This window comes from Talpa europaea (genome assembly GCF_964194135.1).
Source record: "Talpa europaea genome assembly, chromosome: 2".
Taxonomy (NCBI): Eukaryota; Metazoa; Chordata; class Mammalia; order Eulipotyphla; family Talpidae; genus Talpa; species Talpa europaea.
Window position 1 is genome coordinate 11,874,181 of NC_140068.1, and position 72,089 is coordinate 11,946,269.

The following is a 72,089-nucleotide window of genomic DNA, read 5'->3' on the forward strand; positions in this document are numbered from 1 at the left end:
AGCTTTTCCTTGATGCCTGGCTCTCATATTCCTTACTTTAAGCTTCCTGTGCTCGCTTTTCTCTTTTCCCCTTCAAAACTGGTTTCTGAAAATGGATCTCAAGTCAATTTATACCTTCAGTAAGATGTTACCTTGGCAGGAGGTCAATCAGGCCTCAGGGAAAGTGAATGTGGCTTTTTCCTGACACCTCTGACATCATGTCATGTAGGCGGCTGCCTCATGAAGCAGAACTTTGGGAGAAAAACAACTCAGACTTGGGATTACAATAGCTACAACATGGATATGAAATGAGATAAGAAGTCAAGGTGAAGACAAGCATTTTAGCAGAAAACATTTTAACGGACAAAATGAGCAAGACCGAGCAGTACTTTTATCTATTCAACACTGCTTGTTGCTTCAGAACTTGGTAGGTCATTCAGATCATCACAGTTTTCAACAATAGTCTGTGTGGATGGAGGACAAAGATGCATCCCTCTGGGAAACCCCAACATCGAGTGGGTTTCCGGGCAGAGCTCTGGTACAAGTGCCACGTGTTGAAGGGTCAGCAGGTTTTTCTATCCAATGAATTGAGCCAATTTCCCACTTTATTTACTCAATGTTCTAAAATATTGTGTGCAATAAGCCAGGCTTATTATTCCCGGAACATAAAGCAGTTTTGCACAAATCATTCTTTACAGAAAACTAGCATTTTAGTTTACTGTCACTTCCCTTCGATCTGTAGGATTTTAAATTCCTATCACTTAATCCCGGGCATACACACATTCTAGAAATTATTTTACTGAGATAAAGACTAGTGTGGTGCAGTCTACACTCACATGATGTTCCTATTTACATAAATTTTTTTTTTACCAAGGTGGCAAATAAATCTCCTAAAGTACTTGAAAATACCCTAGAACACTGTATTTTCAGATTGAATCTGAGGTAGCTTATTCCTTATCAAAGGGGTCAGAGATATAACAGGATACATTCACAAATGGAAAGTTCTAAAAAATAATGAAATGGATTTTTATTTAAGAAAGTCAAGCATTTTGTTGACTGTTTAGGCTTGAACAAGGATTTACATTTCTCAAGGGCAGTTTAGAGAGATGACTATGTGAATGACTATGTGATGCTGTACAGTTTGTTTTTATATAGAAGAATGTCACCTATGGCCATACCCAGTAAAATAAACACTAATCAGGCATGCATCTTTTAGCACATCTTTTCTACATAAAGAAACTAAACACAGTTTAGTATTGCTATGGTGTTGAAATACTCAAGATATAGCATATCTGTGTATGAGATTCCTTTAATAAATAGCATTTTTTCTTAAGGCTATTTTTAAACAACTTTTAACATACTTGTAATAAGTTGCTAATAGTTACTCAAATCAACCCTACTTTACAAAGTAGAGAAGGGGACTAGAGAAGGAGAATCAAGTCTTGCACAACATTTATATTGTCAAGCGGACTGAAAGGGTTTTTTTTAAAGTCACCTCACCTGTGACTTCTCATTAAGCATTTACAATTTAAAATAAGTGATTTCTAAGAGAAAGCTGTTCACAATTTACCCCTCAAATATGTCGTTTCACATCTCTGTTCCCAAAAAACGCCCACTTACAACATCTTCTGAAAACATTTTTCCTTTAGTCCTTTGTACAAATAGGAACAGCTACTCCTCCATTCTTCACAAGCATTTTAATGTTTCAAGTCCCCCAAGTATTAAATGTGTTCTCTTCTACAGAAAAAAATTAAAATTTGGCTTTCTCCATTGACTTTTCAAAAATCTGATTTGGCTCCATAAATCCCTTTTGCACTTACCCACACCTCCTTTCATTCTCTGATGGTTGTTTTCATGTTGCTCTATACAACCCCAGCATAGAGATGCCTATTTCTATTCCCCAGTTTTGATGTTCATGGCAGACCTGACTGGACTTCGTCTCATTAAATACATGGTGGCCTGCCCCAGGATGCTGGCACTGTCCATATCTCCACATATTAATGTAACATAAGAATCTGAGTCTGAAATTCTATTAACTTGGGGTCATTGTTAAATTCTGTTGTCCAAAACCAATTTCATGTTCTGGTTTGCTTTCTTTTTGGAATTACATCATTTTGTTTCCTAGCAGTTACTCCAATTGTTGGTTTTCTTTTCTGAACTCCAGGTTGTCTACAACTATGGGTGTTAAAATGGAAGAATTTCTAGTTTCTTAAACAAAGAGGGAAGGAAAATCTTAAAACTAGCTATTCACAAACGTTCTTTCTAACCTCCTTGTTTTTTTTTAAGCAACCGTGTGAATGACTTTTTCTTAGATAATGGCCTATTTTGCCCGACTCAATTCCAGTATTCTAAATATAAAAGCATATTCAAGTTAGAACTAGTCTAGTGGCAAAAACTTAGATAACTTGGTTCAATCTGAAACTACCAGGGTTGATGATATGGTCAGATACCCCAAAGCTAAATGTGATCAGGAAGGAATGAATGGTCAGAACGGGCCTTCTACATTAGCTTTATCCAATTCTGTTGCCTACAACCTAATCGCTCAGTGGAACCAAGATTCTGGGTGTTTTCCCTAGAAACCACAGTGAAGTGTTCAGCTATGGAGATTCAAATATAAATGTCCTCAGCTGCTATAGGTCCTTGGATTGCTGCACACTCAAACTTAAAATGTCCTTAGAATTGCCATCGCCTGATCCTTTCTGTGATGCACATACTGTTGGGACACTCTACCTGAGTGAAAATGAGTTCCTCAGCTCCAAGTACTTCCTGTCATATTAGGAAAGGGAAGAGAATGACACAGGGAAAGCCCCTGGTCTAGTATAGGACTCTGGGAACTGGAAGTCAGAGGCTATTGTGACTTCCCACCAAGCAGGGGAGTGCTTGAGAGTCCTACATCAAACACCACAAAGTCAGAAGAAACCTAGGGTAGGAAACCAGTAACTAACATTAGTTACAGCAATGATTATCAGAATTGTTTTCCTTTTTATGACATTACAATACACAAACTTGCTTGGGTCCCATGGGTCACCTAGGTTTCTTGAAGCAGGATTTTCTAACTTGCACTCTATTCGAGTCACCCCTATAAGTACAATGAAGACAAAACATTCTTCCTGAGGAATGATGGAAGTCAAGAGAGATGAAACTCAAATCTGATCAGGAATTCATTTGTTAATCACTGAGTATAGTTCTTTGAGAACACAGTAAGTTGTAGGAAATAATTCATACCCTGTAAGAATTTTAGCACCTACCTAAGCTATTGAGAGCATGTTTTAGATTACTCATGCTTATTTCATTTACAAATTATTAGTATCCAATTACCAGTCATGAATTTTTAGTGCCATCCCAAACTATTGAAAATTTGTTAACAGTTAGCTCAAAGGAGCTTTATAGCTTTATTTCTTCACTGACAATCAGAGGCTTGTACCTTCAAAGAATTCATGCATATTAAGTTTTTACTAAAAAATGTCATTCTATCTTAAAATATTTTGGATTTTTAAGATGTGTTAGGTTAGATTCATATAGTCAATTTCAAAAGTATAATTAGCTTTTTTTTAAACAATGCAGTTTTTTTTAATTAGGGCAATGAAATTTTAAATATTCGCATGGTCAACATATTATCTTCCCCCAAATGTCTTTTTATTTTTTTTTATGTTACTGGTTGGGAAAGATTGAAACCTTCATTAGAAACTGGAATTCTTAATTTTAATTCTTGAGCGCAAAATTTGGCTTTGAATAAGATCAAATCTGTTAAAAAAAAAACCCTAACAGGATCTCACTAGATTAGAACTTTTAAAGTATTTCCATTGTTGACTTCAAATTATGTAAAGGAATCACTTCTATTAAGGAAAAACAAAATGATGAAATACTTTAGAAATTATGAATACTAAAGATTAAAGAGATTTAACTATGACCCACACCTATATAAATTCAACACTTAAATAGTTCTCAGACCTAGTTAAAATTCATTTCCATCTCTACCCACTTATCAATACTATCAAAACCCATTCCTATTTATTCAACATTTTAAAATGTTGAATTTTTAAATCACAAACATATAAATTCAAAGAGCAATGTTTGGCACAGCATTTGTCTATACCAATGAGGTGGTACTTTTCCCAACATATTCATGAACTTCAACCAGACTGAAATCTTCTTGAGAGTAGGGGCCCTTTTCTATCCTAAAACCTAACAGGGATTAACATATAATAAAATGCTGCTACTGGCTATAAAGGATACAGACTAGTGGGTAAGTTTAAGAATTAATTTAAGTTCTGAAGAATATTTAACCTTTGAAACTACCTCATGTGACACTGAGTCATGGGCCATAAAGAAGTAATACCAACAGCAGCAACCTGACATCAGCAACGAACCTAAACTCACATTAGATGGCCATCTACCAATTAATGCTAGTTCCTGCGTCTAAGAAGAGACACTAGTGAAAAGATGTACACAAAACTTTTTTAAGAGCCATTTTTAAAGAAGTAATGTCTAAGACTTTAAAAGCCCTCTACTTGCCAGGATCACTCACACTTGCACACAGAGGGGAGAGTTTGCTGGGAGAACCGGTGCTGCTAGCTTTAAAGCATGTACTTCAAGTTCTAGAAAGCTTAGGAAAACTAGGCCTACTACAAAATGTATAATAAAACCACAATATTTAAACAAGATTTCAATGTACTACTGACTTCTTAGAAACTTCATTTTTACAATCATTACATTAATAAATCCATTTACAAGTAAGAGATGGGTTTTGGGTAAATTTATCCTCACCCTGTTCTTCCCTGACATTGTCAATCCATTTATTCACTTATTCACCACTTTTTGTAGGTCTATAAAGCAAGCCCCGTGCTAAACAAAGAAAAATGATAAATGCAATGTAGTCCTTGTCCTCAGGTAACAGCCACATTCTCAACTGTACAGTTAGATTAATACTATTAACTTACACAGATATCATAAAACAGACCATCAGAGAAACTTTTTTTTTCTGTGATCTTAATTAGCATGCTGTATCTGGTGGACATGCTGTTCTTTTATATTCAAACACCACCAATGTCTCTTTTACTTTAACTTTTATTTGGCAAAGCAGCACTGTATAAACTGTTCAGTAACTAGGACACAGCTTACACAGCATGTTAAATTCATATACATTATCAGCAGCAAATTCAAAACAGAAAAAACAATACTCTGCTACTAGTCTCCTATAATTTTTAAAGAGAGAAAGGAAGAACTATGTCAGTTACGTCCAATCCGAACAGCTGAGTTTTAAGGGACATCACCTGCCATCTTAAGTTTTAATATTTACAAATGCTTAGTTTAAGATACCAAAGCAGCTGATTGTATCTACAACATGCTATTCTATGACACCACATCAAAAGCTTTTACAAGGAAGCTCATCTCTATTTTTCTTAGTAGCATCTAACAGACATCCAAAATCCAAGAGTCGTAACTTGTGAATGGTGGTGTTATCTGATACACAAAAGCAATTTGACATATTAATATTGGAACAAATAAGTGTTTAACAAAAGTTATTCCTCAAAATTATTCACAAACTAAGGTTTCCATTTTGCAGAACCCCTTCTTTTAATATTTTAAAGATGTGGGTATGTTAAAGAAATAATATACACATTCAAAATTTAGCCTTTGCATCATTCTTGTATGTTTGGCTTCTGCGCCTCTTTGAAGAATTAGAAACTCTACAAAACCACACATTTTCATGCTGAAAATAATAGTGTAACAAAGTCCAAAACAAGCTGTGATGCTGTTGGTTTTCAAAAAGCTCTGAGGACTGAGATGAGCAATCCACTGTAATATTATATACTGGTCAAGCTGATGTTGCTTTTACAGTTCGTCCCTGGGGGAGGAAAGAGAGAAATATGTAAGTAGGAATTATATACCGCAAAACTTGGCTTTCTAATAGTTTAGCTAAATTATTAATCAATAAAAATACACTGATCTCCAAGCAATATAATATATCATTAAAAAAAAAAAAAGGCAGACAATCCCAAGTCAAAGCAAAAATAGAAATCAGCCATTTCAACATCTTTCATGCTACTCCAGAATGAAGTATAAAACCTGAAGGGTCTGGATTTATTTAATTTTGATGATAACTTTCTTCTTTTAAAACCAAAAATGCAGAGACATTATAACTTATAGATCTAGGATCTTGCTAATATAATTACTGTGAAATGAGTATATAGAGTTCAAATAATTTTTTATAGCTATATTCACAAAACTGGACAAATATTTAGTCTTTTGCTTAGACTATCTGTTAGCAATCAATGAGTGGGTCAATCTCAACCTGAGCTCTTTGGGAGAAAATGCATCATCTGTAGGTATAATATACCTGTCAGCTGATGTCATAAAGGCAGCTTTACCAGCTCCAAAAGAAATCATTTGCTCAGCCACGTGTAGCACTGTACCAGCAATTGCCAGTAAGAGGAAGGAAGGAATAAAAATGTTGTCTAAAGTAAATTATATGGCATATAAATTATACCTCAACAATGGTGTTAAAAGTGAAAAAATTAAAGTTACTTGAAATGCCTAAAAACTTCATATTTAAAGGCAAGCTGAGTGACAAAAACAAACGCTCAAGTACTTCTAGGGTAAAAAAGTATGTTCGCAACTAACTCTCAAGTGATACAGGAAAAAAATTACATCTATAGAGGGAGTATAAAAGCAAATGTGGGAAAATGCTAATAACTGGTACTTCTGGATGAAGAAACTCAGGAATTCGTTGTACTATTCTTGCAACTTGTCTGTAATAAAAGCAAGTTTTTTTCAAAAGTTGTTAAAATAAATTTGAAGGGAATGTAGTTAAAGTTTCCCAGTTAAGTGGTAAATTAAGGGATTATTGGACAATTTGCTTTTTTAAAAACTGAATTTTGAGTTGTCCAAAAAAAATTTTAAAAATTACTTTTCCCATAAACAGCCTTTGTCATATAGTACTGGATTGGAATATCTATTAAATGATAAATGTTCAGTTCTGATTCCTTGTAATACATTCTTCTAAGTAATAGTACTATAATTTTCATAAAACAGTTTTTATGTAAATTCATGCAAGCATTAAAATATTTAATCTGCAAAGAATTCACTTGCAAAGTACTCTATAAATTGAATTTACTTGTGCTTTTTAAAATATGAAGAAACTACTGTTGTTTTTGAAATAATTTATTTTACCACATTTTATTTATCTATTGCAAGGCTTTAGGGATAATATAGATAAATCTTAATGCCACATCAATAACATACATGAATATATATAATATCCTCTCCATTAAATTTTTTTTAAAAAGGAAAAGGATAAAAACTCTCAATAAACTGGGTATAGAGGGAACGTACCTCAACATAATAAAGGCCATATATGACAAGCCCCAGCTAACATCATACTCAACGGTGAAAAGCTGAAAGCTTTTCCTGTAAGATCAGGAACAAGACAAGGATGCCCAATCTCGCCACTTTTATTCAACATAGTACTCGAAGTCCTAGCCAGAGCAATTAGGCAAGAAAAAAAAAAAAAAAAGGCATCAAAATTGGAAAGGAGGAAGTAAAACTATCTCTTTTTGCAGATGACATTAAATATTGAAAAACCTTGACTCCACCAAAAAAAAAATAAATAAACAAATTCAGTAAAGTTGCAGGATACAAAAATGTGTGTTTCTATACAGTGATAACAAAATTCTAGAAAGTGAAATTAGAAAACAATTCCATTTATAACTGAATCAAATAGAATAAGATACCTAGGAATAAATTTAATCAGGGAGGTAAAAAATATATATACTAAAAACTATGAGATACTCATGAAAGAAATTGAAAAAGACACAAATAACTGCAAAGATATTCCCTACTAATGAATCACAGGATTAGTATTGTTAAAATATTCACTGTACCTAAAGCAATCTACTGGTTCAATGCAAGCTCTATCAAAAATTTCAAGGACATTTTTCACAGAAATAAAACAAACAATCCTAAGATGTATAGAAAACCACAAAGGACCTGAACAGCCAAAGCAATCTTTAGAAAGAGTAACAAAGCTAAAGGCATCATACTTCCTGATATCAAGCTGTATTATGAACTATAGTAATCAACGGTACAGCATTGGCATAAAAACAAATAGGATGTCTGGAAAGAATAGAGCGCCCGGAGATAAGCCCACACATGTATGATCAATTAATTAAGAAGCCAAGAATGTATAATTGGGGAATAGTCTCTTTAATAAACAGTGCTCAGAAAAGTTGACAGCCACATGCAAAAGAATGACACTGGACTCTTTACACCCTATACCAAAAAATCAACGCAAAATAGATTAAAGAGTTGAAACCATAAAACTAAATTTGTGATAATCATTTCACAATGTATACATATACCAAATCATTATGTTGTACACCTAAAACTAATGCAATGTTAAATGTCAATTGTATTTCAATAAAACTGGAATAAAATCACATTGTAAAAAAATATTTAATGATGTGGGACAATGTTGATGATATTTTATTAAATGATTTCAGGATTACAAAAGAGATGTATATGGATTTATGTAAGAGATTTTTAAAAATATACCAAAATGTTAATAGTGGTTACTCTGGGTTCTGGGATTACATGTGATTTTTATTTTATTCTTCTCATATCAATCTATAGGTAGACAGATATTCATTAGGTTATTAACTATAAGTACTTATTTTAGTATCTAATATACAATTATTAATTTATTGGGTTAATAATTCTAAACTACTAACATTATTATATATTTCATTAGCAAGAACAAATAAAAGAATTACTGTAAGAAAACAACAGTCAGTTGGATGGTTGGGCTCATTTGAATACCCTATGACCTATACTGTCAACACTAGAATTCATGTTTTTATCAATATGTGTGCATGCCATTTTAATGTGCCTGTGAAATGAGACATTGAAAACTTGCCTGTGAAATGAGAACCCTAAAATATTCCTGTCTCACAGAGATGAATTTATTCCACTGACTGTTATAGTTATTAAAAACAAAAATAAAATTAACACAATTTTAATTTCTATATATATAAAATATACTTATATAAAATAAAATGTAAATTTTTAAGTATTGAGTTTATGAAACAACTAATACAACCAACCACACATTCGTAGACATGAACAAAAACTACAGCTCTAGGTCATGGCCTATCCTTGCTCTCCCCCTCTTATTAATCCACCAAAATTGTGGGTATTTTTCCAAGTATAAGGAGACATAAATTTGCATTCAGGTTTTAGACTTTATTTTCCACTACAACTTGGCATTACTGCTATTTCTCCTTTTTTCCATTTGCTGTCTATCATATCTCCTTAGTAACAATCAAATGGCACCCTCAGAAAGCATTCAAAAAGAGAAAGAGAAATATCAGATTGTGTCACTTATAGGTGGAATATAGAGAAACCAAACAAAGGGTCAGATAAAGTCAAACATAAAAACTAACCCTTGAAAGCTGACTACAGGCTGAGGAATGCTGGGGGAGAGAGGGTAAACTGGGGAAGGAACACAGTGGACTCTGCTGGTGGACCATGGGTGCTTTGCTGGTGAGTGTGCTACGGTACTAACATTTGAAAGGGGGAATCTCATACTCCCAAAATACAAACCACATAAACCAACAACCTCAATTTAAAAAACAAGGAGGAGGGAAGGAAGTAGTGCAACTAGCGCTAGATTCCCCAGTAAAAGGAGGATGAAGCTAGTGAGAAACAAGAGACAGTTCATAAGAAAGCACCAGGATGAATTGTTAATCCTGAAGAAAACCTGAAGGAACAGAAACCATCTAGCCTGGCAAGACACTAAGGTACTTTTTAGATGATAATTCCTAAATGTGGGATGGGTACTCCAGGAAGGAGGAAGAGGCTATTTATAACCACATTTTATCCTTACTGCCACTGCCCTAATTCAGGCCACTGTCACATCACCCCAGTCTTGCTACCACCACTTCCTACTTCTGAATCTAGTTTCACTCCCTTCCAATCTACTCTACTCCTCAGGAAGCACTGTCTTTCTGAAATGTCATTCTGATCACTTTACTGCCTGGTGTCAACACTTCAGTTGCTCTCTAATGCCCATCAAAGCAGAATCCAAACACACTATACTCTAATTACCTGTCTGTCTTGTCTTTGGACTAATTTGATCTCTTACATGACTGTAAGCTCCATAGAAGGGTCAATTTCAAATTCAGTTATAGCTTCCTGGCACCTAGAACAGTGTATGGCATAGTGGGCTCACCCCCTTGAATTAATGAAGGTATTAAGAAGATAATCACACTAGGAAATATTTAACAAATTTAGCAAACAGAACTGCCTAAGAAAAGCATTACATGGGCCTCCCCGGTGGCACAGCGGTTGAGCGCTGGGTTGTGAAGCTGCCCGCAGCCTCTGCAGCACCGGTTCGATCCCCGGCTGCTCCCCAGCCACCAGAGGAGGAGGGTCCCACATGGCGCGCAGACCTCTCCTGCTGCCCGCTGCTCCCCTCAGCAGTGTACTTCGGTCCTTCTGCCTGCTCTGCTCCCCGCTCTGGCTCTGGTGAATTCTCTCACCCTCCCGCACTTCTGACTGTAACCAGTACTTGTATAAATAAATAAATAAATCTTTAAAAAAAAAAAAAAAAAGCATTATATGTTGTTTTTCCAAAGGCAACTTAAAATAATTTTTTTTCTGTCAGGGATAATTTAAGCAGATTCATTAGCCTAAAGGGAATAGAAATAGGGCACACAAACCTATTCCAGACTTAAATTTTAAAAGAAGCAGGGGCATCTAGTATAGGAGAGGAAAGAACAAAGAGGTGGTGGTGAGAGCTGATTTCAGATTGTCACAGGACCCCTTCCTCTCTGACTACAGTCAAGACTGGTCCATATGAAGCCCTAACAGAAGAGACTAGGAGGAGAAAAAATTGAGTGAGTCATACATGTGGTAGTGCTGCTCCCCTCCACCACTCACCTGTCAGTTACTACCCTCTTCCTCCACTGCGTCCCCTGCTGTCCATGGATTCTAGTAAAATTGTTACTGTTTAGGCCTAGAGTGCTAACAGTTTCCTGCTAGCACCCTGGGCATCCTTGGCCCCTGGATATGTCAACATCCTTTGCTGGTTCCCATAGCCTTTCCTGTATTTCTCTGAATAGTGTCTGTTGGTTTTTACCCTCGCAAACATTCTATTTTGTAGCAATTTCTTTCAATTTATTTTAATGTAGCAGTTCTTTTTTTTCCTAATTTTGTTTCACCTTACCATTCTTTAAACTTATATTTTTTAAACTTCGAGATTTATAATTAAATAATTATTGGGGCCTCCCTGGTGGCACAAGGGGTTAAGACACAACCTATGAAAATGACTGCAGCCACTGCAGCACGAGTTGGATCCCCAGCCAGGGAGTAGCCCACATGGCACAGCAGATCTCTCCTGGCTCGCCCGCTGCTCCCTTCAGCAGTGTATTTCAATCAATCTGCCTGTTCTGTTCCCCACTCTGTCTCTGGTGGGTCCTCTCACCAACCCCCCTGCCTCTGGCCAGTACCCCAGCTCTTGCATGCACGAAAATAAAATAAATCTTAAAATAATTATCTTTGTAATTAAAACTATAAATATAATGAAGTGTTTCAACAAATAGAAACTTACAACAGAAAAAAGCAGAAAATTTTCCTAGTACAACTAAAGTTTTTTTAATGATGCAAAATGTAAACTTGCTCAATGTTTTAAAAAGTGGGAGGCAAAAAAAAACCAAGCAAACAAAAAACAATCCAAGTCTATATATAGCTAAGTATTTGGCAAATGACTGAATAATTCCCATAAATTTAAAAAAATTAGTCAGTATTTAATACAAATAGTTTCATTTTATCAGGGGTAGATAAGGTTTTATGAAGTCCTTACAAAGATTTATAATTGGAAAGAGGGGAAAAAAAGAAGTCTAAATACAAGACTATGCTTATAAAATCAGCATAAGGCCAGGGAGAGTGCTAAACAAGTGAAGACCCTGAAGCTTTAAATTTCATTAGCTTTATGCCAAATCTAACTCTGGTTATAAATACAAAGTACCTTTTTGTAATTGCTTCATAATTAAATTATAGGTGAAATATTTAATACTAATGTTTACTGTGAATAAAAAATATTTGTAATGTATTAATGAAAATCTGAATTCTTGGTATCAAATTTCAGTAATTTTAGTAATTCCAGTGATATATTTGCCATTTCATACAGTAGCAATTATACAGTATACCATTTTTGTAATTTTATAGCTAAGTGAAGGAAGGTTGTGATTAGTTGTTAGTAGCTATGTCTTATTCTGACAAGACCAGCAAGTTTTAAATTATTTATTTATTTATTTAAGAAGTGGCTGTGCTACCTTACAATACAATGAAAACAGCTGTAACTACATTAGGTGAAGAATAAAATGTAATTCCTACTAAGATATCCAAGAAATGGCCAATAAATTTAGTAAAAAGTAAAACTCAGTTTTGAACAAAGGGAGTTAAATTCATTACCATTTTTACAATTAAGCATTCACTCAAAAGTTGTCTTTCCTCTTTCTAGAAAACAAACTTGAGATCTATTAAACTTACAATCACTGTTTTACTTACTGATAATTATTTTAAAATAAGTATCTTTGTCAAATATAAGTATCATAAAACAAGGAAGTATAAACCCTTATTTTCACTTTAGCTTAACTTCAAGTAGTCTCAGCTAACGTCAGTCTTACTTATTGCTCTCACTCCTTCCCACTAGAGGGACTAAGGAGAGAAGGAAGAAGAGGAATCTTGGCTTCAAACAAAATATTCAGAATATGCTGAAACATAAAACAAAAGTAGGCATTATATTTATAATGAGCCATGCTGTGCTAAAGATGATGCTGCATGCTGTTGGCCCTTTGAGAGGGTTTGTGAGACCTGGGCACTCACTGAGTAGTTTACAGAATCCCTTCCCCTCTCTAGGAAGCGAGCTAGACTAGCTTCAGCATGGGCTGGACTGTCCTATAGAGCAAGATTAGTTCTTACAGTAGTTGAATGTAAAATTGGCACATGCTGTCAGACATCTATGAATCTGACTGAAAGAGAAATCAAGATGAGAGGAAGAATGTCCTCTCTGGGATTCTGATATCTTCAAAAACTGGAATATGAGTCTTTCCACTTCTTTCTCTTCAGAACAACAGAGAGTACGGGGCAGGACATACAGGTCCCCATCTTTTCTGGAAGCTGTTTCCATGATAATCCATACAGCATTTATAAAAATGATTTGTAAATGTAAATGTCACTCTGTAAAACAGAGTGGTTGATAATAAAATATATTTAAAAAATACTTAACTATGGGTGAAAGCCTCTTTAAAAAACATCTTGTGCCAACCAAGTCTCACCCCCCCTTCCCCAAAGATATGAGTTAAATCAAAAGAAGGGCAAACCATGCAAAATTTTTCCATGTTTTTAATGTAGTGGATTTCTGATGTTAAGATGGAGTAGCATAAAGGTGACAACCAAAAGAGCAGCTCTTCTAGTCTAATGTCTTAAAATCCACACCCTTTCACCTTGCATGTGTGGAAGAAGAAAGAGCAGAAGATAAAATCACTTCCACCTGGACCACTGCTTTTCTTTATCTGTTAAAGGCACGTATATCACTCCCATCAGAGGTTTCATTTTGACACTGCCATCTTGTAGCTTATCGTACTGCTCCAACATTTGGTTTCCACCTGCAGGACCGACCGGCAATATCAATCTTCCACCCGGCTTTAGCTGGTCTATTAGCTATAAGAAAGTGAACAAACACATATATACCAAGTTAAGGTTTTATATTAAGAGTCATTTTATATTACTATAAAAACCTTTCAGAGCCTCCCTGGTGACATGCCGAGAGGTTGAGTCTCGGCACTATGAAGCTGTCGGTAGCCACTGCAGCATGAGTTCGATCCCTGGCCAGGGAGCTAAGCCACATGGTGCAGCAGACCTCTATTTTGCCCGCTGCTCCCCTCAGTGTATTTCAGTCAATCCACCTGTTTCGCTCCCCACTCTGTCTCTGGTGAATCCTCTCACCACCCCCTGCCCCTGCACCTCTGGCCTATACCCCAGCTCTTGTATGCATAAATAAAATAAACCTTGGGCCTCCCCTAGTGGCACAGGCAGTTGAGCACCATGCTATGAAGCTGTCAGCAGGTTCTGTAGTGCCGGTTCAATCCCGGCCGGCCGGTGAAGGTCCCACATGGCGCAGCAGACCTCTCCTATCGCGCCCACTGCTCCCCTCAGCAGTGTATTTCGTCAGTCTGCCTGTTCTGTTCCCCACTCTGTCTCTGGTGAATCCTCTCACCCTCCCGCACATCTGGCCTGTACTCCGGTTCTTGTATAAAATAAGTAAATCTTTAAAAAAAAAAAACAAACCTCAAAAAAAAAAAAAAAAAAAAAGGTGCTCTCAGGCCTCCCTAGTGGCGCAAGGGGTTGGGATGCACCTATGGGGCTGTCCGCAGCCACTGCAGCACGAGGAGTTCGATCCCCCGGCCAGCCAGGGAGGAACTTACATGGCGCAGCAGATTTCTCCTGACTAGCCCGTTGCTCCCCTCAGCAGTGTATTTCAGTCAGTCTGCCTGTTCTGTTCCCCACTCTGTCTCTGGTGAATTCTCTCACCACCCCCATCTCTGGTCTTTGCCCCAGTTCTTCTATGCATAAATAAATCTTTAAAAAAAAAATCTCTTAGCAACTTTCAAATATACAATATAGTACTGTTAACTAGTCACTGTTTTTTTTAAATTTCAAATTATATGCTGGATGAGGAGTGAACTCTTACATATATTTTGCTCCTTTCACATAATAATAATTTATTAAAACCACTTTAAGTTGGGCCTCCCTGGTTGCGCAGGCGCAACCCCTGGCCGCCAGGCGAGGGTCCCACATGGCGTGCAGACCTCTCCTGCCGCCTGCTGCTCCCCTCAGCAGTGTACTTCATCAGTCTGCCTACTCTGCTCTCCCCTCTGGCTCTGGTGAATTCTCTCACCCTCCCGCATTTCTGACTGTACCCAGTGCTTGTATAAATAAATAAATAAATCTTTAAAAAACCACATACACACACAAAAAAAACCACTTTAAGTTATGACTGTGCAAATACAATTTGCTACTTAGTTATGATTATTTACTGTACAGCAAACCGCTTCTGCACTGATATGCCCCTTGCCATCTCTTTGGTTCTGCTTCCTCCACCTCCTGAGGCAATTATACCTCCATCTGCTTACATTTCACATACTAGAGTTCGGGGTTGCAAGTATAATCTCCTAGATACCTGGAGTTTGTATTACTGTTTTTTGTTTTTATAGTTGTTTTTAGGGTGATGTCAAAGAGGAAGCATAAACATCTTAACTGTTATTTTAAAACTGGACAACCCCCTAAGCATATTTATCTTTAATCAAGTATATAAAAACCCCTATAATACCTCCAAGTGCTGCTACAATGTTTAAATTCATATTGAGCTAAAGCCAGAAATGCTCTTCAAGAGCATCACAGTTCTATTTAAGATTTTAATTGCTCCTACCAAGCTGCCAATATTTTAAAAAAAAAAAGTTAAAACTACTGATCCTGTGTTCATATGTGAAAGTTCATAAAACTATTCATTTATGACTTGTACACCTTGCATACATAACATATAATACTGGAATGAATACCCTCTCATTGCAACAATATAATTCTTACTAATCTTTAAAATACAGTTCAAATTCCATTCCTATATGGAGTCTCCTTGACTACTCTATGCAAATTTATCTTCTCCTTTGAACTCTTATAGTACATATATATATATATATATTTTTTTTTTTTTTTGCGTAGAACTGGGGTGCAGGCCAGAGGTACAGGTGATGAGAGGATTCACCAGAGACAGAGTGGGGAGCAGAACAGGTAGACCGACTGAAATACACTGGTAAGGGGAACAACAGGCAAGACAGGAGAGGTCTGCTCTGCCATATGTGGGTCAGCTCCCTGACTGGGGTTTGAACTCAGGCCAAAGTGGTGATAGTGCTGGGACTTAACCCCTAGGCCACCAGGGAGGCCCAGTACATATTTTCTTTCATATTCAATATATACTATAAACTAATGCTAGTGTAGCATTAATTTGCCTGTTACATGTACAGGCATTCTACATATCTCTGTGGAATATAAGCTCTGTGTTGGTAAAATGTATGACAAATACTTCCTGGTCTCTCTCATGAACCTAACAGAATTTTACATATTTTGGTATTTAGTAAAACACTAATTGATTATCAGGTTATGAACTCTGGAGGGACTTTCCCAATTCTTTTGGTATACCAGTTCTAAGTAGGATCAAATAAGACAGTCATAAGCTGGGGTTTAGTAATCTTCATGTCATTTACTTGAATATCAAAAAACAGTATCTACTAACTACAGCTAAAATGCATAAGATAAAACTCTAGTTATATTTTTGAGCATCATCTAGAAGTCAATTCTCTATTAAGTTTTTTAGTTTTAGTTCAATAAAGCACATAAATATAGGAAAAACTCAACTCACTGCCTGGGGCACAACTGGGGCTGCGGCTCCTACATGAATAGCATCATATGGGGCTTCTTCGGCATATCCCATTCTTCCATCTCCCACTGAAAGAAAAAAAATATATGCTTTAAAAATCTGTTCAGATATGGGGCCTCCCTGGTGGTGCAAAGGGTTAAGGTGCAACCTATGAAGCTATCTGCAGTCACTACAGCACGAGTTCAATCCCTGGCTAGGGAGCTACCCACATGGCACAACAGACCTCTCCTGACTTGCCCGCTGCTCCCCTCAGCAGTATATTTCAGTCAGTCTACCTGTTCTGCTCCCCACTCTGTCTCTGGTGAATCCTCTCATCCCCTGCACCTCTGGTCTATACCCCAGTTTTTGTACACATAAATAAATAAATCTTTTTAAAAAATCTGTTCAGAAAGAACTACCTAATGTGAAGATTTAAAGTGGGGAAAGAATAGATTTTTAATAAATGATGTCTGATCAATTGGTATTCATATGAAAAAAAAAATCTCTACCTTCACCTCACACACATACATACATTATACACAAAAATCACTGTCAGGAAGACCAAAGACCTAAATGTGAAAAGCCAAAATGATAAAGTTTCTAATAAATAAGAAGACATTTTCCTGATTTCAAAGTAGCCTTAAAGAGGCCAGAGAATGTACTAGAAGAAACTGGTAAGCCTGACTATATTAAATTTAAAGCTTCTATTTATCAAAAAAGTACAAACATCTGAGTGAAAAGGCAAGATACAAGGTAGAAGAACAGATTTACATGTGTGACTAGAAACAACATAAAACATCCATCTTCAGAATTAATAAACACATTTTGGTAATGTTCTTAAAATGGGAATGCAATAAAGTCATAAAGATAAACTGGATACAAAAAAGACTCTTACAAACATAATATTGAATGAAAGAAGTAATTTATCACAGAATATACTGTGTATGATTCCTTTTATGTAAAGCTCAAAATAAAACACCATTATGGAAATATAATTAGAAAATAAATTCACCATCATAATAACAATTATTATTCTCATTATTATTACCATTAGGGAGAAGGGAGGGAGTTATGAGGAGGAAAAGGCAAACAGAAGACTTCCAAGGTACTAGTAATGTTCCATTTCTTTATTAGTGTACTACTTAAGCAGGTATTTGTTAAGCTTCCAGTTTATGTTTTATGTACTTATTGTATGTTTATTTTTCACAGTAATACAAAAATATGGTCACATGGAAATATGTCTACTGTAAAATGCTGAATAGAAGCAAACAAGCAATTATGCAAGCAATTTATTCACACAGATTTTTTATATGTCCAGAAAACTTAAGGAAAAGGAGGGGCTTTCTTTTTAATCTTGCACCATTCTGCATTGTTTACCTTTTCTCTAGGGGACACATTATTTTAGTATTACTACTTAAAAAGCAATGAAAAAAAATACAACATGGGCATTTTCTGAAATAGTTCAGTCATGTCACCCACAGTATTTTAAATTGTTACTCTTATCTAGTATTTAAGAGTGAAAGGTTTTTTTAATGCAAGAATTATTTGTATTATTTAGCTTGTAGGGATTTTCTGAAAATAAAAATTCTCCATAAAGGAAATTTTTAAAGTGTTCTGATACTTACCAACCAACTGCACCCTCCCTGAAGACAAAAGCATTGGATCATCCTTTCTGACATTATTTATTGAGTCATCTACTAGCTCTTTAATGTGGTCAATTCCTATGACTTTTCCAGTAGATCCAACCTGTAAATGAAAGAATAAATTTGTTTTGGTCTAAATTTGTTTTACTGCACAGTAAAGTGTTGCCTTATCTGATGCCATATTCTGCAATAAGAAAACAAGGTAAACATCTTAAGTCTCCAATTTGATTGTTAAATGCTCAATTTTTAAATTATTTGTGAAATGCAACCTTCTCAATTTTAACCCTCAAATGAATTATTATTTCAGTAATTAAGAGGGTAGAATAAGTTACAAAATCTTGTAGTATTAAGAAAAATGATGTATTTATTCAATTTCTAAATTCTAAATCCAGGACTTTAAAGAAAGACTTAATTACCAACACCATCCAGTAATTAATACAAGTATTGTTTCTATTTAAATTCCCTAAAAGTGTGACTTTAAATATTAAAATATTACATAAAAATTTTTACAGGAATTTCTACACCTAATACTGCTGCCCTATGTGGAAAATTAAAAAATCTCAAAAGGTTCCAAGTAAAATTTTATTTCATTTATTTACACATATAGGAATTGGGGTGTAGGTCAGAGGTGTGTGTCGGGGTAGGAGGGCGGTGAAAGGATTCACCAGAGATAAAGTAGGGGTTAGAACAGGCAGATATGCTGAAATACACTGCTGAGGGGAGCAGCGGTTGAGACAGGAAAGGTCTGCTGCACTATATGTGGGTTAGTTCCCTGGCCGGGATTGAACTCATGTTGCAGTGGCTGGTGATAACTTGATAGCACTGAGACTTTAAGCTCTGTGCCACCAAAAGTCCCCCCAAGTAAAATTTTAATTGTAAAATGAATCTAGTATAATAAAGACTCTAAAGTGAGACTACCTGGATTCACATCTGAATCAGGTTCTTCAGCTTTAAAATAAAGAAAAGGGGACAGACCTCATAAAGATTAAGTAAAGAATACATAAAATACATGATAAATTATTAAAAACATTAATATCAATTTTCACTTTTATTTTAAAGATTTTTATTTATACATACAAAAACTGGGGTGTAGGCCAGAGGCTGGCAGGGTGAGAGTGCTAAGACTTAACCCCTTGCGCCACCAGGGAGGCCCTAAAATCATTTTTAAAAAGATAAATCCAATGACTTTAAAAAAAAAAAAAAAAAAGAGTATTTCTCTAAAATCATAAATATGTCAATTAGAGAAAACAAGTTACCAATTAAATGCCATTTCTAAACTTAAAAAAAAAAAATCCTGGTATTCCATTAGTGAGGGCTAATCTTCTATAAACAAGTAAAACAACAGGAAAGAAATATCTGCGTCCTTACTATGTACCAGACACTATTCTGAGAGCTTAGAATACATCAATGAAAAAAAAAAATTAGGCAAAGTTCCCCCTTCCCTAGAGCTAACACTCTACTGTCTGCCATCTCTATATTTATAGCATATTAAATGAATTTTAGTCCAAGATGGATCCATAAATCCCAACTTAACCAGACCAGACCCTTCCAATTTGGCCTCCAGGGACAAGATTTTTCATTATCAACCTGATTTGAGCATAGATGAGCACAGATGAACCTTTCCTCCAAAGTGAGTATATGCCTGGGCTTACACTCCATATAGTCATTTACCAGATAAGACTCTGAAAATAAAAACTGAAGTATAACACAAAGACAATTTTCGGAGAGCCCCCCCCTCTTTTTTTAAATGTAAAAGCAGCTCTACCCTCATTATTAATGCAAGATGAGAACTTTAAAAAATGTAATTTGGGAGCTCCTACTTGTTGCCAATGTGTGATCACAAGAGAAGAGCTTATGAGATAACGAAGCCAACATGTGAAGGAAAGCAAAACCAAAACAAGAACCAGAGAGAACACTTTGTCAATAATAATATGTTTCTTCTCAATCCAGCCCCACAAAAGTCAGACATACCATTAGACTTTTCCATTATATAAACCAAATAAATTCTCTTTTTGCTATACCAATTTAGATTAATGTTATTTAACCCCCCCCAATCCTAAGTGATACATCTAATTACTATCTTAATAGAATTTAAAAAAAGGAAAGAAAACCCTCAAAAAATGCTAGTGAAGTAAAAAATATAGTCAAATCCTGTAATATGCTTCTGCTGAGATCAGAATGAAAAATAAAACTCTTACCATACGGGCAAAACATGCAGTAAGGATTCCACTTCCAGATCCTACATCGAGCGCTTTAGCTCCTTCATGCAATTGATCAAACAGAAGCTCTAGTGCATATGCATGCTGCCAAAAGAAAATAAGGCAAATAATCATTTTTTCTAGATGCTATAAAATATATATACCATGGAACAAATAAAAGTACCAACCTCATACCAATTTTTCTACTAGTATCATCTACCAAGACATGAAAACATGTTATATACTTATGTCTACATGAGAATTACATAAGAAATTTCCCACTGTTCAATTAAATTCTTACATTTAGATAAAATGACTCAGTAATTTTAAATCTGGTGTGTGAATTTTTTTTAAAGATTTATTTATACATACAAGAACTGGGGTACAGACCAGAGATGAGGTGGGGGTGGGGAAGAGGATTCATCAGAGACAGAGTGGGGAACAGAACAGGCAAATATACTCAAATACACTGCTGATTAACAGTTTTAAAAGTTGATTATGAAAAAATTTCAAACCCATATAAAAGGTGGAAATACAATGAACATCCCTTTCTCCTCCTACAGAATCACTAACCAGGGAATTACATCTTAGGGGAGAAATAAAACACTGTACAAAAATGAACAATGATGTTAAAAAAAAAAAGACTCACTAACCACTTATATTATACCATACTCTTTTACCAAACCTTCTGAAAACAGGTCATAGACATCATATATCACTCCTAAAAACTTCAGTAACCATCTGCCAAAAACAAGGCCATCTTCCTTCTCAATCACCTCACCATTACCACACTCAGGAAAACCATCAATTCAGTATCACCCAACATGCATACCACATTCAAACTTCCTCAATGCATATATACAGACATACATTTTGTCCCAAAATGACCATTAGAGGTCCCCCCCGCAATCCATTAAAGGTTCATTCACTGCATCTGCCAATCTAGAATATCTCCCCTCCACTCTCCTCTACCTCCCACTTCACTCTGTTCTTAGGACACTTCTTTTAAGGAATCTGAGCCAGTTGTACATAATATACTACAGATGTGTCAGTTTCCTCATGGTTAGATTCAAATCAAAGACTTCTAGCAAGAAAACCACACAGATGCTTATTGAGGCCTCCCACTGCACCATATGAGGAAGAACATAATCCTGGGCCCTCACTACCAGACTTGCTGTTAGAAAATGGGTCCACTACATAGCTATGTTCAAGGCATGTTTTTCTTCTGTAAGTAATAATATGTAGAGCAATAATTTCAGACTCCAAGGATATTTGTTCCCCAACAATCTTCTTAATGGTTTTAGAGTAACTGATGATTTTTGCCTAATTCGATTATTATGCTGATCATGACAAATAGTGATCTGTAAAAGCACTCCACATTGATTAACTGGCATCCTTATGTTTTTCATTTTTCCAGTCTTGCCCTTTTTTTCATCTCTATGGATGCATGGATTTTTATATCTTGATTAACTGTGTTATCCTCATCATCTACCATTTCTTCTCAAATTGTCTCTAATTTGGTGTTTGGGAGTTTCTTCAAACCTGTCTCTATGTCCCATTAGCCTTTGAGTGCTTCTGCAGTTTCAGCACTGTCTTCTCCAAGAAGCTCTAATCTCTTTTAGTTGCACTTGAGATTTAATATCTGGATGTGAAGTGTGCTCACTGCAAGCAGGACATTATTTTAACAGGTTTTTAAAAAATCTCTTGCCCACTGTATATATCACAATATTCCTTAATCATAACTTTGGAAACTATTATAGGACATAGCCATTTCCAAGCCTGTGATTTTAAGCTTCAATCAAAGCAGACATCATTTCTCTTTAGTTCTCAATTTGTTTCTTTTTTAATATTTCTAATAGCTATACAATTAATGATACAAGGTCACAAATTCTTTTAGATATAATTAATTAATACTATTTTGTTCTACTCACATTCTGGTTCAGCAAAATTCAAAGGACACAGTGCTTGCTACTTACATATGCATATACACAGACATACATATAGTCGTACTATGTGGCTATATTCACATATATTTTCCATATCAAGAGACAATGGTTACTCAGAAAATGTTAAGTGATTAAAAATGCATTCTTTCTAGAGGGAAATTCTGATACAAGCTATGATATGGATAAAGCTTAAGAACATTGTGTCCGTTGATATAAGCCAGTGACACCAAAAAAAAAAAAATACTGTATGATTCCATTTATGAAGCACCTAAAATACTCAGCTTCACAGAGACAGAAAATAGAATGGCAGTTGCTAGAGGCTGGGACAAGTGGAGAATGGGAATTACTACTGAATGGGTATAGTTTCAGTTTTGCAAGATGAAAGACTTCTGGAGCTTGGCTGCACAGCATTATCAATATACTTAATACTACTGAACTATATGCTTAAAAATGGCTAGGATAGTAAATTACATGCATTCTAACGCAGTAATTTTTTTTAAAGTATCCTTTTCAACAATGAAAAGAGAAGTAACCAACTAAAAAATGGGAAAGGGATTTGAATAGACATTTCTCCCAAGAAAATATACAAATGACCAATAAAAGATGCACACAAAAAGATGCTCAATATCATTAATCACTAGCGAAATGCTTATCAAAACCACAATGAGATACTACTTCACAGTTACTAGGATGGATAAAATAAATAAGATATACAACAACAATAACAAGTATTGACAAGGAAGTGGAGAAACTGGAACCTTTATACATCGCTGGTGGGATTGTGAAATGGTGCATCCAACTTGGATAACAGCTTGACAGGTTCCTCAAAATGCTAAATGTAGGACTACCGTATGACCCAGTAACTCCACTCCTAAGTATTTATCAAGATAATTGAAAATATATGCACACAAAACCTGCACACTAATGTTCACAGTAGCAAGAAAGTAGGAACAATCATTTTATCTAATACATAAATGATAAAACTGAAGTAACTGAAAGTTTAATTCTTTAAACCATCTTTACTTGAGGATATCTTAGAGGAAAAAAATGCAATGCATTGTACCCAAATGATCAAAGTCAACTTACCATGTGTGGAGCACTGATTGTTGCTTGGAAACCTAGAAAAGAAGATGACAACAACTGATACATTCAGTTTCAAAAACATAATAAATATTCCATGAAATCCCCTTTTCTAGCATTTATAAATCATTTTTTATAACTATTTTTTTACAATTTCAAGAAAATAAAACAGTTACTGTGTACTTTAGAGTGCTGTCATACAGCAGTTAAAAATCAGAAAACACGGCCCTGCCAAAGGCTGAACGATCATCTGGTACAAAAGTCCCAATTACTTCAAAAAAGGCTTCTGTAGAGTTAGCTGAGAAAGGAAGAATGTCAATAAGTTGAACTGTTAAATTTATGACTTGTCTTCTCTTCAGATTTATAAAAAGAAAGTAAGTCTAGATCTATAACACATATGTAAAACTTTGTGAAATTAAACTGCTTTATATTTCTAACAACTAGGGCAACTGGCAAACAACGTGGCTTAAAAGACTAATAAACCACTTCAATTTGCTCTTTATAGTACCATCTAATAATGATTTACATACTCTTTTCTTAGTTTGAAGCTTTTATTTTCTTCCAATGTTGCTTTCTCAAATCTTATTTACCTGCTTCTGCAATCTGAAGCAATTTTCACTGAGCGGTGGTAGCAGGTGCCTTCGGGGTTCAGAAGCTCCTCAGGATCTTCTCTGATGACTGTTATAGTGCTTCAAAAGGAGAAAGCATGGCAGTTGGCCCACAGAATCCTGAGGCACTTCTAAGCCTCAAAGGCGCCCACTGCCAAGGCTCAGCAGTTCAGCAAAACCTGCTTCAGGAGAAGGAGTTAAATATGGAACTTTCTAAAAACAAGCATAAGCCAAAAAATTCAGGGCAAGTGAAACAGAGAAGTCAATAATAATTACATTTATTTCTTTTAATTTTGATTTAAAAAATTAGTTCTGATGTGAACACAACCTAGTCAAATTAAGGCCCCTCTCCCCAGTGATCTTATAAAAAAATAATAATAATTAAGGTCCCTCAAGAAAAGTCAGCATTCAGCTTAAATTTTAAGTTTTCACTAAAAGTATTATTTTATGAAAAATTTAAAAATTCTTCATATATACTACACATATTGCTACTGCTTGAGAACACAGACATGGTACTTCATATATAACAGTTTATTAAAATGGATATGTTTTATGAGATTTAGTACAGCATAAAATTCAAATAGCAACCAAGGTAATGATAAATATTTATATCCTAGCCTAGCTTTATTTACAAAAATTATAGAGTAAATAAATTAAAATGTGACATTTTCAGAAACCTAAAGCTTACCTATTGATTGTGGAGAATCCATGTAAGGGTTGCATTTTGCATAGTGGGAGCGGTCTGTGGCTAGCATTACTTCAAATACTTTATCTGTCTTGATGATCCCATTTTCTGAAATGAACAAGGCAAATATTTTAAGCTGGAAATGAGATGATCAGACATGTTTTGGAATAATTATTCTGGCTGCATTGTAGAGACAGGGTTGAAAGAGAGCAGACTGGAAGTAATTGCAATGGGCCAGGTAATAACAACTGGGTCTTTAATAATGACAGTAAGAAAATGAAGAAAATAGAAGAATTTGAGTAATGTTTAGTAGGTAATGTATACCTGCCTGGATTTGGAGGTGGGAGAGGGGGGTGATTGTTGAGATGCCAATATCATAACTGATTTGAGAAATCCTGGAGAAGGACAAGAGTCAAGGAGGAAAAAGACAAACTATTCAGTTAGGGGCTATGGACCATACAAGTGGAGATATTCCAATCAGTTGGATATATTGATCTGGGACTCAGGAACAAGACCTAGGATACAGATACAGATTTCTAGTTATATGGATGGCAACTGAAGCAAAGGAATTAAACATAAGTAGCCAGAGAAGAACACACACAGAAAGAAAACACTTAAAGAGTTCTTTATATATTTTGGGTTTTAACCTCTTATTAGAGATATGATTTACAAATATTTCCTCCCATTCAGCAGGTTGTATTTTCATTTTGTTATTTCTTTTGCTGTGAAGATTTTAGTTTGACGTGTCCCAGTTATTTTTGCTTTTGTTGCCTTTGTTTGGGGAGTCAAATTTGCATGTTCAGTCTTGGTAAACATGAAAACGTATTAGACCCTTTGAAGATAATAATAAGCAGTTACAGAGGTGGCATAAAATCAAGCAGAAATACCATTAGAAATCCCAAGATAAGTTAGTTTTTTTAAGAAGGAATGCAGTCAATAATATATACATTTGGCTCCCTCAACTATCAATTATTTGACATTAAATATAAAATAAATTGCAATAAGCATACTGTTACTGTGCATGACTTTATTATTCAAAAAGGTCCTCTTAACACAGTGCATCTAATGCCTGTTAGGTACATACCAGAAATAGCGCTCCATGCTTAGGATTTTTTAAGATTTATTTATTTATGCATACAAGAGCTGGGGTATAGGCCAGAGGTGCGGGGGGTGGGGATGAGGAGTCACCAGAGACAGAGGGGGGAACAGAACAGGCAGACTGACTGAAATACACTGCTGAGGGGAGCAGCGGGCGAGACAGGAAAGGTCTGCTGTGCCATGTGGGTAGCTCCCTGGCTGGGGATCGAACTTGTGGGGCAGAGTTGTGGATAGCTTCACAGTACTGTGCTTTATTAACCCCTTGTACCACCAGGGAGGCCCCTGCTTAGGATTTTTAAAATGAACAAGATAGTTTATGTTCTCACAGATCAAATATCTATAAGATTAAATGTATGAATTTGACTTTAACAATCGAGAAATAGGGACTCCCTGGTGGTGCAGCAGGTTGAGCTCAGCCCTGTGAAGCTGTCCACAGCCTCTGCAGCATGGGTTTGATTCCCGGCCGGCAAGGGAGATACCCACATGGTGCAGCAGACCTCTCCTGCTTTGCCCGCTGCTCCCCTCAGCAGTGTATTTTGGTCCATCTGCCTGTTCTGCTCCCCGCTCTGTCAGCCCCTACACCTCTGGCCTGTACCCCAGCTCTTGTATGCATAAATAAATAAATCTTAAAAAACAAACAAAAAAAACTTTAAAAAATCTAGAAATAATCTGAATTTCTCCACACCACCCTTCAAAAATAAAAAACACCACACCTAAGATCAAGAAGGGACATAAAACCCACATGATCCATGCATTCACATTGTCAGGAGACAGAGAATATCCATATTTCAAACCATATATAAGTAGGAAATTAACAAATTCCAATAAAACTTCCACTACTGCTGCAAAATTATATGAGAAAGTAAGGGTGGGATAAGCTTTTAAATGTGCTAGAAAAATAGGTAGAAGAAAGCAGGGGATAAAGATGAAGTACAGATAAAATCATTCCCAGAAAGAAGTAGTACTACACTAAGTATTAAAATACCACAGGGCCTCCCTGGTGGCCTAGGGATTAAGTTTCAGCCCTATCAAGCTATCCCCGGCCACTGTGGCCTGAGTTCGATCCCTGGCCAGGGAGCTAACCCACATGGCGCAGCAGACCTCTCCTATCTCATCTACTGTTCCCTTAGGAGTGTATTTCAGTAGATCTGCCTGTTCTGCTCCCCACTATCTCTAGTGAATCCTCTCACACACACCCCCACCTCTGGCCTACACCCCAGTTCTTGTATGCATAAACAAAAATAAATCTTAAAAAATAATAATAATAAAAATAAAATACCAAACAGGTCTGAGACTTAGAAGTTCATAGCAGTAGCCTCAAGGAAGGAACTTAAAAATGAGTAGGTTGACAAAGGTGCCAATACCAGTCAATGATGACAAACCACCTTTTTTTAAACAAATGTTCCTGGGACAACTGGATAGCCACAGGCAAAAGAGTGAAGTTCATTCAACTCTTATCTTATACCATCTATAAAAATTAACTCAAAAATACGTGAAAGTTCTAAATGTAAGAGCCAAAACCATAAAATTCATGGAAGAAAATATGGAGTTAAATCTTCATGACCTTTAGTGATGGATTCTTAGGACACCAAAAGCACATTCAATAAGAGAAAAAATAGATAAATTGGATTTCATCAAAATTAAAAAACTTTGTGTTTCCAAGATATTTTCTCCCAAGATCTACAAATTACCAGTAAGCCCAGGAAAAGATGCTGGATATCATTAATTGTCAGGGAAATCAAAGTTAAAACCACAAATAGCTACTATATCATGCCCACGAGGATGGATCAAAAAGTCAAATAACAAAAGCATTTTGTTAAAGATGTGAAGATAACAGAACCCCTTATGAACTAAAAGTGAGAATGTAAAATGATGAGCTACTTTGGAAAACTGTCTGACAGTTCCTCAAATGATGACACATTAAGAGTTCCCACAGGACTCAGCAATTCATTTCATTGGTGTAAGAGAAAGGAAAACATGTCACACAAAAACCGGTACATTAATATGCATAGCAGCATTATTCATAATAGACAAAATGTGGATATAATCCAAATATCCATCAGCTGATAAATGGATAACAATGGTCTATACCATGGCATGTTAAGTCATTTAAAAAAATGTACTGATTCATGCTAACACATGAACGAACTTTGAAAACATGTTCAGTGGAAGAAGCCATCATAAAATACCACATATTGTATGACTATTCAACAAAATGTCCAGAATAGGAGATCATAATAATGGCCAATGTTGGCCCAAATATGCAAATAATCCAAATGAGAGGTTAGTAGGAATCCAAGCTATAGATCAAATAATTAAAAATTTGAAAAATGAAGTCACATTAAGAAAGTATCTGTTATGCTTACTTTGGCAGCACTTTTACAAAAATTGGAATGATACAGAGACCATTAGCATCTGCATATAAGGGTGACATGCAAATTCAGCAATCATTCCACATTTTTTAAAAAATCAATTAAATGACAGAAAAGAAATTAAGAATATACATTGGAGGGGCCTCCCCGGTGGCGCGGCGGTTGAGCGCTGGGTTGCGAAGCTGCCCGCACGGCCTCTACAGCGCCAGATCGATCCCCGGCTGCTCCCCGACCACGGGAGGAGGGTCCCACATGGCGCGCAGACCTCTCCTGCCGCCCGCTGCTCCCCTCAGCAGTGTGCTTAGGTCCTTCTGCCTGCTCTGCTCCCCGCTCTGGTGAATTCTCTCACTCTCCCGCACTTCTGACTGTACCCAATGCTTGCATAAATATATAAATAAATCTTTTTTAAAAATTATAAAAAAAAAAAGAATATACATTGGAGAAAGTATGCTCTCTTCAATAAATGGTGTTGGGAAAACTAAACAACCACAAAAGAAAAAAGCTAGATTATTTTACACCATACACAAAAATTAGATCAAAATGGATTAAAAACTTTAACGTAAGACATGAAACCATAAACTCTTCAAAGAAAATATAAGTGGTATCAGCCTTGGTAAACTTTTGGACCTGACTCCCCAAACAAAGGCAACAAAAGCAAAAATAAGTGGGACACATCAAACTAAAATCTTCTACACAGCAAAAGAAATCATCAACAAAATGAAAATACAACCTACTGAATGGGAGGAAATATTTGTATATCATATCTCTAATAAGAGGTTAAAACCCAAAATATATAAAGAGCTCATTAAACTTAATAGGGGGAAAATCCAATTAAAAATATGCAGAGATTTGAAAAGACATTTTTCAAAGAAGACGTACAGATGACCAACAGGTACAAAGTGCCCAACTTCACTAATCATCAGGGAAATGCAAGTTAAAACCACAATGAGATATAATCTCACGTCTGTTAGAACAGCTATAATCAAAAACACAAGGTCCAGTGTGCAATGATTACAAACAGCAACCTCCTTGGGAGTGTAAGCAGCTTGTTGCTTTATGAGTTGCCCTAAGGGACCTTGTAGACAGTCCTTTCTGATGGACATCCATGTCTAATCTCATGATATGCCCACTACCACACTCCAGACAGGGTTACCGTTGGAAGTCCCAGAGCATGGTACACAATGGTCAAGTCATCGTGTCCATTCCCAGCAAGCTGCAGAACAAGAAGCATGTGACTGAGGCACTATACAGGCTGGCCACCAGGATATTCACAGCTCCAAGAAATGGGGCTCTACCAAATTTAATGTGGATGAATTTGAAGATATGGTTGCTGAAAAGTGGCTCAACATAGATGGTCAGATACATCCTTCATTGTACAATTGTCCCCTGGACAAATGTAGGCCCTGCCCTCATGAAAGTCTCAGAGCTACCCCCTCCTTAGTCATGTTCACCAATAAATCCCGCTTCCTTTCAAAACAAACAAACAAACAAACAAACAAAAGACAAGAAATAGCCAGTACTGGGAAGGGTGTGCAGAAAAGGGGATCTTCATGCAATATGGAAAACAGTATGGCAGTTCCCGAAAAAATAAAATTAGAATTACTATATAATGAAATCTTGACATTTGTGACATGAGTGGACCTTGAAAGGATGATACTAAGCAAAGTAAGTTAGACAGAAAAGGTAATTTTAGGTGATTTTATTATACAAAGTGTTTTTAAAAATGAACAAACAAAATAAAACTTAATGAAAAAACAGAATGGAATTAGCCAGTGGGGAGTGGGCTTGGGGTGTGGGCAAAACAAATGATGGGGGTCAACAGGTACAAACTTCCAGTTACAAAATGCTAAGTCATGGGCATGTAATGTACAGCATGACTACAGTCAATAATATCGTAGCACATACTTGAAAGTTGCCAGGAGAGTAAATCCTAAAAATAAACTTTGTATGATGATGGAGCGGGACAACTAGATTTACTGGGTGATCATTTCACAATGTATACACATATCAAGTCATTATACTGTAAACATGAAATCAATATTTATTAATTATATGGCAGTAAAAGATTTTTTTAAAAAAAGATATCCTCAACTTGGGGATAGGGAGGGGTACAGAAGGAGATAAATTCCAGGGGGGAAAAAAAGGCAAAATACTATACAAGAACCATGATTTAGATATGAAGTAAACTGAAATGTGGTATGATTTCAAGCAACTGATGAAGTATAAAAAAAGGAAAAATATTTGACTTCCTCTTCAATAATATAGGGGTCTGCAATACTGGAAACAACAGGGAATAAACAAACTCACAGTACATTACACAGCTGTGCAGAGTGTTAACAGTCCTTCAATTAATGATACTGATTTTCAATCCTTAAAAATAAACAAAGTGAGGGCCTCCCCGGTGGTGCAGCGGTTGAGCGCTGGGTTGCGAAGCTGCCCGCAGCCTCTGAGGCACCAGTTCGATCCCCGGCTGCTCCCCGGCCACCGAGGAGGGTCCCACATGGCGCGCAGACCTCTCCTGCCGCCCGCTGCTCCCCTCAGCAGTGTACTTTGGTCCTTCTGCCTGCTCTGCTCCCTGCTCTGGCTCTGGTGAATTCTCTCACCATCCCGTGCTTCTGACTGTACCCAGTGCTTGTATAAATAAAAATAAAGTAAATAAATCTTTAAAAAATAAATAAATAAATAAATAAAAATAAATAAATAAACAAAGTGAGCATAATTCCTTCTAGCTCCATCCATGTTGCTGCAAATGGCATGAGTTTATCTTTTTTGATTGCTGAATGATATTCCATTGTGTATATATACCACATCTTCTTGATCCAGTCATCTATTTTTGGGCATTTAGGTTGTTTCCAGGTTTTACCTATTGTGAATAGTGCTGCAATAAACACAGGGGTACAGGTATTCTTTTAAATAAATGTTTTTGTGTCCTTTGGGTAGATTCCTAGGAGTGGAACTGCTGGGTCATATGGTAGCTCCATTTTTAGTAGACTGAGGAACTTCCAGACAGCTTTCCATAGTGGTTGGACCAGTTTGCACTCCCACCAGCAATGTGGAGAGTTCCTTTTTCTCCACATCCTCACCAACATTTGTTGTTGCTAGTTTTTCTGATATGTGCCCTTCTTACTTGTGGGGAGGGAGAGGGATCAGAGGGAAGGAGGAAGGAAGGAGCACAGGGGACTGAGGTGATGGTGCATGGGTAAATTGGTGAAAGAAATTCTATGGGGACTATACCTGAAGGTGTGGGGAAGCAAACATTGTTTGAAAATGAACAATGATGTAAAAAATATATATAAATAAAAATAAAATCAAATAAAAAATAAAATTAGATTTTTTCAGACCAAAAAAAAATGAACAAAGGGCAGGGGGGAGGTCTCCCTGGTTGCCTAGGGGTTAAGTCTCTGTGCTATCACTACTACAGCCTGACTTTGATCCCTGGCCAGGGAGCTAACCCATGTGGGTTAGCTCTCCTGTCTCGCCCACTGCTCCCCTCAGCAGTGTATTTCAGTCAGTCTGCCTGTTGTGCTCCCCACTCCGTCTCTGGTGAATCCTCACTCCACACACCTCTTGCCTACACCCTAGTTCTTGCATTAAAAATAAATATTTAAAGGGCCTCCCAGGTGGCGCAGCGGTTGAGCGCTGGGTTGCGATGCTGCCCGCGGCCTCCGCGGCACCGGTTCGATCCCTGGCTGCTCCCCGGCCACCCGAGGAGGGTCCCACATGGCGCGCGGACCTCTCCTGCCGCCCGCTGCTCCCCTCAGCAGTGTACTTCGGTCCTTCTGCCTGCTCTGCTCCCCGCTCTGGCTCTGGTGAATTCTCTCACCCTCCCGCGCTTCTGACTGTACCCAGTGCATGTATAAACAAAAAACAAACAAACAAATAAATAAATAAAACATGCTTCTATTTAAAAATAAATAAATAACCACAGGAAAAAAACACAGGAAAAAAATCCCTGGTGTCGCAAGGGGTTAAGGTGCAACCTACAAAGCTATCCGAAGCCACTGCAGCACGAGTTCAATCCCCAGCGAGGGAGCTACCCACATGGCATAGGAGACCTCTCCTGACTTTCCCACTGCTCCCCTCAGCAGTATATTTCAGTCAATCCGCCTGTTCTGTTCCCCACTCTGTCTCTGGTGAATCCTCTCACACCCCACCCACACTTCTGGCCTGTACCCAAGTTCTTCTATGCATAAATAAATAAATCTTTAAAAATAAATGAACAAACTGCATAAGAGTTACAGCTCAGAACAAAATGTAAGTGTTATTGACCTCAACAATATAATAAATTGTTAAGTAAATTGGGAAAAAATAGAGGGAGAACTCACTAGAATTTTTTACAAAGTGGAGAGTTTAAGAGGTTGTGTCAATTTATAAAATACAGAACAAGAAATTGAGGTTAAAGTATATTACTCAAATTTACAAAGGCAATCCCAAAAGAGGAACCAAAAATTATGATAAAACTATATGGCCTCCCTGGTGGCGCAAGGGGTTAAGACACAACCTATGAAGCTAGCTGCAGCCACTGCAGCATGAGTTCTATCCCTGGGCTGGGAGCTACCCACATGGTGCAGCAGACCTCTCCTGACTTGCCCACTGCTCCCCTCAGCAGTGTATTTCAGTACATCTGCCTGTTTTGTTCCCCACTCTGTCTCTGGTGAATCCTCTCACTCCCAACAACTGTATGAATAAATAAATCTTTAAAAAAAAAAAAAACTATATGGAGGGAAGGGAGTTGCAGTTTATCTACTTAGCAGATCAGCAGATGATGGTTAAAGTGGATAAAATGAGGCAGCTCTCACCTCCCAAGACTGCCCACCCATGTCTATGCAGGCATCTCTTTTAACAAATTTTTCCCTTTCAAAAACAGCAGCAGCAGCAGCAATGGCTCTCTGCCCACCTGTGTCTTTGCAGGTGCCTCTTTTTCTCCTTTCTCCTTTTCTTAATAAACCTGTCCCCTTAAAATGTAAGCTAATAATAGTAATAATAATAAAGTGGGTAAGATGAGGAAAAAAGTTTAAGCATGTGATTTAGAGACATGAAGATAATCACCAAGAATCAAATAGGTGGACCGCCCTGGCGCAGGGGTTATGTCTCGCGATATCAAGTTATCAAGCTATTGCCAGCTACTGCCGCCTGAGTTCATTCCCCCCGCCACGGAGCTGACCCACATGGTGCAGCAGACCTCTCCTGTCTTACCTGCTGCTTCCCTCAGCAGTGTATTGAGTAGATCTGCCTGTTCTGCTCCCCACTCTGTCTTTGGTAAATCCTCTCACCCCCCTCACCTCTGACCTGTACTCCAGCTCTTGTATGCATAAATGAAAATAAACCTTTAAAAAAAAGAATCAAAAAGATATTGAAAAGTGTTTCACTCCAGGTAACAAGCCTGGAGTAGGGGAGACAGAGCAAGTGATTCCTATTTTTCATTATAAGCCCTCTACTATTTTATCTTCTAACTATGCATGTATATTACTTGACTAAAGGTTAATCTTTTTAATTATCCTGGCCTAGTATCACAGACAATATGCACCTATGTAGATGTATATATAATGTATATATGTATACACACACACACACCCCCCTCTAATTAGCAAGATGTAAGATGTGCCAGACCCTCTTTTTCTTCACAGTGGTAGAATTTTAATTGGGGACATTTTCTAGCCTTCCTGTAGTTAGTGTAGCCTTACAATTAAGTTCTTGTCAATGGAACATATGCGGGAATTATGTATGCAAACTTTCAGATCATGCCCTTAAAAGGAACGGGGTTTTTCTTTTTCCCCATTGCTCTCCGTACTGGCTAGAATAAAGGTAGAGCAATAAGAGAGAAGGGTCCCAGTCCTCAACATCACCGAACCGCCATATTAGGCGTAAATTGTTTATATGGGGGGGTTTTACAGGGCACAGAAACTGATTTTGGTGGTCATTGTTACTTTGTTCATCGTTATAGCTGTAGAACAGCAATAGAACATAAAGCACACTGCAAATAGAGAGGAAAATGAGGTCAATTTCAAGAAAAGGACTGGAGTTAGAGCAAGGGAGAGACCCTCAGGAGCCCTGAAAGCTAAGCAAGATGCACTACATTTTATACAGTAAGCAACAGGAGGCCAGGGCATAAAAAAAATATTACATAACAGAGGACCCTAGGAAATTAGTATAATGTGTAGAATGATTTTGAGGGGAGAGAAATGGAAAGTGTGACGACCAACCAGATACCATGTATTTTATTAGTCCAAGTGTGTGAGAACCTAGGCTAAAATATCACTGAAAATACAGCAGAAAGAATAACTCTGAAAGGCATTTGTCAGAACTACTGAGTTAACTGGGTGACAAACTGAAAGTATCAATGATTTCTTCTAAGATTTTTTTTTCTTCTAAGATTTTTGATGAGGGAAAATAAGGGAATGAAAACAACTATGGAAGAAATAAAAAAAGGATCTGTGTTGGTATGAAGTAATGAAAACACACTTAAGAAACTAGCTACAGAAACTTTTAAAAGCAATATAGAAACTTTTTCTAAATTTGTTACAAAGTTATATCGCAACAAAAGCAACACTATCTTACTAGTTTATGACTTGAACAGATGTTAATCACCTACTCTGCGTATCTTCTCAAGCATCAATACACCAAGGAAAACAATAAGAAACAAAATGGTCACATTTTACTTTCCAACTAGAATGATTAGGCATAAGTGGTAAGTAGAACTTGAAATGGATTAGTTTTAAATTCACACTATAATCAAAGAAGAATTTTATGTGATGGCAAGTTATAATAAAGCATATCATTTAAGTACCAAAGACAATTTTAAAATGCCTCTTTCTCAAGACTGTTATAATAAAATCACAGAATGTGTAATGTGGAAGGATCTTAGAGATCTAGCAAGTGTTCAAAGCTGGTGACAAATCTCTTCTACAATATCCCTTACAGTAAAAAGGTCACTCATTCTTTGCTTTACCCTATCCAGTGACAGAAAACACTATTTTTCAAAGCCAATTCTTTGACTGTTAGGATAGCTTTGTGAATACTTTTAAATAATGAGCCAAAATCTGCCTCCTATCTGTCCTGGTTTGACCCTCTCCTACACAACATTTCTTCAACTAAATAGACATTTTTTTTATTATAATTTTTTTTAAATAGAGGTATGTTTTATTTATTTATTTGTTTGTTTGTTTTGTTTATATATGCACTGGGTACAGTCAGAAGCGCAGGAGGGTGAGAGAATTCACCAGAGCCAGAGCAGGAAGCAGAGCAGGCAGAAGGACCGAAGTACACTGCTGAGGGGAGCAGCGGGCGGCAGGAGAGGTCTGCGCCCTGTGTGGGACCCTCCTCCTGTGGCCGGGGAGCAGCCGGGGATCGAACCGGCGCCGCAGAGGCCGCGGGCAGCTTCACAACCCAGCGCTCAACCACTGCGCCACCGGGGAGGCCCTAAATAGACTTTTTTGCTGCTAAACCAAACCACCTCAATCTCATCAAATCATCATATAACATGCTGACCCTTCTTGTCATCTTGATCACCTTTGTCTGACAATCATCAGTTCTGTATTTTTTTTAAAGATTTATTTATTTATGCATATAAGAACTGGGGTACAGGCCACAGGTGCAGGGGGTGAGAGGATTCATCAGTGACAGAATGGGGAACAGAACAGGCAGACTGACTGAAATACACTGCTGAGGGGAGCAGCGGGCGAGTCAGGAGAGGTCTGCTGTGCCATGTGGGTCACCTCCCTGGCCAGGGATCGAACTCATGCTCCAGGGGCTGCAGATTGCTTCGCAGTGCTGTGCCTTAACCCCTTGTGCCACCAGGGAGACACCTGACAATCATCAGTTTTTCACCACTACTTTTAAAACATGTTGTCCAGAGTTGAATGCAATACTAATAACAATATCTGGAATAGCACAATGGAACTAAGATCATGTTAAATAGAATGTAGCACCTAGAACTAGTGCTGGTCAATAGAAACTCTTATAAGTTCTATCTGCACTGTCCAACATGCTAGCTATAAGCCTCTCGTGGCTCTTAAGCTCTTGAAATGTGTTTAGTACAACTGAGAAACTGAATTTTTAATTTTCAGTTTATAACTAAAATATAGACACTGATTATTAAAATTTCCTCAAAATGTCATATAAATTATCTTGTTCAATTCATTGTAAATTTACTTACTAGAATATGTCAAGACTTAGTTTAAATAAATTAAAATAATAAGGTATTTTTCTGGATTCTAAATTAGGTCCTAATTTCTGAAAATAGTGAATTTAGGATTCTGTCTTTCCTACTACCATATAGGTGACTACAAGTAACACTCTAAATAGAATAAGAAAATAATTTCAATTTATTTGAAAAAGTAAAAACAGTTAAATATATAAAAATTACATAGTACCATCACTATTACATAGTCAGAGGTCTCCACTTAAATGTTTTATAAGTATCTGAGACATATCTTTCCCCCAAATAAACTGCAAAACTGCATTCTCACATCTCCTTGCACAATCCTCACAAATTTCAGATTGCCTTCTTGCTTACTTTCTTCAATTGAAAAAATGACAAATCATCCCAGTTTCTCAGGCCTAAAATCTTGCTGTCATTTCCTTGACTCCAATCTTTCTCTCATACCCCAAATACAATCTAGCTATTGCTATTTTCTCTGCCTGAATGGCTTGACTTTTTTCCTCACCACCAAACCTTTGATCAAATGACACCTTAGTGTGAGGCCTTTTCCCCTGCAACTGCAAACTGACTACTCCATACTCGCTATCCACCCCTTCCCTACTTTATCACTTATCATGTGCCATATTATATATTTTATTCATTTGCCTTCACTAGAAGAAAGCAACAAGAGAGAACAGATGTCTATTTTATTCACTTAAATAGCCCCACTTTCTGGCCTGAAAAAGTGTGAAACATCAGTTGACCGAATGACAAACCATAAATATTATATATGCAAAATGAGTCAATCAAGGATGTAAAAGAAATAATAATTGACACATTAGGGTAGTGGACTGATTATCTTTACAAACGAAAACAGGTAAAAGAACAATTTGTTAGCATTGTTTTAAGTGGCCAGTACATCATTTGAAGTCTGTTAGTTAAAATTAACCTTCCTCAAGCGCTCTGGGTTAGAAACCCAGGCTCCAGGAGACGACCTCTCCTAACCTCACCTACTCCTACACCTTCATCTTTTCCTAAACTTTACCATGGCTTAAAATTAACCCAATAAAGTGGGTTATAATAAAGTAGAAAATGACTCTAACAAATATTTAAACAACATTCCTGGGTTTAGCAGGCTCACAGTTGGTTTAAATTAATTTGTTTCATGAGCATATTATCACCTATAATTATAAAATAACTGCATTTTTCATGTTATAGGCTTGTCCTATCCTATTTAATTAACATAAAAATCCACTTCTCCAGTTGCACTAACAATGCAATGCCACATGGAGCTAGTAGCTATCACATTGAACAGCTCAAATACAGACATTACAGAGAGCTTTATTGGTCAGAACTGCTCTAGGCTTTTTTCCTAAAGCTTTATTTTGAAGCACATAAGTGATTCAGCTGAAACAGAGGCAGAGTGTAACATTTTAATTTCTCATTCTCTATGTCGGTGATTCTCAAACTGCAGTCCCTGGAGCAGCAGCACCAGCCTTATTCAAGAACTTGTGAGAAATACCATTCTTGAGCCTCAGCACTCACCCCCTTTTCCAATTTGCAGATTTCTTTTTACTTCAACATCAACATAATCACATTTCAATCTTTTCTACAGATTTCATTAGAAGCCTCTAAATTAGTGGCTACAACAGTGGAATAACCAGGAAAGGGGGAAATTTTTCAATTTTGTGCCAACTGAATTTCACATGAGTAAAAATTACTTTTATAATAAATATAGCCTATTAGCTAAAATTAATGCAACAAGAAGTTGAAACTAAAGTTGTACAAGTGTTACAAAAGAAGCTAAACAATTTGTTCTCTAATTTCCTCTTACCACAGACCTAATACAAAACTAAATGTTTTTCTATATCAAGTCATGTATCAAATATTTTTTATTAAATTTTCTGACAGAAAACATGCATAGAAGGTTCAGCTAAGAGTAGCAATGTGATAGTACATTAAAAATGATTGTAAGGGCCTCCCTGGTGGCATAAGGGGTTAAGAGACAACCTATGAAGCTATCCGCAGCCATTGCAGCATGAGTTCGATCCCCAGCCAGGGAGCTACCCACATGGCACAGCAGACCTCTCCTGACTTGCCCAGGCTCCCCTCAGCAGTATATTTCAGTCAGTCTACCTGTTCTGCTCCCCACTCTGTCTTTGGTGAATCCTCTCACCCCTCTGGCCTGTACCCCAGATCTTGTATGCATAAATAAATAAATCTTTTTTAAAAATGATTATAAAACCATTGGGAAAAGATCTAGACTTGGCTTACTAGAAATTTGGCCCCAAAAAGGAGACTCTCTAAGAGCCTGATTGATTACAATTCTGCCACAGCCAAGGATCTACTGAGATAACCTACCAGTGGAAAATTACTTAATCACAGTTCGTGTGCAGAATGTTTTGCACGTACACTGCACTAGTAGCAGATACTAGATCACTTAAAGAAATCTATAAAAATATTTACATCTTTAGTACATGTGGAATCCATGAGAACCTACATTATACTTCATATACTGCCTCATAATATTGCTTCAACATATAAATAGCCACTTCCAATCAAATATCCTTCCATAAAGTGAATACTGGCAATGCTCGACAGAATTCTGAAATCTAACCATCCTTCACTGCTAAACACTAAGGACACAATTTCTTGTTATATTGTAAAATATCCATTTTATTATTTAAAAATAGGAAAATGAGCAATGTTAAGTACTAGTCATGTGCCAGCAGTGCTATTTATTTCTCTCACTCATGTTGATGTCCATAGCACAGATTGATGCATATAATGTACATTTAATTGGCATTTCTGGGGGAAAAAAGTGAGAATTAAGTTCTTCAAGAGAATTCAAAGATATTTTAAAAGTCCCAGCCCTCAAGGAGGTCACAAACAAAACTAGGCGACCTGGCAAACACGCGAAAAGCTAAATGACATGTAACAATCAAAAATACCACGTGGCAGGATAGGATTATTTGCAAAGTTAATGACAAGGAAAGTACTAGCAGTCCACGTCTCCCAGACCCGACACGGCATTCCGATGTAAAAAAAAGAAAAGGTGACACAGCATTCGTCCCACAGGAAACTTATCAGAGGAAGGACTACAATAACTGAAGAGAAAAACAGAAACTTCCATACAAGGCTTTTACAGCACACGGGACCCCAGGAAAAGTTAGAGCATCAGAGACACACACGCCCGTCGGCTGGGCCGGGACCTCGACCAGGCTCCTGAGACATGACCCCTCGGGAACAGCATCCCTGGCTCTTTCTTCCTCCGCCCCCCACGAAGCTTTCCACTGGACTGTCGCCCCAGAAATGCCTCCCAGCACTGCCACGACGATCCTCTCACCTTCCTCTCCCTCCCCGAGCCGGTATCAGACGGAGGCATCTCCCTCCGGGGAAACACCGGAGGGCGGGGGAGGCGGAGCGGGAGAAGCGCTCACAGCCGGGGCGGCTCCGCAGCAGGGAGGGGGGAAGGCGCGGGGGGCGCGGGCGAGGCCCCCCGGGTCCCGGCCCAGCCCCCGGAGTCCGGCCCGCGTGTCCCCCGCCCGCCGGGCCCCGAGGCGCAGGCGGCGGCTCCGGGGACAGCCCCGCGGCCCGCGCCGCGCCCGACCCCCGCCTGCCCTGCCCGGCCCGGCGGCCGCGCTCCCGCGCGCCCCTTCCCGGCGCCGGCGCCGCGCAGCGACAGGTCCCGGGGGACGCGGGGCGCGGCCGCCGGGGCCACACCGCGCCGCGAGCCTCCGCCGGGCGCGGGTCGGGGCCGGGGCTTCCCGTCGGCCCCGGGGGCCCGGCCTGCCCCGCCGGCCCGCGGCACTTACTGCGGAGGTTGTGGATCAGCTCCGAGTGGCTGGCGCCGCCGGACTTCCAGGCCATGGCTAGGCACACCCGGAGCAGGTACAGGACGGCCTTCAGCGCGGCGACGGTGCCCAGCAGCTTCGCCAAGAGGGAGACCACTTCCCACACGCCCGCCGCCCCGCCCGCGTCCCCGCCGGAGCCGCCGCCGTGACTGCCGTCGCCGCCGCTGCCGCCACCGCGCGCTCCCGGCATCCCCCGCGGCGCGCATGCGCTCTGTGACGCCGCGCGGCCCGGGGCGCGGCCGGGTGGGGCCCGAGGCGGGGGTGGCGCGTGCCCGGTCGCCCGCGCCGCTGGCTGCCGTAGCTCGGGGCGCCGGCGGGGAGCCCGGCTGAGTCAGCGCCGCCGCCGCCGCCGCTGCCTGCCAGTCCCTGAGGCTCTCGGCTGCACGCCGCCTCCGGGCTGGGGCCGCGCGCGGGCGGGCGCGTGCGAGGCCGCAGCTCCCGTCCCCGCGGGCGGGACGGGCCGGTGCCGCCGCGTCTCCGGATCTGGTTCGCCCTCCTGGGGCTCCGCAGCCGCCGCCGGGTCAGCTGTTGCGAGCCGCGGGTCTGCTCCTATGGCTGTCCAGGTTGCTAGGCGGTGGGCTCCAGCCTTCTCCCGCCTCGCCCAACCCAGCCGGCTATTATTTAGGTGGATTAGAGCCCCAGCTCCCTATGGCCGAGCACGAATAATCCTCTTAGAACCGAGAAAACCCAGGCCTCCTCTAACCCGAGGCCTCTAGCCTTTGGTTTGTGACAAATATGTAACAGTTTTGTTAGCAGAGACTTGGGTACCCCGGTTTGTTCTCAACTCTGAAGGCACAAATTCAGAGAGTGGAAGAATACCATGACACCAGAGGTGAAATGGAGCCGAGGGAATGCTTAGAGCAAATGCAGTTGGTTAAAAATACCACCAGATACTGTAGTTAATGATTTATTCTCCCCATACAAGTGTGTGTTTTCAGCTAAGTCTCAAATATCAGAGCTCTAGTGCTGTCAGCTCCCCAAGATCATGTAGTAAGTGGGACACTGACAAAGATACCTACCTGTCGTGTCCAATTCGTAAACTCCAGTCAGGACTGGGACTGATAAAATCCAGTCATCACGAGGTCCAATAAACTTTTAACGAAGGGGAAAAAAAGCTGTGTTAAGGCATCTGGACTACTGCGTCAGCAGCAATTTTTGAATTCTAGTTCTCGAAACGTTTTACCAAACGTGACACAACCCACTTCCAGTTCGAAATATGCATCACCTATTTCCTGGTGTTCTCTGACCATAAACGAAATTACTCTCAAAGCTGTGTTCTTCATATAAGAAATAAAATTGTCAGTTTGGGGCTCTAATAGTTTTTCATTGCATCTCAGTAGTTTCTAATGGTCTTTTGTTTTAAAAAATCCTGACAACTCTCTAAAGCTGACCTGAGTGGTAATTCCATTAGCTTTGACTGTGAAATAGGGCTGCCAATAGCAGATTAAAAAAAAATCAAAGCCCCGCTTAAAGAAAACAATCTATACAATTATGAATATAATATAAAGGACCTATGAATAAGTCATACCTCATCTGCAGCAGGATTTACATTCTTTTATTTTGGAGGTCCACAGCAAAAGAAAACTAGCAACAGAGGGCAAAATATAGGTGCTATTAGTGGTTTAGATATTAAGTGCTATTAGTTTAGATCGTTATGGACTTATTAGGAAAAGAAACAAGGCACTGATTCTTGAAAGATGGGCAGGATTCTGAGAAGTAGAGAAGAATGTAAAGATGTTAAAGGCTCAATCAAAAGCAAAGAAGGCTCTGAAAGCAGTGATTCCTGAGCGTAGATATCACATAAAGAACTAATTTTAAATCATATACATAAATGAATTGAAGGCTATACAGACAATAGGCGTCAACACTAGAATTTCAACCCCAGACTCCCAACTCCAGACTCTGGCAATGTGTGTGTTTACCACTTTGAAGTAAAGAATCTGTGAGGTAAAGAGGAAAAGATTTAGAATAACAAATTGGTACGCTAATGGGCGTACTTCATGAAAATTTACGGATTTTTAATCTTCCCTATGCTCAGTAAAGTGCAAAACGAAATACTCGCTACTAGGTTGTCTTGTATTATTTTTTTATTGCTCTCAAATTTGATGTACGTTGCATAACTATTGTACAAATGCCTTTTTTTTTGCGATACTATAATAATCTTGCAGATAAGGAGCAGGAGCTACAAGGATTCTCACGCTCTTGCCTCTGTTCAAAGCCACCTCCACAAAGAAGGGCGCTTCTACTTCCGCTCAGAAGCAGGTGGTGCGCACACGGCGACCGAAGAGAATTGACTCTCGGCGGCCACCGTCCTCCTCGGGACGTCCTGTCCAATCAGAGCCCGCGGGAAGGGGCGGGGCTGAGAGGCGCGCGCGGCGCTTCCCGCTGTGGCTGCTGAGGCTGCCGTGGCTGCTCTCGGCATGGAGGAGATTTATGCCAAGTTCGTGTCTCAGAAAATCAGCAAAACCCGCTGGCGCCCGGTACCCCCGGGGAGCCTGCAGACCGCGGAGACCTTCGCTACGGGTTCTTGGGACAATGAGGTACCCGCACTCCCGGCTGGGGAATCCTGGCTCCGCCTCTCCCTGGCTCCGCGCCGGGCACCGCCCGCGCGGGAATCTCCCTCCCGGGCCGGTCTCGGTCTCCCAGGCTCGGGCCCGGGGGTTCTGTAGCTCCAGCCGGCGAGGCTGTGCATGAGCCTGGGATCTCATGTGTCTTAAACTCTGAGCATACCGTTTGTCTGAGATGCTTTTAAAGCAAGGTTGCTTAAAGGTAATGTAAAATTTAGGTTCCAAGAGTTCATGGATGTTTCATCTTAAGATAAATCTTTCTGCTTTACAGGAAAATTATGTTTCGTTGTGGTCGATTGGAGATTTTGGGAACTTGGACTCAGATGGTGGGTTTGAAGGAGATCATCAGTTACTATGTGATATCAAACACCATGGTGATGTCATGGATTTACAAGTAAGCCTGTAAAACCCCAAAGCTAACTTTTTAAAAAATTAGAGTAATGAGTTTAAAGATGTAAAGGATCTTAGAATTTGTCTAGTCTTACCCCAAAACTACAGGAAAATCAGTTCACACTACATTATCAATGTAGTCACTTAAGGTAACCACTTACCAGCTGAATCAGTGAGGGGGAGTTGCATTTAATCCTTGTGGTGTTTTGTTGTTCGTTTTTTTTTTTTTTAAACTTGGCCTCTTTTTTTGTTTTTTAATTAATTAACCATCTACTGTGTGTCATGCACTCTTTGGGGAGCTTTACATAAGTTGATTTAATTCCCCTCATATGTTTGTGAATCAAGTATTGTCAGTTTTTACCAATGAAAAAACAAAGATCTTTTGTGCATGTACAGAGTGAACAAATACTTAAGTTGGGGAAAAGTGCTAGTATTTTAGAGCTTCGGTTTGATTAATGATCTCCTCCCTACAGGTGCCTAGACTCTGTCTGTCAGCCAGCAATGAACAAGAAAGAGCTCACTACCACACGGGGCCAGGCAGTCCTTCCTATAGCAGTACACCTTGCACAAATGTTTTAGCTTTTGACTTCTCAAAACAACCCCTAAATAGGGATTAATTCTCCCATTTTAAAGATTTCCCAAGGTTTGAAAACTTAACTTGGCCAGAGTTTCAAAAATAGTAGTAATTGGTAGAAATGACTTTAGTTTTCAAATCCTGATCTGTATGATTTCAAAATCCCTGCATCTTATAATGTAGTGTTATTTTATTTTACTTTTTTATGATTTATTTATGCATACAAGAACTGGGGTGCCGGCCAGAGGTGCGGGTTGGGGGTGGGGGGGCAGTGAGGATTTACCAGAGACAGAATGGGGAACAGAATGGGCGGATTGACTGAAATACACTGCTGAGGGGAGCAGCAGGCAAGATGGGAGGTCTGTCTCTTCTTCTTGGACAGGGGATCGAACCCATGTTGCAGTGGCTGGCAATAGCCTGATACTTGATAGTGCTGAGAATTAACTAACCCTTGCTCCACCAGGGAGGCCTGGCTCTTTCTTTTTAAAATGATTATTATTGTAACTGAGCTAAACAAATGGGTTTTTTCCTACTAATATTTCTAAATTATACCAAGCAGGAATTTTCTGTTTAGTTTTTTGATCAGGAAAGAATTATAGCTGCTTCATCAACAGGATGCGTAACAGTTTTCCTTCACCATCCAAATAACCAGGTAAAGAAATTTTATTTGAAAACTGAATTTGTTTTTTAATTATTTTTAGGAATTTTTAAATAAGATTGTTCTTAATTATGACACAGTGAGGTTTTATGGTCCCCAAGCATGAATAGGAAAGTATTGTTATATTACCCATCTTTTAGTGGATTGATTAATCCTAGAACCATGTTGTGTGATCTTTTTTTAATTTTTTGAATTTATGTTAAATAAATTATCTTGATTTAGACCTAACAGTATGGTTTTCTGGCAAACAGTTTTTTACTTTAATTTTCCTTTAAGTTCCTATGCTAGTCTTTCGAGAAGAAAAGTACCTCCAAAAAGAAAAAGCACTTTCTGCTTCTGTAGATAAAACCCAGGTTTTAGTTAGAAGACATGGTACACTTTATATATGTAAAGATAACATTTTTCTTTTTTTTTTATTTATTTTTTTTAATATTAAATTTTATTTTTATATTCCCCCATACAATTGCAAACGCCCCATTCTGACCCCAATCCTTCCCCTCCCGCCCCCACCCCCCAAAAAGTGTCTCTGGTTCATAGTTTTTTGTTGATTTTGATTTTGATTTTCTTATATTCATTTTCCTGGTCCCTTATTTAAGTTTTCTAGATTCCTGCTATGAGTGAGACCATCCGGTATTTTTCTTTTTCTTTTTGGCTTATTTCGCTGAGCATGATCCCTTCCAGCGCCATCCATGTTGCTGCAAATTGCATGTGTTTATCTTTTTTGAATGCTGAGTAATATTCCATGGTATATATGTACCACATCTTCTTGATCCAGTCATCTATTTTTGGGCATTTGGGTTGTTTCCAAAGCTTAGCTATTGTAAACAGTGCTGCTATAAACATAGGGGTGCAGGTGTTCTTTGGAATTGATGTTTCTGTGTCCTTTGGGTAAATACCTAGGAGTGGAATTGCTGGATCATATGGAAGCTCTATGTTTAGTAGGTCCAGAAATCTCCACACAGCTCTCCACAGTGGTTGGACCAGTTTGCACTCCCACCAACAGTGCAGAAGAGTTCCTTTTTCTCCACACCCTCGCCAACATTTGTTGTTGCTAGTTTTTTTAATATGTGCCATTCTCACTGGTGTGAGATGGTATCTCATGGTAGTTTTGATTTGCATTTCCTTGATTGCAAGTGATGGTGAACATTTTTTCATATGTCTGTTGACCATTTGCATTTCCTCTTCAGAGAAGTTTCTTTTTAGCTCTTCTGCCCATTTTTGGACTGGATTATTTTCTTTGTTGTTGCTGAGTCTCATCAGCTCTTTGCAGATTTTTGTGATCAGTCCTTTATCATTAGTGTTGGGTGCAAAAATGTTCTCCCAGTTGGTGGGGTTTCTCTTTGTTTTTGTTATTGTCTCTTTTGCTGTGCAAAAGCTCTTTAATTTGATGTAGTCCCAGCTGTTTATCTTTGTCTTCACTATCACTGCTTTGGGTGATGTGTCTGTAAAGATGTCTTTGATGTGCAAATCCCGTAGTGTTTCGCCTATATTTCCTTCTATGTATTTTATGGTTTCAGGTCTTATGTCTAGTTCTTTAATCCATTTTGAGTTGATTTTTGTGTATGGTGTGAGGTAGTGGTCAAGCTTCATTCTTTTGCATGTAGCGACCCAGTTTTCCCAGCACCATTTATTGAACAAACTTTCTTTGCTCCAATGCATAGTCTTTGCTCCTTTGTCAAAGATTAGTTGACCATAAATCTGTGGGTTTATTTCTGGATTTTCTATTCGATTCCATTGGTCTGTATGTCTGTTCTTGTTCCAATACCATGCAGTTTTGATGAGTATGGCTTTGTAGTATAGTTTGAAGTCTGGGAGTGTGATGCCTCCATTTCCTTCTTTTTTTTTCAGTAGAGCTTTGGCTATTCGGGGTTTTTGGTGATTCCATATGAATTTCATCAATAATTGTTCTATTTCTTTGAAGAATGCCATTGAGATTTTGATTGGAATAGCATTGAATCTGTATATTGCTTTTGGTAGGATGGCCATTTTGATAATGTTTATTCTTCCAATCCATGAGCAGGGCATGTCTTTCCATTTCTTTGTGTCTTCTTCTATTTCTTTTAACAGTGTTTTATAGTTTTCTTTGTATAGGTCCTTTACCTCTTTTGTTAGATTTATTCCCAAATATTTGATTTTTTTTTTTGTTTCGATAATAAAAGGGGTGGTTTTTTTGATTTCTTCTTCTTCAGATTTATTGTTTGTGTATAGGAAGGCTACTGACTTTTGCGTGTTGATTTTGTATCCTGCCACTTTACTGAATTGATTGATGAGTTGAATTAGTTTTTCTGTGGAGATTTTGGGGTTCTCTATGTATATTATCATATCATCTGCAAATAGTGATAGTTTGACTTCTTCTTTTCCTATTTGGATTCCTTGGATGTCTTTCTCTTGTCTTATTGCTCTGGCTAGGACTTCCAGTATTATATTGAAAAGCAGTGGTGAGAGTGGACATCCTTGTCTTGTTCCAGATCTTAATGGAATTGCTTTCAGCTTTTCACCATTGAGAATGATACTGGCTGTTGGCTTGTCATAGATGGCCTTTATGATGTTGAGGTATGTTCCTTGTATCCCAAGAATTTCAAGGGCTTTTATCATGAATGGGTGTTGCACTTTGTCGAAAGCTTTCTCAGCATTAAAGATAACATTTTTCAATGCCTTTCTTATATGCTAAACCCCTGGAGTACTCTTTAAAATAGAGTGGTGAGTTCAAGACTTTAAAATTGCGGCACTTTTAGTAATAGTTTTAAGTAGCTAAAAGACTGCTTTTTTTAGATTTGGGAATTAATAAAGGTTACTTACCATGCTAGTAGGTGTGCCTGGTAAGTATAAGACCCAACTCTTCCTAAGAGTTTTTCTTAATGAAGTCATTCAGAAAGTGCTATAAAGATTAATTTCTTACATGTAGGCCAGTTCTCTTAAGAATTTATAACTGCTTTTCAACACTCAACTACCCGCTACCTAAAAACCATTTCTTTAGTTTGAGACAAATACGGAACATTATTGAGCAGTATTCCTTTTGAATTTGATCCAGTGTGTACAGAGCTTTGATGGAAGTTTCTGGACTCTTATACTTGGAAATACAAAGGAAGAAGCAGAGAGTTACTCTTCTAAAAGAGTGTGACAGAATTTTAAAATACTCTTTAGTTGGAGAAAAGTGCTAGTTTTTAAGAGCTTTGCTTTGATATATGATAGCCTCTCTTCTGGTGCCTAGACTCTGTCTGTCAGCCAGCAGTGGACAAGAGCTCACTACCACTCAGGACCAGGCAGTCTTTCCTGTAGCGGCGCACCTTGCACAGGTGTTGTGTGCAATAACCCAGAAATTGTCACGGTTGGAGAAGATGGCCGTATAAATCTCTTTCGAGCTGATCACAAGGAAGCTGTGAGAACTATAGGTAAGATAAAATCTCTATATTTCTTTTGTCCAGCACATATCTAAGTGCTAAGTACACACAATGCTCCGTGTCTTGAGGGATATAAAAACATATATACAAAGCAGGGTCCTTTTATCAAGACAGTGTACTAATAAGACCTATACTGAATGACTACGGAGGAGATGGAAACTTTTTTTTTGATTGGGGGGTCGCTAGAGATAGGTGCAGGTGACAATTTTTAATCTAGGTTTTAGACCACTAGTGACACTAAAAGATGGGACTAGGGTGGAGGCAGGTAAAAGTATTCAGAGAGACCAAAACTATAGGTTCACCTGCCTTTAGATATTTGTATGGTAGAGTCTAGAGGTAAAGTAAAAATGTTAAATTGGGGCCAAGTTATAAAGTGTCTAATGCACAGCTATAAAGGGTGCATATCGTTAGGAGGATAACTAAGAGTCTTTGAAACTTTTTGCACCATGTCATGCTTTAAAAAGGTTATTCTACTGTAGTAGGTTTCAGCTGCTTCATGCAGACTTGTCTGAAGTTTTTGTTTTTAACTGTTCACCACTCCAGACCTCCTATATCAGAGTTCCTATGCATGGAATCAATTTTTTGTGTTGTTTATTATGATTTTTGTTTCTGAGGAATAACACTGGTTTAGTTGTTAAGGACCATTGCATTGTGGCAGTGTGGAGGAGTGTCACAAAAGTCTACGTATATGTTGTATTATGTGAAATAAGCTCTAAACACTCTAGGAAAAAAGGAAGGACTTTGTGGACGAGGAGAGAATTAATGAGGACACTGATGACTAGCTCTGAGAATATGAATCAGCAGAATAATACAAGGTCAGAGTGTGCTCTGTAGGAAGCACTGCAGTTTGGCCCAATAGAAAGTGGTTCTGGGCTAGCAACAGTGGGAAATAAATTTGGATATGAGAGCTGACCAGCTGTCTTGGAATTGGGGTGGGAGGGTAACAATCTTAAGTAGAACTAGAAAAAAAAGTGAGAGCTCAGTCTTCTATTTAGAAAACAGTTCTGGTGTTCTGTATCCGATGACCATTTTTCTACGAGTCCATTTTAACTTGTATTACTCCATTTTTCTATAGAAATTAACCTGTGACATTTAAAATGTCATTTGCAATATTTCAGTCCATAGAAGGATTTAAGGATTTCAGATTTTCATGGAAAAAGAGTACCCATTAACACATACTGCATTTTCTTGATTTGTAGATAATGCAGATAGCAGTACGCTCCATGCTGTAACCTTTCTTCGAACTCCTGAGATTCTTACAGTAAATTCCATTGGACAGCTAAAAATATGGGATTTTAGACAACAAGGAAATGAGCCCTCTCAGATATTATCACTGTAAGTTTGGACTTGTAACTTCAGTTGTGTGGTGCAAAATTACTCAATTGTTTATAGCAATGTATCTTAAACCATACTATATTTTAATTGCTTTTAAGAAAATGATTCCTGATTAAATTTGATAAAGCAAGGATAATTGATGAACTTGATACTACCAGGCTGCAGTCAGTCAATATTTATTGTATTGACTCAGAGCCTTCATCTCTTTGAAGTTTATATTGTTTAATGGGGAATTTGTTTAACAGTAGGCATAAGACACTCTAGGTATGATTTGGAACAAAATACAAGATAATTTTTCTGAGCAGAAATCTTCTATGTTTGCAACCTTTTCTAGTAAAAGAGTAGAATGTGTCAAACTGAAAAAGTAATTATATGGACTAAGCTGACGTAGTAGTAGGAATATGCTTTTTGTTAGATATACATAATATTTTTTTAAAGCTAAGAATTGGACATGTGGGGGGTGGGGGGAGGAGAAGAGGGATTAGGGTCGGAAAGGGGAGTGGGAATTGTATGGGGTATATAACCAAAATGAAATGTATACATTATGCAAAAATGAAAAATGATGTAAGAATTATATAAAATAAAATAATTCATTAAAAAAAAAGAATTGGACATGTGTTTTGCACATCTTACTATCAGGTTATCAAGCTCACTGTGTCTCCAGAAATTGAAGAGAGAAAGAATAACTTTGGCTTTCATTTACAACCCCCCCAAAAATTTTTGATATTTAGAAATACAGAGTTCAGCCAGTAGCTCCTGCCATAAAGTTACCTTTTAGTTAGTAGAATGAAACATGTCTTGTGGGTTATATAATGAGAAATTAGGCTTTTCCAACATGTAAAAGTTTCCATGTTTGATGTCATTGTGTCTCCCATAAAAGGACCGGTGACCGAGCACCACTCCACTGTGTTGACAGACACCCCAACCAGCAGCATGTCGTGGCTACTGGTGGCCAGGACGGAATGTTGAGTATTTGGGATGTTAGACAAGGTACTATGCCTGTGTCTCTGCTGAAGGCTCATGAAGCTGAAAGTAAGTGTTGTGGCTTAAGTTTTTGTTGGGTGAGTTATGTGATCGATTGTCAGCAGCGCTCTAAAATGATACATGTGGAGAATTTTACATCATAGCCTTTTGTTGGAGTAATTAATTGCCCTTTTCCCCACATCTAAATTCCTTAACATGTTTCATTATTACATCCAAACTGCAGTGATTATATTATATATCCATCTTTTTATGCTTATTTTCTTAGTATGTTTTACTAGTAGACGTGATGAGCCAGAAACTGCATGATTTTAAAGCTGTTGTACATACATAAAAATAATACCAGATTGTTTTGCCATACTTAGTGGATGAGAATGCCCTTTTACCATGCAAATGTAGGCTATTTAATATTTGCTCATCTGTGTTCTTCAGTTTATTATTGTACCTTTTTTTTTTAATACCAGAATAGTAGATAGAAACTTTAGTAATTTTCTTTATGTTTGTCTTGATTTTGGTGGGAATTTTTTGGCTGGATGGAAATTTTTCACTTTATCACTGGGTTTTTATATCATGCCAGAATGAATTACACTTTTAAATTCTGATTTAAGAGAAGTTTGTATTAAAACTTGAATGAAAGTACAGAAAGGTGAATACTACACCAGTATTGATACTTCTCAGTTCAAGTAAGCTATGTATTATTACTGAGGAAAATAACTGACTTAAGATTATATTTAAAAAGCAAATAAAAATACAGAAAGAACTTTGCTTCTTCCAGGTACAGTATAGCTATATCCAGGAAAAAAAGAACAAAGAGGGATGTCCTCAGGGTCTGATGAAGACTCCCCCATGGTGTTAGAATTACAAACACTCAGATATCTTCTTACCAGTGCCTTTGAATTGCCTGCCTGTATTGTTAATCAACACATGTGAATGTCCTGACTTGAATGTATTATTTTGAATTCATCCTGACTCCTGGCTAGAGATGAAATAAGCTGTTTTATAGAGGTTTGAAAGTAGATACCTAAGAGTCTAAATTTGGGCAGTTTGCCAGTGACTCCATAAGCTATTTGGTTTCACTTTGTTTTCATAAAACGGAATGAAAGTTCTTCATATAAGCGCCCATGTAGAACACATTCTTCCCCCCCTGAGGAAGGTAGCCTTCTTTTTGTTTTGTGCCATTGGGTTTAATGGGGTAACTGTCAGAATGAAAATTTATCACCTTGTAAACTTGTGCCTTGTACTTTTTATTCTGTACCCCATGCACTTGCTGTGCTGGTTCTTAAAGGTCACCGAGCCCAGGGTCTCAAAACCCTTGTTCCAGAGACCTCGTATTTTATCAACATGCTGCTGATAATGTCCTAAGAAATCCATGCGGCCACTGGCAACCAGATGTCTATTGGCACACAGAGTTCCCTTAAACCCTACAGCATAAGGGGTCTCCAGTCCTAAATTGGCTTCTTAAAAGCCCTCCATCTAAAACTGGATCCAAATTCTTGGAGCATTTCCAGGTTCTGCTTAACTAGGAGCTAGTTGCTATTTGTGTGATTTAGGCCAGGAGTGTCCAGGGTCTTGGCATGAGCCAAAATTGGACTCAACCTCTTAGAAATTTATTTGTACAGTACTTTTATAGTTCTCTCTGTCTTTCCATTAATATAATCTTTATATATTAGTGATGCAGAATGGAAGATAAGAGAACTTCTCTGTTTTTGAAAAATCTTTGCAGAATTATCCCATCTTCATACTTTTCCAAAAAAATTTAAATGGGTCATATGACAGACATTTCATTCATTTGCTGGTCCAATACATGAGTAGATTTATTCGGCTTCTTATCCTGTCTACATGTTACAGTCATTTGGGGAGTTGTATTATGTCTTTAATTCTGAAACCTTTAATTCTAATCACAGACTTAAAGGTATGTCTTGGATGTTACTGGAAGATGATGCCTAGAGACAAATTTTTTATATTTGTTTAAATAATCTGCCCAGGGATAAACTTCTTGGTTGTGTTTTAGTGTGGGAAGTTCATTTTCACCCATCCAACCCAGATCATCTATTTACTTGTTCTGAAGATGGCTCCCTTTGGCATTGGGATGCCTCAACAGACGTACCTGAAAAGTCATCACTTTTTCACCAAGGTAAAGTTTTAATAAAGGTACTTGTAATTTTATTATAGTTTAAATAATAAATTATAATTCCGATATTTTTAACATTGACGAATGACAGTGTTTTCCTTCAGGGGCAGTAATTCTAGTATCTTAGGGCTTGAAATCTCTCAGTTAATTGTTGGTGATAACAAGTGGTAGAAACTGGCTGACTTCAGATGACAGGGATCTTGTTTGTGAGTACATTGTCCTGGGCCCTTGGGCTAGACAGTAGGCTCGACAGCTTTTACATTGCCACCTGCCAAGGTAGGGTGTATGGAAAGACAAAAGTTGGTCTTTACAGTATTTTTTTTTTTTTTTAAGGCTTATATACTTATGCATACAAGAACTCTAGGGTACAGGCCAGAGGTACAGAGGGTGACAGGATTCACCAGAGACAGAGCGGGCAACAGAACAGGCAGACTGACTGAAATACACTGCTGAGGGGAGCAGCAGGTGAGACAGGCAAGGTCTGCTGTGCCATGTGGGTCAGCTCCCTTGCCAGGGATCAAACTCATGCTGCAGTGGCTGTGGATAGCTTCCTAGTGCTATGACTTAACCCCTTGCACCACCAGGGAGGCCTGGTCTTTTCTGTATTAAGAGCCTGGTTTCTCTTCAAACTAAAATGTCCTGTCTCCTAATGAAGGACAAAAGTAAGTAAAGGTCAGCTAGAAACTATACTAATGATCATGAAATCAAGAGGTTTTGTTTTTGTTTTTGACATTTTCCAAGCTTCCTGCTTTTGAGTTATCTATGGTTCCAAAGTTCATATCTTCATTCAGTTCAGCAGATGTTTATCAAACGCCTACCATTAGCTATGCTCTCTCCTTGGTGTTGGAGCCTGCAACAATGAGCAAAACAAATGCCTACACATACTGGGTAAATGTACTAGCAGTCTATAAATAGTGTCTCGGTAAAGGTCCAATCAGAAGACAAGCTCTTCTAGATTTAGAAGGAATTGGTTTCATGTGTATTAGAAGGGTTAGACAAACAAAAAGGGACTAGAAGGATACTGGAAGAGCAAATGGGAAGAAAGCACAGTCCCCAGAAATAAAGTATTAAAACCTCTGCTGCTGTGGTGTTAGAAGTGCTGTCAGAATTGGTTGTGGATCAGCAGTAAAGGTGGCGCCTCAGCCAGGACTGGAATTACTGCCACTCTTGTCATTGCCAGAAATATGGAGCAGAAGAAAGCTCCCACTCCCTGGCCCCCCTCCCACCACCCACAGTAGTAGTACCTCCCATTGGCAGAGTCCACAACAGGGGAGGCAAACAGATGGCAAGGGGGCTTGGAAAATAGAAATTGTCCTGACAGTACGTAACAGAGCATGCAACAGTGGGAAAAGGACTGAGAACAAAAAGGGTAAGAACTGGGCTAAATACATTGATAACTGAAGAAGATTGGAATGGAGGAGGATAAGGAATTTAGAGGGAGAAAGATTATGCTAATATAAGGCAGGGTTAGTTGGCTGAGATAACATTTGAGGGCAGACCTGAAGAAGTGAAAGTATGAGTCACATGAAAGCCTTCCAGGCAGAGGAAACAGCATATACTAAGGGCCTGAGATAGGCCAAAGAACAGCAAGGTGGCCAGTGTGGCTGTAGTTCTAGAGCATGGTGGGGAGTAGGGGGAGCTGAGAGATAGCAGTGGAACAGGACTTTGTAGACTTTAGATTTTAATTCTAAATGTGATAGAAAGCTAATCCCTTTTCGAGAATTTTGAGCCTGAAATGGCACTGCCTGGTTTATGTTTTCAAAGACTCACTGTGGCTACTATGTCATTCTCTCTTGGGGGAGAGAGAGGGCAAAGTAAAAGCAGGGAGACCAGATAGGAAACTTAGCACAGTGGTCCTACTGTGCTAAGTATTGGGGGCCTCCCTGGTGGCGCAGGGGTTAAAGACAGCACTGTCAAGCTATTGCCAGCTTCTACAGCATGAGTTTGATCCCTGGCAGGCCAAAGAGCAACCCACATGGTGCAACAGACCTCTCCTGCCTCGCCTGCTGCTCCCCTCAGCAGTGTATTTCAGTATATCTGCCTGTTCTGCTCCCTACTCTGTCCCTGGTGAATCCTCTCACACACACCCCCATACCTCTGGCCTTGTAGGTTCTTGTATGAATAAGTAAATCTTCTTTTTCTTTCAAATTTTAGTATTTTTTTTAAAGATTTATTTATTTATGCATATAAGAACTGAGGTACAGGCCAGAGTTTGGGGGGGTAGGGAGAGGATTCACCAGAGACAGAGTAGGGAACAGAACAGGCAGATTGACTGAAACAAGGGGAGCAGCTGGCAAAGCAGGAGAGGTCTGCTGCACCATGTAGGTACCTCCCTGGCTGGTGATCGAACTCATGCTGCAATGGCTTGTAGATAGCTTCGTGGGTTGTGTCTTAATCCCTTGCGCCACCAGGGAGGCCTGCATAAGTAAATCTTTAAAAAAAAAAAAAATACTACTTTGCCTGATGACTTCAGATTTGATATCTGTATTATACTATGGAAATTTGAGTATTTAATATCACTAAATTAGCCATTAGTCAAAAAATGGTGGTATGTAAAAGTGGAATTGTCAGTCTGTTATTTTGAGAATCAAATTTAAATCATTACCTTAAAAAATATCAGAATTACAGATGTTTACCAACATAAAATTTATCTTGAAAGATTTTTTGTTTTTTTTTTCTCATAGGAGGAAGAAGTAGTACTTTTTTGTCTCATAGCATTAGTAACCAGGCTAATGCTCACCAGTCTATTATAAGCTCCTGGCTCAGCACCGATCCTGCAAAAGACCGTATTGAAATCACAAGCTTGCTTCCCAGTAGGACTTTGTCTGTCAACAGTTTGGATGTCTTAGGTCCTTGTCTTGTTTGTGGGACTGATGCCGAAGCAATTTATGTTACTAGACAACTTTTTTCATAGAAATACTGTAATTTTATAATTTCAGATAAAAATATAACCTTCAAAGTGCAACTTCTATGCAAATTTTTATTATTGAAAGATGTGAAATTTGCAGGGGAGCATCTGTAAAGCATTGATAATGTCAGTGCCTAGATTTGGCTTTTTTTAGTTGGACATTGCCGTAACAGTTTAGAATCTGGTAGATTGCAAAAGAATTCAAGGTGTGGAAATATATCAGAGAGATCCTGGTGCTGATGAATATACTACCAAACTGTTCTGGTCAGCTCATGGAGCCAAGTCCTCATTTCTGGTTTTTTGGGACTTAATACTGTCAAACCATCAGTGGGTTTCTATTATTTCTATCACAGTATTTGGGGTGTATGCCCTCTCTAGTGGCATTAGCCAATGTTAGTTTCTTCTTTTAATTGCAAGTTTTTCATCAACCTTTTCACAACCTTTTATTTTCTCAGTAATCTTAATAAACCTTTTCAAAATTGAACAAAATGACATTTTTGCAATATAGAGCAAAAATGACAAATCTTTTTGTAATGTTCAAATTATTTTCAGGGGAAAATCTTTTGACAGATCCCTTTATTAGAATACATTTGAACAGAACTATGCCAACTACTCAGACCCAACTTTCTTTTTCTTGATAAGAAAAATACATTTTTCCTATGGACTTTTGCCTTTATTTAGTTTTGCAACATAGTGAAAATTGCCAAACTGGACATTGTGCAATAAGATAGAATTTTACATTAATGAGTGAACTGACTTTGAAACTAACATTGATAGGTAACATGTATGAGACTAATAAGATGATGTGGTAACAGTGAAGATTGCCATCTGTATGCCTACCTGAAATGTTAATGATGACTTGACATGTAGTGTGTTAAGACAATTTATGACATTGTCTTTCCAAAGTTTGTTAGATAAAATGTGTTACTGAGCTAACTAAGACCTTTATGACAAATCACTGCTATTACAAAATTGAAATATGTGTTTATTTCATAATTCCAATAACAGTAATTATGGTAAATTTTTGCTTTTCTATCCTAATAAATATTTTCAATATGTTATGCCCTTCCCTCAGGGTTTTTGGGTTTTGGCTTTTGTCAACATTTTTAAAAGTAATACAAATATAGACCTGCTTTTATGTGTGTGTGTGTGTATTTGGTTCAAAAATATTTCATTAAAGATCATTAGTAACTTTGAATTCCAAAGAATCAGAACAGAAAGAAATGTTGCTGATAGGAATTTTTAATCTGTTTATAGTTTTATTGCTGGGACTAAATTTTAAGGCTTTCTGTTATTACAAATGTAACTCATTATAGAAACAAACATAGTTAAAAGAAAAGTTTAAATACTTATAACCTCAGAGACAACAAATAGTCTTCCATACCCTTTTTCAGTTCATCAATGTGTATAAACTTTTGGAAAAATGAAATACACCTGTTGTATTTGTAGCTGCATATTTCCTATCAGTAAATACATGGATTTAATCAAAACACCATAGCTATGAATTTTCTCTTGACTTTGTGTAGTTCCGGTCATATGACTGCCTTGCCTAAGCTGCAGAGTCCCTCTCTCTACTAGGAACAGGTACTCCACATTCTACTTAGCAGGCTAAAATCCTCCCTCTGGGTAGGCCCAGAGTCAGCCTCACTCCTGAAGATTAGCTCCCAGGTGGTACATTTTCCATGAACAGTTAATGGCAAGCTATATCTCAGCTTTCATCTGCATTGTCTGCTGCTGAGAATTTAAGGGTTTCATATGTGTTGGTAGCACCCCTCTATATACTGACAGTAATATATGCAGTTTCCTTTGATCATTGATAATTGATAGAGGGAGCCAGATATAGAGGCTTAGAACACTAGATTGGACTGGAAACAAGTTTTTAGTTTGAAGCTTTGCTTTTAGGGTTATTTGCAACCATGATCAAAGAAAGGATATTTGAATAATGTTATTTCCTGTCAATCTATGAGTTCTGCCAGATTTAATAAGAAACAAACTTTATGGAGTATAAATAATACCCTAGTTTATGAATTTGTCACTGCCTTTATTCATGAAACTATCAAATGGGGTTTCTTTTGAGGGCTACAGGTCTTAGAGGTAGAAGTTATCCTGGATCATTTCCACGGCATTTCCAACAAATTATTTTCTAACCCCTACTTGAAGATGTGATAAAGTTTAACAGTTCCCAGGGTAGTCACTCACTTGGACAGCTTTAATGGATCCAGCATTTTATCAGGGTTTTAATGTAAGTGGGACCCAAAAGAATTGTGTAAGAAAGGTAGGATCATGTTGCTATGGGCTAATAAAATGATCTTGTGAACCTCCTATGAGACAGAATCAATTTATTGAGTTTGCATTACATTGGAGTGCTTTACTATAAGATCTCACTAAATAAATGAATTTTCATATACTGAACTGAAATTTGCTTTGTCTTTCCCCAGGAGCCACAAAAAAACTAGTTCTTTTCATCACATATTCAAAACTATGTATTGTAGCTTTTGGAGGTATTTTTATTTAATTCCTTCAATGGATTCTTGTGGGCAAGATTCTTTTCCCTGTCTTTCTTGCCCTTCTTGGCTACACTCTGCTTTTCCTTCTGGAATCCTTTTAGGTGTCATTTTCTCAAGAAAAATGACAATCAGGGCTAAACTGCTTTAAAAGCCCTTCATGCTGAACTTCTATTATGTGACAGCCTTGTGTTAGTCAGCCTGTCTCCCTCTACTGGACCACAACCTCAAGAACAGGGCCCCTTAGTGTCTTGTTAACAATGTTTAATACAGTACCTGATCTCTGGTAACACTGAATCTTTGTAAGAAGAACTAACAAAAAATCTTGTTTTTCCTTTTTTTAAAAAAAACATTTGCCAAAGATCTTTAATAAGTGATTTCCAAACTGATAACTTTTCTGGTGGTGCAATCCTTGTTGAGAATAATATAAGTCTTACCATCCTGATTCAGGTATGATAGACCTTTCTACTGCTTTCTTGGCTTGTTGCGTTCCATTAAGTGCTGATTAGTCAAACTTACCATCCATAAATTTTCACACATGAGGGAACAGAGGAGTGTGGTAGAGAGGTATTGGCACAGGTGGTTTGGTGGAGGGTGAGTGGGACATGCATATATAAAAGAGAAAAAATATAACCCCAAAATTAAAGTAAAAATAAAAAAATTTTACATGATCCTTATAGGAAAGAACTAACACTCCACTTGGATCTTTTTAGAAGCTAATTTTCTGAATTGCATATTCTCTATACTATCATTCCATTAGAAGATTGCTTAAATGGACTCCTGGGATCCTCACAATTATCACTGAGACATAAAACATTTGTACTTGGCTACACTTACTAAGATATTTATAAGCAAATCGAATCTACTGACATTCTGCCCCCTTTTGTTTGCAAGACTACAGTGAGAAAACATCTGTGCCATAGCTGTCATCCTATCAAAATTTGGCATAACTGGGAAGTTCCTTGTCCTTTCTGAATAATACTTATCACATAGTACTGAAAATATTCTTTTAATAATCCATTCCAGAGTCTTCTAAGAAGCATAATAAGTTCACCAGTGGGTAGCTTATAGCAAGCTTTCATTTATATTTACAGTATCTAACTCAGACTAATTTGGTGGTCTGAAGCATATCTTACAGATATGAAACCTAGGGGAATCCTAATATGCAACTACTTAAAATTATTTCACCGGCTCGTTTGGAACCACAATACGTACTAAATAACTAAGTGACATCCTAAACTAGTTATCTCAGCATTAAAAACAGACCCCAACACTCGTTATTTCACTACATTGGAGGTGTGCATGTGGGGGGTAATAGCAAGAGTGCAGGGGGGTGATGAGAAGGGAAAAGAATAGAATAACTAGAATCTATCTGATCGGGCTTTTAAAAAGGTAATGAAAAGTGATACTGAAGTCTGTCATTGGATTTGGGGGACAGTAGCTGGCAACAGTCTAGTTAACGAAATGAGATATTTGAAAATAATATACGTAAAGATTTTCTAGAGGGAGAATTGGCAGTGTGCTCTTTACAAAGCTGGACCTAACACCATCAACCCAGTAATTCCGTCCCAATTTAATACATCTTCCAATCCAATTCAACAAAAATTAAAACTGTTTCACAGGCACCGTTACGTCAATGCTGACAATAATGACTTCTACACATCCTCCTGATAGATAAAAACCTCTCAACTTAATGTCTTGGCTCAAGAATATATTATTTGTATATATACACAATGGACTATTACTCAGCAATCAAAAAAGAAACTAATGCCATTCGCAGCAACATGGATGGAGCTGGAAGGCATCATGCTCCGTGAAATAAGCCAGAAAGAAAAAGAAAAATACCAGATGGTTTCATTCATGTAGAGGATCCAAATAAGGGATCAGGACAAAAAAAAGTAATTACAATAAAGTAAATATCAAAATCAACAGGCAACTATAAACCAGAGACATGGGGGGGAGAAGGGAGTAGGATCAAAACCGTGGGAAGAGCACAAGGGGCCGCGGTGATGTTCACGGTGAACGCGGGGTGGGGATTTCACGGGGACTATAACCAAGATGAAAATTCATACATAGTACAAAAATGGAAAATGATGTAAAAACATATAAAATAATTTTTTAAAAAGACTATCTGATACAGAAAAAAAAAAAAAAACTTAAGCTCAGAGTTACTCGGGGAAAGAGGCTTAACAAAAATCAGTCTTAGAAGCCCCGAGTCCAGCGCCCGCAGCTCGCCGGGCTCCTGCGGCGACGCCAGCCGCAGACACAGGCTCCCCTGAGGCGCCCGGAGTGAGCGGGCCGGGCGGGCGCCCGATCCCGGAGCCCAGGCGAGTCACCCGGGGCGCGCCAGGCGGGGGCGACACGGGCGACGCGGCGGGCCGAGGCGCGGGCGACGGCTGAGGGCGGAGGCCACAGGAGGCGCGCTGGCTCCCCGCGGCCGGGCGGCCCGAAGCCCCCAGTCCTCGGCCCCCGCGCAAGCGACGCCGGGAAATGCCCACATCCGGGAAACCTGCGGCGGAGCGGCGGCGGCGACACCGAGTGGAAGGCAAAATGGCGGCGGCGGCCGGGTGCTGAGGGGAGAGCCAGGTCCCCGCGACCCCCGCGACGGGCCGCGCTGGCCCGCGGCAGCCCCCCGGCGTCTCTCCCCGCCCTGCTCTCGGCGAGAGACTTGGGGTCCCCGGGACGGGCTCCGGCAGCCTCAGCGGGCGCCTTCGGCCCGTGGCCGCTGTCCAGGAGCCCCGCTCTCCCCTGCAGGTAGGTCCGGGGCTGGCGTAGCGGGTGGGGCGCACTTTCCCCGCCAGAGCCCGAGTTGGCGGGGCGGTGGCCGCCGGGGCCCACGCCCATCCCCGCTGGCGGGGGTCCAGGGGCTGCGGCGGACGGGCGGCCCGAGCCGGCGAGGTGCGGGCCCGACTTGGCTGGTGGCTCGGACCTGCGCGGAGCCCTGCCCTGGGGAAGCGCGGGTTGGCCGCGCCGGGGGCTGCAGGGAGAGCCGCCGGCCTCGCGGCCTTGGAGGTGCAGCTCAGGCCGGGGAGCGCTGGCCGCGTGGGAGGCCTGGCGTGGACTGTTTCCTTCCCCGCTCCACCCCTCGCCCCAGCACGCCTGGGCCAGCGGCGTGCAGCAAGGGAGAGAAGCGAGAGGTGGTTCTCAAGGAAAATTACAGGGAGAGCTGCGGGTCTTTGCATCCCCGGGGGACCCCATCCTGGACCCCATCCTGGATAGACCCTTGGAGAAATCCTGGGCACTTCTGTTTGCAGTCCACTGTACTGTTAGCTCCGTTCGTAGTTTGAAGAGGTGGGAGGCGTGGAGGGATCTATACGGAGTAAGAGTGTGTATGTAAAGCCAAAATAAAGGAAAGAGAATTAAGAGAACATTGTTTATTGTAAGTTCAAAAAGAACTTAAAGATCAAAGGAGGACTCCGGTGACTTGATTTAACCCCATATTGTGACTTCACCAGTTGCAAGTTATTTTATAAGGGAACACAGTTTAATATTTGTCGACCCATATGTTAATGTCGCGTTTAAAATAGCCATCGTCGTGTAGAAGTTACTCATAACTCTAGTCTCAGAATTAGTCTCAAACACACATATACTAAATTACTCTAGTTTGGGAAATGGATTTGAATGTCCGGGATCATGAGGCTTGCCAGGCCTTTATGGATTATTTATTAAAGTTTAAATTTTTATCAAATTTCTTCCAAGAGGAAAAAAAGGTAGGACGGTGTAACTGGAATGAATTGTTCACTGCTAAAATATTTACCTGTGTGACTGTTTCAAGGAAAGTAGCTTCTTTAATAAGTTGAGGGATAGGTCAAATGGGCTAGTTGATTCCTGAGGCAGTGCAGGAATTTGATTTAACTGTAAAAGAAGTAGCATTGTCTTCTTCTGAATGTGTGCTACTGCAGGGAAACTAGATCATGGTACTTGCTGTGAAGGGGGAGTTCTTTCTGTGCCTATTGATTGAATATGCTTTGCCACTCCCCAACAATAAGTAAAAAAAAAAAAATTCTGCTACTTTTAATTTTTTTTACATGATATCTGTATTTCATTCTTTAAGGCTGAGCTTTTTTAATCTTTGCTTTTCATGCTAGTTCTTGTTATTCTATATCAATACAGCCATGGAACAATTCCAACTCTGGTTACTTTGTTTTCATTATAGGTGTTATATTTAGATTAGTGGGGAAATTCTGTAGACCACAAAAGTTACTTAGCTAGTGAACAATATTTTTACCAGGTGGAAATGGCAATAATTTTTACTTTAGGTAAATTAATTCTTAGACAGTGACTTGAAATTATCATTAGATTAGCAGATTTTTTTTTTTTTATGATGCTACCTAAACTACTAAGACTGTGCTACTAGGAAAGAAAGAGTATTTATTACTGCTGCTGCTGTTTTGCATAACTGCCAAAGCATTGAGACAGGCTATCTTTTTAAGACTGAAATTTTATTATGTAATGCCACCTGTTTTTTTCCCCTAAGATTGGACAAGGTATTAACAGTATTTGTTTGCATTTTCTGACATTTGCCTATTTGATGAAGGTCTGAACTTTCAAAGAAATGGAGGTTTTTGTCTGTTCAGCCTAATGATTTTTTTTATTTATACATGCAAGAACTGGGTATGGGCCAGAGGTGCAGGGAATGAGAGGATTCACCAGAGACAGAGTGGGGAGCAGAGCATGCAGACTGACCAAAATACACTGAGTGGAGTAGTGGGTGAGACAGGAGACATCTGCTGTACCATGTGGGTCACCTCCCTGGCCATGTGGGTCACCTCTGTGGCTGGGAATGGAACTCATGCCTCATGCCGAAGTAGATGCCGTTTGCTTTATAGTGCTGATGCTTAACTCCTTGCCCAGGGAGGCCCCATTCTAACGACTTAAATATCCATTCAAAGAATAAGTGAGTTATGATCCCTGCCCTTAGAAAGTTCAAGATCAGGTATGATGAGAAGAGCCTTGGGCTGCTTGTGGTCCAATCCCAATATGACCTTCAGCTGAGACTACATGACCTTAGGCCACTTTACCTCTCTAGATCTATTTCTTCCTGTGAGGAATGATTTTTACACACACACACACACACACACACACCAGATATAGCGTATATATGTTTATTGTGCCTGGTGTGTGTTAGGATGTATATAGACCTCTCCAAGACAATTCATTCTATAAATCTGACCTAGTAGGAAAAATAAGACAAACTGAAGAACAGGGCAAAAACATTGTATTTTATTTGAACCATGCAAAGTACATTTGGCTTTCAGAGGGGAAGGATAACAGCTTACAGTCCAGTGAAATCTTCATGAAGGAAGCATTTGAATGTCACCTTAAAGGCAGGGTATAATTTCTACAAGGAATATGACAGGGGCTCTCCCAATGAAAATAAACAAGATGAGTAAGGACATGAAAATAGACAAGCACAAGGCATGTTAAACTGAACAAATAATTTGGCTGGGTTAGAGGATAAGGTGCATGGGGAAAGTCGGGGTAAGATAGAGAAAAGTGTGTCACACATAACATTTACTGATTTGGACACTGATTCTAAATATTTGGCATGTATTAAACTTACATTTTAAATAATTGCCTACGTTTGAAAATCAAAAAACTGAGGCAGACAAATAACTTGCTGAAATCACACAAATAGAAAGCCGTAGAACTGGGATTTGGCAGTTTGACTCCTGAGCTCTTACTTTTAACCACTAAGTTAAAGAAATCATTGAGGGGTCCGGAGTAGGAAGTGACATGATCAGAGCTGCTTATTAGGAAGATTAATCTAGCACCAGTACAGCATGGATTAAAGAGGTAATACTGTTTTGCTTTGAATAGTTCCTTTAAAAATTCTTGCTACCTGCTATAAGTTTGAATTTTCGTGCATTGTGTTACAAAGATTGCTAAGATTTGATCATTTCAGTGTTGACCATACCTTGTGAGAGGGGTTGTAAATCAGTATACCTTTCTAGAAGGCAACCTTACAGTAAGTGGCAGAATTTCATTCTCTTTGACCCAACAGTTCTACTTCTGGGAATTTATCTTAAGGAAAATGCTCAATATTATGTGTGCAAGAATTTTTATTGCATTTTTTCTGAACTAATTTTTATATGTACTAGGAATGTTATATACAAGCTGTGAAACATAAGAAATGAATAAGAGCTTACCATCCATCCTCAGAACCAGTATATTGAAGTTATTATTGTTGGGGTTTTTTTTAGGATTTATTTATTTATGTATACAAGAGCTGGGGTGCAGGCCAGAGATGCCGGGAGTGGGGGGGGGGGTGGTGAGAGGATACACCAGCGTGGGGAGCAGAACAGGCAGATCTACTGAAATACACTGCTGAGGAGAGCTGCAGGCAAGATAGGAGAGGTCTGCTGTGCTATGTGGGTCACCTCCCTGGCCAGGGATCGAACTAGTGCTGTGGATAGCTTGATAGTGCTGAGATTTAACCCCTTGTGCCACCAGGGAAGCCCCGAAGTTATTATTGTTCAAAACATTATGTGTAATAGGAAAAAGGTAACAACCTAAATGCCCATCAAGAGGGGATAGATTATGGTATATATACATGTTGTAATTTAATATATGGATATTAAAAATGATGAAGTTAAATTGTCATAGCTTCTTACTCCTATGACACCATTATATTTAAAGCAAGCCATTTGTTTACTAACAGTTTTTCAGGGGGGAAGAAAAATAAATATATAGTTTTTATTAACTTTCAATAGCATAATTTATCCATTTCTTTTTATACCAATTTTTTCAGTTATGGTAAGTTTGAATCTCAGCCTTATTCACTTTCAAAAAAATAGGGTTTTTCTAAATTACTTTGGGCTTTGGGCAGTTAACACCTTACATCATGATTACTTTGCTGCTTTTCATTGCCTGAACTAATTATCATGAACCTCTTTCTTGTCTTTATGATTGAGCATATAATTTTGAGGCATATTGAAGAATATTACAATTTTGTTTTTTAGTTTTGTTTTTTCCTTTAGTTGTATGAATTACTGCTCGAAATAAAACAGTTTCTTCTGAAGATAACTCAGGTTTTGACAGATGTTTCATGTACTGCTTGTACTTGATAAGAGTCTCTTACCTTTGAAAATCTTTGATTTTTGCCTAAATTTGGCAGTTGTCTATGCTTTTAATTGCATTGCCTATTTGTGACAGTTGCTGACTATATAATGCTACATCATAGTGGAATCTTTTTAAAGACATTGTGAGCATTAATTAAGGGCTTAGACTTAATCATGTGTGGTGCTGCCAATGAGAATAACACAATTAAGTGACAAGAAAATTTCCCCTTTTATTTATGGTCAAGTTAGCTATGTGCATTGTCTCCCATTTCAGAACTTCTCTGCTTTGGAGCTGGCAAATCTTGTTTAATAATTATTTTTTTTTTTAAGATTTATTTATAGATACAAGGACTGGGGTGCAGGCCAGAAGTGCAGGGGGTGAGAAGATTCACCAGAGACAGAGCGGGGAACAAAACAGGCAGACTGAAATACACTGCTGAGAGGAGGAGCAGGCGTGACAGGAGGGGTCTGTGACACCATGTGGGATTCTCACTGGCCAGCCAGGATTAAACCCGCACTGCCGAGGCTGCAGACAGCTTCACAGCATGGCTTTCAACCCGCTGCGTCACTGGGGAGGCCCCCCTTTTTAATAATGATATTAAGATATAATCAATTTCAGAAATATTAGAAGGCAGAATAGCATTCATCTCATTCAAGAAAACACTGTACCTGATGTCTTGGAAGGCTGTTCATAGTGTCATGTCATTGTTCTGCTAGCATATTGGACCTTAAGTAGCAATAACTACACTCATTCTTGTGGGCCATGTGTCTTGTGGTTCTGTTGCCATCTGGATCAGATATGGCTTGGTCCAGAGACTTGTGAAGTTATCTGTAAGTGCTTTCTCTGTCCTTGTCTCGGTCCCCCTCACACCTCCACTCTCACTACTGCATACTACAGTAGAAGGCATGGGTGAGGTGGGGGGGAGGGGGTTCTTAATAAGCACTACTAATAGAAGAGGAGAGGAATGGTAAATAGCATAATTGCTGATCTATAATTGTCTTGAATCTCGTTAGGCAGATTTTGGCTGTTGAATAAGCAGCCTTGGAGGTTGAAGACATTCCTTAATAACTGAAGCTTGATTCTGTTATCGGGAAGAACTCTCTTATCCATTGTTCTCTGTTATCTTTGGCCATTCATTATATTCCAAGAACCTCTTGGGAGTTCTTTCTCCATTATCATCCTTGCCTACATATGAAGTATGAACTTCAGGAGAATTTTCCTTCTTTGAAAGTTGCAGATCTTTCTCTAATAAGTTGCTGCTCATAGAATTTGGGGGCCCAGTGGTTTTATATTCTGAGTTGTCAAAGCATTTAAGATTTGAGTTTGAGTGGGTAATTAAAAAATTAACATAACAGGGCCTCCCTGGCTGCGCAAGGGGTTAAGCACCACACTATGAAGCAATCCGCAGCTTCTGCAGCACAAGTTTGATCCCCCGATACCCGGCTGGCCAGGGAGCAACCCACATGGTGAAGCAGACCTCTCCTGTCGCACCCACTGCTCCCCTCAGCAGTGTATTTCAGTCAGTCTGCCTATTCTGTTCCCCATTCTGTCTCTGGTGAATCCTCTCACCCACCACCCCGCATCTCTGGCCTGTACCCCATCTCTCGTATGCATAAATAAATAAATCTTGGGCCTCCCCGGTGGCGCAGTGTTTGAGCACTGGGTTGCAAAACTGCCCGCGGCCTCTGCAGCGCCGGTTCAATCCCTGGCTGCTCCCCAGCCACCAGAGGAGGGTCCCACATGGCGCGCAGACCTCTCCTGCCGCCCGCTGCTCCCCTCAGCAGTGTACTTTGGTCCTTCTGCCAGCTCTGCTACCCGCTCTGGCTCTGGTGAATTCTCTCACCCTCCCGCGCTTCTGACTGTGCCCAGTGCATGTATAAATAAATAAAAATAAATCTTTTTTTTAAAAAAAAAAAATCTTAAAAAAAAATTAACAGGGGCCTCCCCGGTGGCACAGCGATTGAGTGCTGGGTTGCGAAGCTGCCGCAGGCTCTGCAGCGCTGGTTCAATCCCCGGCTGCTCCCCGGCCACCGGAGGAGGGTCCCACATGGCGCGCAGACCTCTCCTGCCGCCCGCTGCTCCCCTCAGCAGTGTACTTTGGTCCTTCTGCCTGCTCTGCTCCCCGCTCTGGCTCTGGTGAATTCTCTCACCCTCCCTGCTTCTGACTGTACCCAGTGCTTGTATAAATAAATGAATAAATCTTAAAAAAAAAAAATAACAGAAGACTTTTTTGAAAGTTAGTAAGCTTGTTTTGTGTTTAGTTCTGGTCAGTCTCATGTGTCAGTAACCATAACTAAAGCCCACATGTAATAGCAACCTCATCCAAAGATTTGAGAGCGCCCATTTCTCTTCTCAGTTGGTTATTTGTGGGAAGACCATACACTTGAAGTGATTTTTATTTATTTATTTATTTATTTATTTATTTATTTTTTATTAGAGGCATGCTTTATTTGTTTGCTGGTTTGTTTGTTTGTTTTTTTTTGTTTATACATGCACTGGGTACAGTCAGAAGCGCGGGAGGGTGAGAGAATTCACCAGAGCCAGAGCAGGGAGCAGAGCAGACAGAAGGACCGAAGTACACTGCTGAGGGGAGCAGCGGGTGGCAGGAGAGGTCTGCGCACCATGTGGGACCCTCCTCCAGTGGCCTGGGAGCAGCCGGGGATCGAACCGGCGCCGCAGAGGCCGCGGGCAGCTTCGCAACCCAGCGCTCAACCGCTGCGCCACCGGGGAGGCCCTACACTTGAAGTGATTTTTACCACTAAATTACTTTAATCAGCTAAGAGGTTTCAGTGGCATCTGTGCCCACAGTGTTTTAACCCATCTCTCCCTGTTTAGGTTCTAGAAGCAAACTGCATTTCCAACACTTACATTTCTTTATTTTTTTTAAAGATTTATTTATTTATACATATAAGAACTGGGGTACGGCGGAGACAGTGGGGAGCAGGACAGGCAGACTGACTGAAATACTCTGCTGAGGGGAACAGCGGGCAGGGCAAGACAGAAGAGGTCTGCTGCGCCATGTGGGTAGCTCCCTGGCTGGGTGTGGGGGGAGAGGTTGGGGGGTGGGAGGGGCATTGAACTCATGCTGCTGAGGTTGCCGGTAACTTCAGTGCTGTGCTTAACCCCTCGCGCCACCACGCAGGCCCCAGATCTTAATTTCTGAACTCTTGCTGTTCCTTTGTGTTTTTGCTTGCAAATCATCTACTTTCCTAACCTTATTATTTCTTTATATTTTGCCAAATAGCCAGTGGTAGCCAACATACACTTCTAGGACTCTCTTTTCCAAGCTCCTTTTAGAACATAAGTAGGCATCTAGACACTAGTATAAGTTATAATGAGCAATAGCTTAGTAATAAATTTTGCTACTTTAAAAAAACATGTTCTTCATTTTTCCAGTACCATAGGCCCTAACTTAAAGCCTTGGTCAATATCAGCCAGCTTCCAACTCAGGACCAAGCAGAGAGTGCCCAATATACCCTCAAAAGTAATCGCATTGGATACCCTGTTTCTAGTTAGTTTGCAACTTCCTCCTTGCAACAGTGTACAGTCAGAGCAGATCTACAGTCTTCTCTTTTTCTCAGTATAAAGTTTTTCCACTCCCCTGCCTGCCCTTTGAGTCTCTGCCAAACCAAGTGATGGTGGCTGACTTTTTCCTATAGCAAACTCTTAATAAATATCCTGTGTTTATGTGGGGTGGTCTTTGTTTATTTCCTCGATAATATTGGACTGGTTTGTGGTAACAGATCTCAAAATAACAATGTTTTAACACCAGAGAGATTCATATCTTGCTCACAAAGAATTCCTTATTATGAAGATAGCATCTCAAAATGCGACCTGCCTTGTCACCTGTCTCAGCTCAGAATTGACTTTGGCCAGAGCTGATCTGGGAAATGAGGGAAGTATGTGAATAGAGTCTCTCCCACAAGGATTTATCAAGAGCAATTTGATAAAGATATGCCACATTTCCTCCACCTGACATTTCAGAAGTTAAGATTCAGGTCACCTTACTATTGAAATGAACATTTTGATGTTTCTGTTATTTCTCTGGAGAAGCTAATGTTGAAATTTCATTGTTGCATGAGATTAGTGGTTCTTTAATTAAAGAAATCCTGTATGCTGTTAGTGTAATTCATATTTGAATAATTTGTATCAGAACCATTCCAACACTCCAGAGCCGCTGTAGTCATTTCCCTTTCCCTTATAAGTTTTAACTTTCTGAATTGGAAAATTTCCAGCATACACAAAAATAAAAGAAATATAGTACAATGAACTCTCATGTACTCATGGCTCAGCTATAACAGTCTTCAATTATGGCTACCTTTGTCTAGTCCATATTTCCATCCACTTCACCACAACGCCAAATTATTTTTAAATTCCAGACATCATCTTATGGTATTTTAACATGTAGAGGAAGGAGGTAAGCATATACTGATTTTTATTTAAATCTAAAACATTATTACATATGTACCAAAACTTGGTTGTTTCTGTGACCAGTGTATATTTAACTTGGATGTTAGAGACTATCAAAGTATAGTTATAGAACACAGTACCGGAATGAATCTTTCTGACCCAACATTTTGTAAAGTATGTGGTATAGAATATGAGTCTCACAAAGTGCTATGCAGAACAAAAGTTCTTTTGGTCAAGGAAGTCTGGGCAACACTTCCTTCTCTTATAAGTCCTCATTACTACATAAAAGTGTCATTTTTTGTATTGTCCCATTCTGGTTAATATGTTAGAAATTGTAGTATTAATAGCGCTTGCATTATTTTCCTGTGGCTTATGTAAAAAACTCTCAAGCTTAATGACTTTAAGCAACATAAATTTATTCTCTCACAGTTGAAAAGCTAGAATTCCACGATCAGTATTTCAGCCCTAAGATAAAGTGTTTACAAAACCATCCCCTTACGTAGACTCTAGGAGAAAAAGCTTTTCCTAGCCACTTCCAGCTTCTGTTGGCCACTGACATTCGTTGGCTTCTGCATGCACCACCACAGTCTCTGTTTCCATGGTCACATTGCCATACCCTCTTCCAGGTGTATCAGACTCGCTCTGCCTCTCATAAGGAACCTGTAATTGCATTTATGCTCACTTGGAAAATCCATAATAGCTTCCTCATCTCAAAATCTTTTAACATAATGATATCTGCAAATTCCTTTTTCAAATAAGGTAACATTTACAGATTGCAGGGATTAGGAGGTGGGTATTTTGGGGATGCCCTTATTCAGCCTACATCAATTCTATAGAGGGAGGTGAATTATAGAGGATTTTACTTAACATAACTATGCAATATTTGAATTTTTCAGCAAGAATGCATCTTTTTATAATTAAAAAAGATAACATTTTTTCCTACCCCCTCCCCTGATTAATTCAACAAATTTTTTTTTTAATTTTTTTTTTTTAAGATTTATTTTCATTTATTTATACAAGCACTGGGTACAGTCAGAAGGGTGAGAGAATTCACCAGAGCCAGAGCGGGGAGCAGAGCAGGCAGAAGGACCGAAGTACACTGCTGAGGGGAGCAGCGTGCTGCAGGAGAGGTCTGAACCGGCGCTGCAGAGGCCGTGGGCAGCTTCGCAACACAGTGCTCAACCGCTGCGCCACCGGGGAGGCCCTCAACAAATATTTTTATACTGCCTGTTGTCGAGCAGTCCTATGTTAGGGGAATGGACGCATATATAGTATCTTGAAGCAAAACTATGCTTATTTTGTTTTTTTTTCCTTCTTTATCAAGGAGAGTGATCCTTGGTAAAATAATAAAATGATGGTTAACTTGGAGTTGAAATCCCAAATAAGTGAAATATTAAAGAAATTCCTAGGTGCTGTAAAAGGAATGCTTTCCAGATACTGAAAGATCTGACATGTAAGATTACATAAAAATTGTTTTTTTTAAAGATTTATTTATTTATGCATACAAGAACTAGGGTGTAGGCCAGAGGTGTGTGTGGAGGGGGGGGTGAGAGGATTCACCAGAGACAGAATGGGGAACAGAACAGGCAGATTGACTGAAATACACTGCTGAGGGGAGCAGTGGGCGAGACAAGAGAGGTCTGCTGCTCCATGTGGGTAGTTCCCTGGCCAGGGGATCAGTCAGTCTGCCTGTTCTGTTACCCGCTCTGTCTCTGGTGAATCCTCTCACCTTCCGCGCATCTGGCCTGCACCCCGGTTCTTGTATAAATAAATAAATCCTTAAAATATTTATGCATACTGGTTTAAGTCATATGATAACATTGTTACTGAAGCCATCTAATGCTTCAGGAGATTGTTGGTTTTTTTTTTTTTAAAGATTTATTTTATTTATGCATACAAGCTGGGGTACACACCAGAGGTGAGGAGGCAGTTGAGAAGATTCATCAGAGACAGTGGGGAGCAGAAGAAGCAGATCTATTGAGATACACTGCTGAGGGGAGCAGCGGGGGAGACAGGAGAGGTCTGCTGTCCCATGTGAGTCAGCTCCCTGGCTGGCCAGGGATCAAACTGCTGCTGCAGTGGCTGCAGATTGCTTCATAGTGCTGTGCTTACCTTGCGCCACTGGGGAGGCCCAGTGGATAGTTTTTGAGAGGATTAAAAGACCAAGTCCTTATTGCTAATAATTGAGAGAACAGGAACCTGGATAAATTTTTTTCTTTGTTTTTCCATTACAAGTGCTATGTTTTTCTAGCACCTGTCAGACTTTAACAAACTGGAGTGTACCCCAAAGAGAACGACTCCAAATAGGGGACAACTAAAGGGATGTTTAGGAGACATGTTTATTTCTTTTGTTCAACATTTTTGTTTGTTTTTGAAAAGCACTTGTAGGATTTAATGAACTTTCTTCCATGTGGCTTCAAGCTACCAGAACATAGGTCCAGGACCACCTCTTCCGCATGCCTTTAATAGCTTTGGATTTTTTTTTAAGATTTATTTATTTATACAAGAACTGGGGTACAGGCCAGAGGCGCAGGAGGGTGAGAGGATTCACCAGAGACAGAATGGGGAGCAGAACAGGCAGACTGACTGAAGCACACTGCTGAGGGGAGCAGCGGGGGAGACAGGAGAGGTCTGCTGTGCCATGTGGGCTGCTCCCTGGCCGGCCGGGAATTGAACCTGTGCTGCAGAGGCTGTGGACAGCTTCACAGCACTGCACTCAACCTACTGCGCCACCGGGGAGGCCCCCTCTTTGGATCTTTTGCTGAAGACTTTGGCCTTAACCATGGCAGGCTACTTTGGGCATTTTCTCTCCCTCAGAATTTGTAGAAGCCCAATCATACTACCACATCAGTGACAGGAGCAGCTTCAGTTTTGTTTTTGGCAGCATTTGCCTATATCTGCTCACTTACAAGGACTACAGTTTTTCAAGGTTAACAATTGGGCAGAAGCTCTGATACCAACTTTCACAAAGGGGCTTTCCTCACTGAGAGTGGTATATGGGCAGCCACGACAAAAAGGTGGAGGCTTCTGAGGAGTTCTGTGAGGAACTGATTATGGAGGACCAGAATTTACTTATTGAGCGCTATCAATA

At 39.1% G+C, this 72,089-nt stretch overlaps 2 protein-coding genes across 11 annotated transcripts; one reads left to right on the forward strand and one right to left on the reverse strand.

Annotated features, from left to right (window-relative positions):
* Positions 1 to 13,521: 13,521 nt before the first annotated feature.
* PCMT1 (protein-L-isoaspartate (D-aspartate) O-methyltransferase) lies at positions 13,522 to 40,267 on the reverse strand (the record flags this gene model as incomplete). 10 transcript variants are annotated; one of them, XM_084228284.1, is made up of 7 exons in its annotated part: positions 13,522 to 13,701; positions 16,457 to 16,542; positions 18,079 to 18,199; positions 20,295 to 20,399; positions 23,327 to 23,358; positions 24,617 to 24,721; positions 40,039 to 40,267. In XM_084228284.1, 7 exons carry the CDS (start codon positions 40,265 to 40,267, stop codon positions 13,522 to 13,524), a joined length of 858 nt encoding a protein of 285 aa, XP_084084410.1. The 10 variants fall into 10 exon arrangements, with proteins under 10 accessions (XP_084084410.1, XP_084084414.1, XP_084084417.1 ...); XM_084228288.1 differs by having other exon boundaries at positions 16,457 to 16,573; positions 18,092 to 18,199; positions 40,039 to 40,093; XM_084228291.1 differs by having other exon boundaries at positions 16,460 to 16,542; positions 40,039 to 40,093.
* A 2,230-nt stretch (positions 40,268 to 42,497) lies between these two features.
* NUP43 (nucleoporin 43) lies at positions 42,498 to 55,028 on the forward strand (the record flags this gene model as incomplete). Its single annotated transcript, XM_084228089.1, has 8 exons — positions 42,498 to 42,617; positions 42,916 to 43,038; positions 44,183 to 44,260; positions 47,478 to 47,658; positions 48,867 to 49,002; positions 49,883 to 50,034; positions 51,995 to 52,117; positions 54,799 to 55,028. The coding sequence occupies 8 exons, from the start codon at positions 42,498 to 42,500 to the stop codon at positions 55,026 to 55,028; spliced, it is 1,143 nt and encodes a 380-aa protein (XP_084084215.1).
* Between the last annotated feature and the right edge of the window lie 17,061 nt (positions 55,029 to 72,089).